General features: G+C 36.5%; 1 long non-coding RNA gene across 1 annotated transcript; it reads right to left on the minus strand.

The window, feature by feature from the left end:
- Positions 1-32,451: 32,451 nt before the first annotated feature.
- LOC150056887 (uncharacterized) lies at positions 32,452-40,517 on the minus strand. The gene is made up of 3 exons (XR_016537008.1): positions 40,432-40,517; positions 37,341-37,437; positions 32,452-32,562 (listed from the first exon to the last, which is right to left on the minus strand). It is a non-coding gene; the product is annotated as an uncharacterized LOC150056887 (long non-coding RNA).
- Positions 40,518-72,089: the final 31,572 nt, after the last annotated feature.

The following is a 72,089-nucleotide window of genomic DNA, read 5'->3' on the forward strand; positions in this document are numbered from 1 at the left end:
TATGGAATTCTACTCAATAAAAAGGCATAAATGGTTTGTAAACACAGCTTCAATGGATCTCAAGAATGTGGACTGAATGAAAACAGTTGGTCCCCAGAAGGGACATAGTGTATGTTCCACTTATTCAACATTCCTAAAATGACAAAATTATGGAAATGGATGTTCATAAAAGATTTAGGAAAGAAGTAGAAAAACCCATAAAATAAAAAGAGATTCTTTGTCAACTATATGGTAGCTATATAGACAGACAGTAGTCTAGTTGAAAAATGCTAAGGTGTTTTTGGAAAACGTTAATAGAGGAAGAAACTGAATAATGGATCCCTCTGAATCATTTATTTGTGACTTTGTGGGAAACTACAATGATTCCAAATTAAAAGTTTAAAGAAATTATTAGAAGTCTAAAATTGAACAAATCTGTAATCCCTGCTATACAAGCCACAAAAGTAGGAGGATCTTGAGTCTAAAGCCACTGTGGACAAATTCATTAAGACCCTTCCTCAAAACAGAAAACACTGTTGGATTGGGAAAGTATCTATCTGGCATGCTCCAGGTGTCAGGTTCAGTTTTTAAAGCTGAAAAGAAACAAAGACTCAAAACTTGCTCAATAAATTGTGTTGACTACACGGGGAATCTGCTTTATTCTCATGGCTCCATTTTGTTCCCCTCTCACCTCATTTTTTTAATGTATCCAAAGACCCTGTCTGAAGGACTTGCTTTTACCCAATGTTTGGCCCAAACATTTATGTATCTAAAGATGAAATAAGGAAGGATTGACTCCTGCCTTTTTCCCCCAGGTTAAGCAAAGCACCAGTTCACACTCACCTGCAAGCCATTCCAACCTGCTCTCAGTCAAATGTCCCCTCAATCCAAGCATAGCATTCCACTCTGTGCCTGGCCAAAGGCACTTCCTTTTAGACCTCCATGTTTATTTCTGCTTCCATGTAGATGCACAAAAAGGTTTTAATTCAAAATATCAATTTTTGACTTCTTAATCTGTTACCTTTCATTTTATGTTCTTGTACTAGTGCTAGAGTTTAAACTCAGGGACTCAATCTTGCTCCATTTGTGGGCTCTAATGGCCCTCTACCATTTGAGCCAAGCTCTCTGGTAATGCATTTTGCTGCTTAATTGAAGATGGAATCTCTTGGACTTTTTTGCCTGCTGGCCTCAAACCTCAGTCCTTCAGATCTTAGCCTTCCACGCAGGATACTATCTACCACAGGCACCTAGAAGGCAAGGCACAGTTTTTACTCATTTCTCCTTGATCCTCTGGAGGATAACAGTAAAGATTATTATGTAAATGTTCCTATAATGTACAGACTTAGGGCAGGACTCTTATTTATATCCTCATTAATATTCTCTTTTGCTCATTAAATATTCATTAGAAGTTCTCAATTGTACACATTAGGATATTTACAATTTTCTAGTTAAGTACATTTCCCAAGTTCAAGTAGTTAGGGAGTAGAGGGTGTGGTGAGAAACCACATCTATTTGAATGAATGAATTTAACACTTGCAACATTAAATCCTGTCCCTACCTATAGAGTCCCTACCTATATACTTACCTACCTATAGATTCAGCAAAAGACAAGAGCCAACAGAAATTCCAGGACCACACTGAAATATAAGAGCTCTGTAAAAATTTCTTTATCTTTAATGAGAAGACACTAATTAGAAGACACTAAATTAGAAATAACCAAAAACTTGTATAAACTTATAAACTTCAATTCACAGGCCATAAGTGCAAACTGCAATGAAGTTCTAGTTGACCAAATCCACAGGAAGATAAATGCAGAACACAGGCATTTAAAATGCATTATACTGATGGGTTTTTCTTAACAGAAAGCTGTCATTAGAGAGCGAAAGGGATCCATGTAAGTTCCCCACGCTGCCAAAAAGTATCTGGGGCCTAGGAGCTCTCCTATCTGGCAGAGAAAGAATGATGTAGTGCTAAGAGAATCTGAGAGAATCAAAGTTTGGTTTTTCCTGGGCATCAGAGAGCAGCTCATGGAAAAATCAAATGAGCTCTCCGGAGGCCACCCAAATGGGTTCACTAACTCATCATAGTCCCCAAAGACAATCTGTTTGTATTTGGTCTTCAGTTTCTATCCTTCCAGGGATGCTTCAGTGGAAATGTGAATGATTCCAAATAAAGCTCTCTGAAAACATTTCCCTGTCATGACAATAGGAATTATATAAAAAAATTGTAAAGAGGAATATGATACCAATAGCAGTTGGTGTGAAGGCATTCTAGTTTTGCAGGGAAGAAGTTGAATTCTTATTAGGATTTAGATTAATCATGACAATTATTCATTTTAAAATATTCAGATACCCTACAATGGAAAGCTGGAGAATACAGCCTTGGTGTCTTATCATTTTGAAACTTTTTAATTTACCTAATCCTTCTAAGAAGTTAATTACTCATAATTCTTTGCTTTAGTACTGAATCATAAGGGCTTACTAAATGTTCATTATTGTAACAATAGTATCCATTACACTTCTAACATATATATTTTTTAAATTAAATGCTAGTTGGTCTGTAACTATTTTACCTGTTACTAAAATATTTATATTCATTTCTTAAGAGTCACTTCCCTTGACAGGATTCCACATAAAGAAATCTTTTCTTAGCTGTGCACACTGGCTTATGCCTGTAATGCTAGTTACTCAGGAGGCAAAAATTGGGAGAATCAAGATTGAGAACCTGCCTAGGCAAAAAGCTGTTGAGACCTAATCTCAACAACGTAAAAAATTGGGCAAGGTGGCACGTGCTCATCATCCTAGCTATGCAAGAGGAATACATAGGAAGATCACAATTCAAGCTAGCCTGGACAAAACCCAAAACTTCTACATGAAAAAGACTTGTGACTCAAATGGAAGAGTGACTGCCAAGTGACTATGAGGTCCTAAGTTTCAACTCCAACTCCAGTACCTCTGTGAATGTGTACGTGTGTAGATATACATATATATGTTTACAGATAGATAGATAGATAGATAGATAGATATTCTTTTTTACGCTTGAAGAGAGGAATTGAGAAAAAGGTATGCCACCATACATCATGATATAGCACTAAATTCTATCTTACTCTCCCTTCAACCCCCACAAATTTTTTTTGCCGAGATTTGAATAAAACTCAAGGTAGATGTTATAGGATGGTATTCTATTAATCAAATGCAAATTTTGATTAATGTTCATCATTAAGTAGTATGTTTATCAAGGTCTAGTAAGGATTCTTAGCAGCTAATGAAGGCTGTAAAATAAAATTTATATGTCCAGAATCTGAAAGCATGACCCACAGCAGACTACATGTAGGAAAGCCACACCTGGGCTACTGCAAGGAGCCACTCCAATGACACATTGCAGTGCGGTCACCATAAGTAGTTACCCTCCGGATGGAGATGTACATTCTGGCTGGCTGTGTGCTGTGATCTCAGGTATACTCACATCTAAACTGAACTATGGGAAGGAAGCAGAGCTTTCCCATAGCAAGATATTTCTATTTTAGAAACAGCTGGAGCCACATCATCCAAACTCGACAGGCAGAACAAAAAGCAAGCTCACCCATTTCAAATCAATGTAGGAACATTAGCTTCTTTAAAAATTATCAATAATACTTACCTTAACAGGGTGGGGATAAGAAGAGAGAAAATTAAATAGTAAAGACTCTGTTTAAACATGATCAAGTTTAAAGGTAAAAGTGGCTTGTTTACATTTGTTATTCAATTGGTGCTCTTAAAAAAAAAAGCACTCTAATTCCATCTGGGAAGAAGGAAAATATAATGCATTTTTGCCTCCAAGAACACAGAGAAGCAGGAAATACCATTACAGCATGAGCAAGTTCCAGGAGCAAATTGAATGCATGTGACCCAACAACCAGTGTTTTTGTAATCCCAAAGCAAGGGCATTATATGGAAGATGAACAGTTTAGGCAGAAGCTGTAAGCAAATATTCTGAACAACAGTAGAACTGTTCAGAAATGTCTTGAGCCTGATCTTTGATTCCTGCTTTCCTTCTGATGATACTTGTCTTTGCAACCCCCAAATCTAATCTCGACCATAAAAATTTTCCCAATAAAAATCTGCTCACAAAGCTTCATATCCAATCCTCTTAAACTGACACTTAGAATCTGCATGTGTGTCACCACCTAATCTATCTGCAAGCCCTTAGATTTAGAATTCTGAACATTATTGTCATGCTTTTCTGTTTCCCTATGGTATTTCTCAAATAACGACACCAGAATCCTTACAGAATTGCTCTTCCCATTGCAATAAGAAGCCTTTTGTTCTCTCAACACCATTTTGAAGACAAATTATTCACATTTAATGGAGGCCACCATCACAATGATAGAAGAGGAATTTCCTCATTTCTTGGTCCTTCCTGAAGATGCTTGGAGTAGTGGAAACTCTTAGAGGATTTGAAAAGCATTAAAATGTATTCCTCTCTTTCTCAGTTCAAATGGACTGAAAGAAAGGGGCCATTTATTTCCATGCCTACTTCAGGTAAAACCTCAAATCCTTTAGTTTCTTTAAAAGTTTTCACTGTTGTATGAGAAATCTCCCTGTCTTTCATCAATAAACCCGTAAGGGCTTTAGAGCTCGGCTGTCCTTGTAAGCAATCCCAAAATGATTTAATGTTATTTTCTGAGTTTTGTTCTTCATCTCAACAGCAATTCAGAACAGATTATAATGAATGCATTTTTGCTTCTAGGCTTCCAATTCCATCTCAAAATATGCTTTCAAAATCAAAATTATTTCAATGCTATAAAATTGCTCTATACCTCTATACAGACTTGGAACGACACCTCGAGAGTCCATAACAGGCAATTTCTTGGCTGCAAAGTGAAACCACCATAAAGCCATACAGCTGCTTATAAAGACCCACAAAAGTGGAGGTGCCACAATCTCCTTCAGTTACTCCAAATGCAATCTCTGTCTAGTGTGAGCAGATGCACTCTAATCTAGAGAGCCTTATGCTCCTATTAAACCTGCTCTGTTCCATGGTGAAGAGATATAGCAGGTGGATATTTATGTTAATTCAATTTGGTTATCATTTTGACCCATTTTCATATTACATAAATGAGCACCAGAGAATATAGAAATAAAATACCTAATTCTTAACCCCCAGGATATTTGAAACCTAGTCAGCAAAACAGCCAGGGAACATTAGAATATCTGTTACAATAGATACTAGGTAATAAAATATTTAACTCATGCTGAGCCAAGCCATCAAAATAGAGCTAGCATGGCACCAGTAGACCCTGTGTTAATATTGCACTTCCAGCATTATGGGGAAGTGTAAGAGTTGTGAAAAATGTAAACTACCAGACAACAGAGGGGGTTACTCAGTAGATCAAGAAGGTCAAAAGGTAGTATCTCAAGTTGATCTATTTCTTCAGCTTATATAAAAATACCTTACAATTTACAAACATGATTATTGGGGTGAAAAGAAAAAAACACAGAATATTCAAATAAAATAAACCCTTCTAAGAAGTGGTCATATTTAAGGTCCATTTACATACACCAAAGTGATCATTGACGATTATCTGGTAATCCTTAGAGCTGTTCATTTAATATTCTTGTTTCCTTTCTTCCAGTAAATGAAAAATATCCAGGAAAAACATGTGAGTTGCTTCTGGAATTTTCTATTTTGTAGTCATATACTACATTTGATTTCAGGTAACTGTAATCAACTATGCATAAGGAAAAATAAATTTGTATAAAGAGTTGACAAGAATCATCATTTCATTAGGTGCATATATATAAATGTAGTTCTAATTAACTCATGTTGTTTTTAGCAAAATGATATGATGGATAATTTTTGGTGTGTTTTTTATTTTGTGCTTGTACCATGCTTAAACTCAGGGGCCTTGAATTTTCACTCTGCTCGTTAATTGGAGATAACATTCTCACAGATTTGTCTGGTTAGGCTAGCCTTGAACCATGACCTTTAAACCTCAGCCTCCCTAGTAGCGAGAATTAGTGGTCTGAGCCATCAATACCTACCCAGTGTTACTATTTTTTTAGTTCTCTTCTACCAAGAGTTTTATCAGAATTCCTTCCACATAATAAATACAAATACTGCAGCTTGATATAATTTTTTGAAGTCAGAGAGTACAATAGTTAAGTGCATTAGGAAGGAGCTCAATAACGGTGATGAATAGGCTCACGATGCTAAGTTTTAAGCCTCACAAAACTTGAATATAACTTAAAGAACAGGCTGTGGTTAAATTCATTTTAAATAGGAACCTGACTGGGCCACAATGTCCCCAGATATTTGGTCAAACAAGCTCCAAACTTCTAGATATTTTTCAACAGACTGTCCTTCAACACATAGGTGGACTTCTTCCAATCAATTGAAGGTCTGAATAGAACTAAAGGCTAATTATTTTACCCCAATAGGACAGAATTCTGCTCACAACTTTCCAACTGGAACATTAGTTCTTCACTATTTCTACAGTACGAAGGAGACAATGGTCTATAAATTTTGGCTTATTATTCTCCATATATGTGATCCAATTCCTATATATAAATGAATAACATATGCCTGCATATATTATGCATTTCTGAGAAACCCCAATACAGAATTGAATTATTTCCAACTTACTGAATCTATGATTCCTCTGACTAAAAGTATCTCTTGGATTACTAAGTACTCTTTTTCAGCTTAAAGGTAGCTTCTATCAAGGTAACTTCCCAATGAAAATTTTGTCCACCATGTTTTTCAATGTTTACAAATAGTCTCATTATAATTCAAGGTCTGCTAAGGAAATAACTCTGATCTTGTTCATTGTTCCCTTCTCAGAGCTGAGAACAGTATTTAGCACACAATAGATATTCAATAAATCTTTTAGAATGAAAGGATAGACAACCTAATTCTTTATACAAAACATGCATAGATGTGATCCATTCTTACAAACCCACACAAAATACCATTTTGTATTCAATATCGAGATTCCATTCTTACCTCTTCCTGAGTTTAAGAAAATATTCTATTTTCCTTATCCTGTGGGGTCTTTTTTCTGTTTGATTTACATTTATTTTTGATCACATAAAATCCAATTTGGAAAATTGGTACATAGGTTTTTCTGAGTCACCAGATGCTCTTTGTAAGATTGCAAATGCATGGAAAAGGAAGAGCTCTATCTTGGGATGGCTGGAATTTCCTTACAAAAGTAAAATCAGTTCAGAATGGATGAGATGAGTTTTAAAATCTGTAATAATATGCTATTAAATCCTAATATTAAGTCACAATATATTTGATATCTGAGATTCATAAGAATGGTTCAGGTGAAATGTCACCATTTTGAAAAAATGATGGGGTTATTTTTGTTATTGTTGGAAACATTTTAGTCTTATTTAATTGTCCACTGATTATTCATTATTCGATGGCAGTGATATTTGTCCACTCCTAGTTATTTTTTGTATTTTTGGCAATACACTAAGACATATGGATTATTATTTTCTAGATCGGAGGACTAAACACAGGGGCTTGCACTTGCTAGGCTCTTTCACTAGGCTAAATTCTCAACCCCAATAGAATATTCTAAAAAGGTTTACCAGGAAACAATACATTCAAGAACAGTATAACTTCACAATTCTTACATTTTTAGGATTTAGACAGTATTTTTCTTTATGAAAGAGACTTAGAGAAAAACAGAGACCCAGAGACATCACTAGGAAACAGAAATAGACAACCAACTTTCAGGAAATGGCACACTAAAGAGCTCACATTCTAGTCTAGTGAGTTTGCCTGACAGCTCAGATTGCACATAATATTTTCCCAAGAGATATGAAGATTAAAACATTTTCTTGAAGAAATCTCTTTTATTCCTTATTTTCCAACAGTAAACACAATATAATGGATTTGTGTTTCCTGTATTGGTTTCCATATTATTCCATAGAAAACTGAGGCAAGAAAGGATATAATAAATGTCAGGCTTTGATATGTTCATAAAAGTTCTTTAAACGCCATCTTATCAAAAGCCATGAATATAATCTTTTAACAGTGCCATGAAATACAGTGAAGACTTTAGGAGTTTAGGTTCAATGGAAGTGCTAAGATCCTAACCCACTGCCACTTAACCAAAAAAAGAAGAGCTTTGACAATGCTTCACAGAATTCAAATAGCCAGAAATTCAACTTTCAAGATCAACTTGAGAGAAGGTAACTCAATCCAAAGAAGATTAGATGGAAATAATGAAAGCTAACAAAAAAAAGTCAAATTTATTTCAGGTTTTTCAAGGAAGAGGTAACAACCAACATTTTAAGGCACTTAATAAAGTGTTTAAATCACATGAAATTCTAATGTCATAAAAATGATTTTAAGTTGGAATAAGTTTGGTTCCGACATGCTAATTGACTGATGAGCAAAAGAGCTAGGCCTCTTTTGTGCAGGGCAGGGGGGGGGGCTCTTAGAGTACACTTTGTAAGTCTAACTTTATGTTGGCCAAGTCTGCAATAATAACAGAAAAATCACCAGCTCAGTGGCATGAAGCAATGCACATCTACTAAGAAAGTGACTCTGTGAGCATCGAAAATGTCTGTGACCTAAAATGCAGGACAGGTTGACCTTCTCACAATTAAGACAATTTGTCCACTTTTACTTCCCTTACAGAATGTGAAATACATGTGAGGGTGACTAGATAGATAAAGGGTGTTAAGAGCAGCCTTATTTTAATCTGTTCAAATCAATCTTCTCCTTGTCAGCAAGTATCTTCTGGTGAGAAAAATCAAATCATGAGACAGCCTCTTACAAACATATATCATGTACTCAAGGCTACAGATACTCCCTTTTCTTCTATCATAAGCCACATGAAATAGTTCTGAAAATCTGCACTTGACTGAAATACACAGAATATTTTTGACACTTAAGAATGACAGGTTCCTATACAGGAATATAGCTAAGTGTATTCACAAGTGGTTTATGCAGTTAAATAATATGAGTGTTTATGTCCAAACTATCTAACCAGGAAATGAAACATATTAAATAAGTTTGAAAAGTTTGTTTCATCTGATCACTTCAGAAAAATAAAATCTGCTTCCCCCTTTAAGAAACCATCTCATTTTTTGACTATGCTTAGTCAAGCCTGACTATGTCAACACTGTCATTGAAATTTTTATTTTACAATATATGAAATAGAATACTGTTCATCTAACAGCAAAGCTGCAACCCAGGTTTTCATTTCCCAAGTTTTATGCCTAGAATGCTTATGAGTTTCTCTTCTGCCTTGTCTAGTTTTCTATTTACATCTGCTCAACACCAGATGTTATTACTTGATGTGGCACTGTATATCATTGCCATGTAGATGCCATAAAGATTTATGTCCTATTCATGAATAGCTGACAACTTCCATTTTCATTTCACAATGAATGAATGCAAATCACTTGGCCTTAATGTTTCAGAAACAAAGTTATTACTGTTTGATTTTTTTTCATGGCTTGAAAAACTGTTTGGCATTGACTGACATAAACATACAAATGTATGTAAATATGCATGATATATTTGTTCCTTTTCAGGTGAGTTATGTGTGTGTGTGTGTGTGTGTGTGTGTGTGTGTGTGTGTGTGTGTGTGTATAAACCTGTCTGTTCAATTCTCTTGTCCTTATGTCAGCATATAGGCAAATGGATATGACCTTATTTTCATATACATTGCTTATCTCTGACATGGGATTTTTTTCAGAGCATTGTTATCAGTGTTTCTGACTGAAGCACTTGTTATCTTGTATCTTGATTTGAAGCTTTCTCATTTGTTTTTACAATTTCATCTTTCACAGACTAGAGTCATTCCTAACACATAAGATTATATCATTTTAGAGATTTGATACCGTGTTCTTTCCTGCCTCCAACCTCTCAGTACACATACTGTTCTGCTTTATACAACTGCCTACTTTAAGGCATTTTAATTCCTACTTCTACATATTACATGAAATTGGCACTGTGCATAGAAGTTTGTACATAGAAGTTCTGGTTTTATGGTGTTAGTATAGATTCTAATTCCTAAGAAGTACTGAAAGAGACTACAGGATCCCAAATTTCCCCCTTTATTTCATCAGTTCCAACAGCAACTGCTTAAAACTCCTTTCTGACAGCCAGGCACTGTAATCCTATAATCCTAACTACTCAGAGACTGAGATCTGAGGATCATGGTTCAAAGCCAGCCAGAGAAAGCAAGTCCATGAGACCCTTATCTCCAATAAGCTACTCAGAAAAAGCTAGAAGTGGTGGTATAGCTCAAGTGGTACAACCCTCACCTCAAGCAGAAAAGCTCAGGGATATTGTCCTGGCCCTGAGTTCAAACCCCAGGACCAATACACACACACACACACACACACACACACACACACACACACACACAAACACTTTTCTGAAGCTGCGTGTTTGGCCTAGTGGTAGAGTGCTTACCTAGCATGCATGAAGTTCCAGGTTCAATTTCTCAGTACCACATATGCATTAAAGTGGTGCTGTAGCTCAAGTAGTAGAGCTCTAGCTTTGAGAAAGCCCAAGGACAGTGCCCAGGACCTGAGTTCAAGCCCAGGACTGGCAAAAAAAAGCCTTTCTGACTAACATAGGTAGAGATACTTCTGTATGATGGGGAACAAACACTAAGAAGGACTTGGGAAGAGCAAGCCTCCACAGCTCTGACAAATTCCGTGGTCTAGAAATTTATCTATTCATTTCAATTATGAATCAGTGTAATAATGAAAATAAATCAGCAGCCACCACTATTCTAAGCAAGAACAGAGATCCAACCATGCTATTTGAAATAGTCTTATTTCAAATCAAAAGTCCCCAAAAAAGTACAACTCACAATATTAAGAAAAATTTGATTAGGTAAAATTAGTTCCCATACCTTTCAAACTAGATATTCCATATAAGAGAGCATGTAGAGTGAAAAGAAACCATGGCTGGAGAACATTATCATCTGAGACGAAACTCACACATGAGATGGAACTACTGAAGTATCTTTAGTATTGAGATTCTTCTTATGAATCAGATGAATTTGTAACTTGCTTCCTGCATCGATCTCAGGGAAGCTGCAGGGTTCCTGGGAAAGCCATTCAAGATGTCAAAGTGGGCAGAAATAGAGTGGAGTTGTTTGCTCTAAGAAATGGAGATACCTATGACATTTAAAAAACACATATTTCTCAGCATAAATATCAATAATTTATCCACAAGGTTTTAACTGTTATGTAATCTGTTTACTTCCAAAATATTTGCCAGGAACTTTTTACACAGAGACTTGAACTAGTTATTGCAGGATTTTGAGAAATATTTTTAAATAGAGCTGATTTCTTCTGATAGCTTCAGAAAAAATCTGTTTCTCTTCTTTATAAACAATCTAGTATTCTTGACTATGTCTTGCTGAGATAATATTGTCACCTATTCCAGAGTGAAATTAGAGAGCATCCCAAAGGGTTTTGGGGCCTCCACCCCAAAGTATGAAAAACATATAATGAGAGCTCATTAGTTAAAAGAAGACCTACAGCTTCAGAAGATAAGGCAGTTGAAACCTATTGAGATATTGCATATAACAGAGTAATGGAAAGGGGCCGAATAGAATAAATGTCATCCCACCAGAGGACTTAGGTCAAAGAAAATACCCTCTTCTTACCATAATGAATTTTCATTCTCTGAGTTTAAACTGCTTCACCGAATTGTCCTGAACTAACTAGATGAAGTTTCTTTATCTGTGTGCTATTGAACATCAGAGTGGTCTACTCTAGAACTGAATCCATAGCCCTGCCTACAGTTTGTCACATTAATTCTCTGTGCCTCAGTTTCTCCAAAGGAAAATTCAATAAAATGATAGTGATCTAGTTATATTATTCACTTACACACTATGGGGATTAATTGAGTTGACATATATAATGTGTTTGGAGAAGTGTCTATAATAACTGCTGTATACATTGAGCTATATGGAATGTGTGTCAGATGGAATGGGTGCCCCAAAAGTAATTTTAAATACCATACTACTTTAACTTCTGTGTCTGTGGCATGTTACATATATAAATGTTATAATAACATATTGTTATTCCAGAAATCCAGAGAGAAAACTTAAGGATTACCTAATTTAAGGACTTACTGTCAGAGATACCACATTTAGAAACTTTAAATAATTTTCCATGCTTATATAGCAAATAAAATCTCAGTACTGAGATTCAAACTCAGGTTATTTTTTTAATTCAGTGTGCCAAACACTGTCTTATATAAGTTAGAATGCATGCAAGCTGTAATCTCACAGAGTCTATAGCTTATCAGGAAACACAACAGAAAAGAAAATGGTGAGTTATAATATAAGAAATAAAAATACCTGTATCTCTGGAGATTAAGACAATTCAAGATGGCAAACTCAAGCACAATGTAAATTAAAAATGAAATTTAGACAGAGAAGGCAGTAGTGTTAGAGCACTACAGGACAAGAGGCTCTAGAGCTGAAAAACAATACCATTTGCTTAAGGGGTTAATACAAACAGTATTTTTATCAGATAATATTGTAGCATAGATAACAGAGAAGTAGCAGCTGAATAAAAACTATTAATATTTTGTACTATGGTGAGAAATTTGACTCAGTTGTAAAGATAAATTGTAAAAGATTTTAAATAGATAATCAAAAGTAGAGAGAATTCATCTAAAGATGTATAAGTAGGAGAGATTGGAAAGGAAAGAAAATGGAGCCATGTGTACCTAAGAAAGAAAAGCAAGTCATCAATGTGAATGCCCTTTGGCCATCAGAATGGCAATGTCAGACAACATTTAATACAGTTCTAGAAAAATAAAAACAGAGGATGAAAACTATTCTTTTTTTTATTTTCACTTTTTTATTGTAAATAAAACGGTTACATGATATTTGCCAGATAGAAGGTGCATTGATACCCTTTCACATGTCTTGGTACCCATTACCCTCCCCCCCACCCCCCACCCACCCCCCCATCTTGGTTTTCCCCCCTTCCCTATCAAATTTCAAATAACCAAATACAAATAAATTCAATATATCAGATAACAAAGTGAGATACTGTAACAATATGAGATACCCAAGGGACAGCAAAGGAGATGATAGATAACATAGTACATTAAGGACAACAATCATTCGTTATATGGCTTTTGTTTCAAACTATTCTTATACTCCTTATATCATCTTCGGCTTTTCTGTTTTGATCACAGATGTTTTTTAGAACAAGCAGTGGCAAAGAAACAAACTTCTAGATTCTACATAGTAGAGTCAGAATTGTATCTCATGGCTAACCTCCCAGCCTTCCACTGCACCAGTCTTTCGAGATGAAGGAAGATGAACTGCAGGAGGTAAGAGGTTGAGAGGCCCCAAATCTTGAGCAGGCTGTCCTGAGATCAACTATGCCACCTAAAGTCCCAGAAGCTTGGGTTATATGAAAATATATGCTAGGAAAAAAAAAGAAAATATATGCTAGACATTTGTGCCCTAAATTGTAAGATACATTTTTTTTCTATTCTGCAAAGGAAAACATAGCAAAATTAAAGGCAAACTCAGTGAATAATGGCACCCAGTTAAGTATGGCAAATAGTGTAATGGCAGAATTGTTTTAATAATCTAATTGCTAAGCTGGCCTACTAGTCAAAAAAAAAAAGCTTTTTATATTCTGCTGAAATCTTCTTGCCTGTAATTTCCACTGGTCTGATTTTTATTTTCTAGCTGGCTCAGATGCATCGTACAAATAAATAGAAAAGGAATAATGAACTGCGGTCTCCTGAAATTTCAGAAAGAACTCCATGGAGTATTCTCCAGTTGAATAAAATCATGGGGAACAGATATGGCATACACCAATAATTCCAGGCATTATGAAGTTCAGGAAGGAGAATCTTAAATTTGAGGATCAGGAAGGAGAATCTTAAATTTGAGGATCACTTGGGTTACACATTAAAATTTTGTTTCAAAAATAAACAAGCAAATACATAGGTTTAAACATAGGCTATATAAATTCAATTACGATATTTCAGGAGAAATTTTGGATTTAAAATAATCCAGTTCTCTAATAGAACTTATATAAAACAGATAGCAAAAGGATCAAATGTTTTCTCTCATATATGCAAGATAGAATTAATTTATAAATATATAAATAAATACTTTAGGTGGTATGTAAGTATATACAAATGTATTAACTAAAATGCATTCATAGATACAGGGAAGAATTAAATCAGTGGCATTCCTTAGGAAAGCAAAAATCATAGTTGAACAAAATAAATACCAAAACAGGCTGGGAGTGTGGCCTAATGGTAAGAGTGCTTGCCTAGCATGAATTAAGCCCTGATTTCAGTTCCTTGGCACCACATACACAGAAAAAGCTGGAAGTGGTGGTGTGACTTACATAGTAGAGTTGTAGTCTTGAGAATGTCCAAGGACAGTAGACAGACCCTGAGTTCAAGTCCCAAGACTGGCAAACAATAAATAAACAAAATAAAAAAATAAATACCAGGAAATGGGTACTTGAAAGGAGTGAAATGTAAGGGTAGATGAAGGAAGAGAAGAGGGAGAGATGGCAGTCAACATATGTCCTGCACATTAAGATAAGTGAGGTAAGAGTAGATAGGACATCAGAGTACATTCTAGCACTGCATTTTTATTTGAGGTTTGGGATTATACACACACACACACACACACACACACACACACACACACACACATCTTTTTTCTTTAGGTTCCCAGCTCCTCTTGCTGACCACAGCTGATAAATCTCCCTTTGTTATGGATGCCAAAGAAATAAGTCTTAATCTAAGGATTCCATTTATTCTCTTTTCTCTAAGTCTGAGTCTTCGGAGGATAGCAAAATCTAAACTAAGCCTCAACACCTGTCATATAAGCAGGAAGATTTAATGTCTTTAACCAAAAGACTATTTATTATAGCAGAATGCTAAATAGATCAGAGAAAGTGTTCCCCAGCTTCTGGTGCTTTGGACTAAAAATAGAAGTGAAAAAATGTAACCCATGAAATGTAATCACTTATTTGAGGTTATCATTGCCTTCCTCAGTCAACCCTAGGGATACTTTTGTCTTTCCCAAGTCTTAGCCATCAGGACAAGGTAAAAGATCTTAGAGACTGATGAAATAACAAAATGGACTATGACCTCCACAATACCACAAGTTCATGTGGGCAACTGGGCAGCTTTCAGAGAAATGAAATGGTAACACTCAAAACTATCCCCAGGGTATTTATCCATGGATTGGTCTGCCCATGGAATGTAATTGCTTCTCTGACCAAGTGCAAACTGGAAGGTGGTTAGATGATCTACTCAGCGACTGAGTAGAATTTGCTCGAGATGAGTTTTGACCATGTAATATCCAGAATCACAAACCTAAAAGAAGGTAAGATAACCTAACAGTTGAAGCATTTTCTAATCTTTTTATCTTTCTATAATCTTCCTAGATTGAGAAACATGGCCAGTTTTCTTTTTTTTTTATGAAACAAAATAGACTTAGCACTTGAATGGCATGTGTTTGTCAGTTACATTCATGCATATACATATACAGTTGGGATAACTACATGATGCTCTTCATTTATGGAGAAAAAGATTCTTTCTCAGTTTATCTTCAAGAAGTATAGTTCAGAAATACAATTCAGGTCAGTAAAATCACTGTGATAAGTATAACAGGAAGATACTAGGGAGTAATTGTACCCACCATCTTTCCAAACAGTGGTAGGTCCCTCAGTTCTAATATTTTGCTCTCTTCTTATTAGTGAACAATATTTAACTTTCCCTTTCCCATATGACTGCTCAATCTGAAATTTGAGTTAACCAATGTGGTTTGCCTGGTATTGGCCTTAGCCAGTGAAACATTGATAGAGGCAAAGAGAATATAGTCTTCTATAGCTTGGTTTGGCTCTTATGATATCTGTGACCAAGACAAGAAAAGCATCTTCCTAAAGTCAGGCATTCCACAAATGACACATATAGGAGAACTAAACTCAACCCACAATCTGAAATCAACCCCAACAGGACCCAAGCCAATGCATAGACTCAGTCTGTAGAAATAAATGTCTACTGTTAGGAACAAGAAACAGCCTTAAAGCTATTCTAATGTTGTTGTACTGATTCGTTGTTGTAACAGATAAAATTAGAGAAAATATGCCAGAATTAAAATCAACAGTTTTGATAAAGCATGAGAGAAAATAATTATTCAAGATAACAAAATTTTCTTACCAACAAGTAAATAGATAAGACATGATTCAGCTAGGAGCATGGCCTAGTGGTAGAATGCTTTCCTAGCATGCATGAAACCCTGGGTTTCATTTCTTGGAACCACATTTGCAGAAAAATTAGGAAGTGGTGTTGTGACTCAACTGTTAGAACACTAGCCTTGAGAAAACTGAAGGAGGAGAAGAAGGAGGAGGAGGAGAAGGAGGAGGAGGAGGAGGAGAAGAAGGAGGAGGAGGAGGAGGAGGAGGAGGAGGAGGAGGAGGAAGAGGAGGAGGAGAACGAGGAGGAGGATGAGGAGGAGGAGGAGGTAAAAGAAGAAGAAATAGCTCTCCCCCCAAAAAGAAATAGTTCTATGTTTTCTAACTGGATTAATGTCTATTACATTGCTTATCTTTTTATCTTATATATGTTTCTAAGAAAGGGGGATTAAAATATGAAAGAAAACCAAGGAAAGAAAAATCTCTAGATTCAGGACTCCAGTCAGGCCAAAAATGAATACTGACTGATGAATATCAGGCCCCTTATTGCTCTAAAATTTCTTACTTAAAAAACCCTAAACTAGTCAGCCTTTGATTAAAATATGACTGTTTACCATGGAAAAATGCATTTTAATAGTGTTTACAATATTTGTGACTATACACGGCTTAAAAGAAGGATAAAGTTTAAATACATCCTGTATCTCTAGACACTTGCTGAATTATTTTTCATCTCAAGAAAATCTAATAACTTACTTACATGACACATCAAAAATAAGCATTTTAGTCATTTTGGACAATTTGTTAATCAATGATGAAGTCCCCCTGATAAATTAATTGGCAGGAAACAATATTGAATATGAAGGCAATAGAAATGCCCAGATTGTAGACTGAGCACTTCTTAGAATCAGAAAGAAAGAAAGAAAGAAAGAAAGAAAGAAAGAAAGAAAGAAAGAAAGAAAGAAAGAAAGAAGAAAGAAATTCTTCTGTCTCTACCCTGTCTCCATGTCTTCCAAGAATGAGGATCCAAGCCTATTCTTCTAAAATATTATATATGAAATCTTTTGAAAGTAACTGAATAGGAGTAATGCAACTGGTTTTTACAACAGTTTTTGCAACATTTAGCATCACTTAATTCTCACGTGCCATAATTGTTGTATATGTTCAAACTACTTTTCCTGGAATTAATTCCCAGAGACTACTGGGGAACTCTAGTCACCTGTATTATTTTTTTCCACTTTCTACTTCCTCTTTTATTTCAAGAAAATCTACCCACTTAACCAGAGACACTCATTTTCTTTAGCTTATCTTTAAAAGAAAAACATTTTTCTTTTTACAGTTTTTGACAATATATATTAGTGGTCCATTAGATCTTGTGTAGGAATGAAGCCAAGAATAATTCTGCCTTTATTGTGATGGTCAAAAAACACATTTACAATTCTGAATGAAAATAGTCTATTCTGGCCTGCCAAAGGTATTTTTCTATTGTTACTGTAAAGGGGATGCACAGAAGTGTTACAATTATGTACGTCAAGTACTATGTACATTTCTTTTGAAAAGTGTCACCTCTTTCCTTATTTTATCCATGTTCCATTCCCCCACACACACACCCTCCTCAACAACTTGCATAGTTCACTTTCAACATAGTGTCTAGGGAATATCACTACTGCATTCCTTCACATTTTTGTCCCATCGTTTCTTTTTTCTTTTTTTGCCAGTTCTCGGGCTTGAACTCAGGGCCTAAGCACTGTTCTTGGGCTATCTCAAGGCTAGAGCTCTGACACTTGAGCTATAGCACCACTCCAGGCTGTTTATATTCCCACCAACAGTACATTAGCATTCCCTTGGGACACATCCCCACCATTTTCTGTTACTGTTAGTTTTCTAGATAATGGCCATTCTACCACACTTTTTCTTAAATGAAAGCCCATATATGCAAGCCCATTTTTATACATACACTTATTTGTTTATTTGAAATAGGAAGGGAAATGGAAAACAAGATGAATGGGAAGGGGGGAAAGGGAAGTGGAAGAAAAACATGGGAAAGGGTAACAGTGTTCAAGAAGTACCCACTACCTGATGAATGTAACTTTAACTCCTCTATACATTACTCTGACAATAAAATAAAAAAAATTAAAAGAAAAAACATTCAGGAATAAATTATTCCAAACAAACTACTACCATACATGTATTTCCCTAACTCATGGCAAATGATCTGAATTGGCAATGTAAGCATGAACCAAATGGAAAGACTTGGGAAAAAAATCATATTATGTGAAGTAGCCAGATCCAAAGGAATATAGACTCAATGGATTCCCTCATTTTTAATAATTAGTACACATCTAGGACTCTCCTAGCAGAGGAACACAATAGCTCAAAACATAAGTAAATAAGGTCATATAGGATGAAACTAAATGGAAGGATCTCTAAGATATGGAAACAAGAGCTTTATTTTGTGTGATGGTTGTTCTTAATGTACTATTTCTCTTCTCCTTTGTTGCCATTTGGTTAATCTCATATTGTTACTGTATCTGACTTTGCTACCTGGTATATTGCACATACGTTTATTTGTTTATTTGAAGTAGGAAAGGGAAGAGGGAAAACAAGATGATTGGCAGTGGGTAGGGGGAGAGAAAACGGGGACAAAAACATGAGAAGGGTATCAATGTGTGAGAAGCAATGCACCTTCTATCTGGCGAATGTAACTCTAACCCCTCTATACATTACCTCAATGATAAAAAAGAAAATGAAAAAAAAATCTGTCCCAGGGATTCGGTGGAAGATGGCGGTGGTTCAGGGTGAGACATACTGAGCTCCTGCCAAGATTCATGTACTGGCAGTGCAGGAGACAGTCCTCTAACACAAATTGATCCTAAGTAAGCTTTAGGACCACAGAGAAGTCAGACAGAGAGGAAAAAAAGGAAAAATACCAGCACAAAAAGAGAACATGGAGCTCCACCGTGGAGTGGCCGGGAGACAAAGGCTCTTCTGAATCAGAGCAGAGAAAGCGCTCCACAGAAGCACAGACCCACTGGCTGCAGACAGAGCCACACAGAGCCTGCACGAACCCAGAGCCGACACCCAGCCGAGCACAGACCTGCCAGCTTCACAGAACCAGAGAATCCAGTTCTGTGAGTAGCTCCAAGAAGTTTCCGCTTCTGCTCTGGGAATGGCACTGGGAGGAAGCCCCTCTGTTGGGAGCCAGAGTGGAATCAAACTGTACCTTGATTTGCATCAGACAATGGCTTTATTGTCTTATTGTTTTCCGCCTTATTCTGTTTAAATGACCTGAAATTTTACCATATGAATGTAACACCTGGAAGTTCCCTGGTTTCAAGAAGGGATATAAGCCTGGAGTTGACAATAAACGAAGCTGCAGTTTTTACCTGGGCTGCAGACCTCCCAGACCCGATGTGCTTGTCTCTCTTCTATTTTTTCCAGTCCCTGCCCCCTATTTCAGGAACCCCAATTTGCTGCTGGGGCCTACCGGCACCCCTCCGCCACCAGCTGAGAGCAGCACCATCTTGACTGCTGGCAATGACCCAGGCCAAAGCAATTGGAGCCTGAGAGGTGTTGCTGACAGCACCACCTAACTGGCAAAGGATTTCCCAGATATCCCTTAGCCAGAAATCCGGTCCCAGAGCTGCTGAAGTCCATCCCCCTGCGGCGCCGCAGACCTGGTAAACAAAGCCGCCCGGGGATCTTTCAGCTTTGTTTTACCAAACAAGCAATCTGATCCGAAAAACCGCAAAGCCAAATCACAAGAGAAAAAGATTTTGTGAAGTGTTTAGATCCCGAATTTGGTGGAGACACAAGTTATCTAACCTCTCCCCCACCAAAAAAAAAAAAAAAAAACTGAAGAATACACTTTTCTAAAACTTTTTTTACCCCATTTCATTTGCATTTTTAAATGTTCTTATTTTTCTCTTTGCCATTTAACCTACAACTTTTTTTTTATGCTATGATTCATTCCTTTTTGTTTTTCTTTCTTTTTTCCTCCTCTCTTTTCCCGCAATCCTGCTGTCACTGTGGTCATTCCTAGAAACACAATGACAGCTCTGGGTACAGATTGAACAAAAACAATATCCATATTGATACAGTCACCTGCTTTTTAAACTCCAGGCTCTCAACCCTAATATCTCTTGGGGTAAGAACTCAGAACAGTGAACAATCTCCCCCTAACTTTTTTCTTTCTTTTGTCTTTTTTTTTGTTTCTGTTTTTGTTTTTGTTTTGTTTTCGTTTTGTGTGTGTGTGTGTGTGTGTGTGTGTGTGTGTTCTGTTTTATTTTGTTGCTGTTTTGTTTCTTTTTTCTTTTTTTCTTTTCTTTCTTAAATTGGTATCATTGATATCTCCTATACCAACCTCTCTCTTTTCTCTATATTTTGATAAGTTTTATCTAAGTTCATCTAAACTTTCTACACAAATACTCTACCTGTCTATCACCTTAGATCAGTTATCCTTACACGATACCCTTTCTTCATTACTATAATATTCTTACACTCCTGTATTATTCTTTTCCTACCTCCCTTGTCATCTTTCATATTTTTCTATCTCTGGTCCTCTGTTCATCCTTCAACTCTTATAATGCATGGATCTACATTTGATGGCTGTTGAGCAATGCTGTGTATCTAGGTGTTCAATTATACTCTAGGTCCAGAGGGACTTAAATACAATAGAGACTGGATTGAGGAGCTTACGTTTTGGTCATAAATTGGTCATCTGTGATTATATTAGATTTGTATGTAAGTGTAAAAAAAGAAAGAGAGAGTGTTATTACCAATCTAAAAGAGCTAATATCTAGTGTCAGCCAACGATAAAGGTCTAGGTTGGTTATATCTGAAAAATTATAATCTTGTTTAGTATTAATCTTGCTCCCATCCTCAAATGGGCAGAACAAGAAACTCAAGAAAAATGTCAAATCAAGGAATAGCATCTCCCACCCAACATAAACAGGCAATGGAGCAGTCAGTAGCAAATCTAGAGGAGAGCCTTCCAAGTGCTACACAAATGCAATTGATAAACATCATTAATGAAAAATGTGAAAATATAAAGAAAGAGATAAGGGAGGAAGCCACAGCTAAACAAGAGGAAACCATAAACAAAGTGATATGTGAAAAAGGGGAAGCCATAAAGGAGGCCAAATAAAGGTTTTCCAAAGAAAAATGGACGAATTCATAGAATCCACAAGATACAATTAGGAAGACTAATTTAAGGCTAATTGGTATTGAGGAGGGTCTGGAGAGGATCCGAACAGGATCAATAGAGGCCAAAGATAGGATCCTAAAATCAGTCAGGGAGAAGAGAACAATTACCCATAAAGGCAAACCAATCAGAGTAACCCCAGATTTCTCAGCAGAGACCATGCAGTCAAGAAGAGATTGGAGGGGAGAAGGAAGATGGCGCCAAGACAATAGGGACGCTACCTAGCTTTCTCTGACAAAAAGAGAGAACCAGGGAGTCCCACGAGCCAACTATCTAAAGAAATCCACAACAACAAACTCAAAAAGCAACGGAGAAGGACTCAAACCGGAAAAGAAATCCAGATAAAGCTCACATCCAACTTTCTCAAAGAATTCGGAACGCGAAGACCCCTCCCCCACCTCTCGCCCAAAGCCGCGGAAAGCCGCACCAGACCAAGACGCGAACAGCTGCTTGAGCTGGCACCGGCTCCACGCGGGGAAAGCGGGGGCGGGCACCGCCTCTAACCCATGAAATGCCGCGGCAGTGGAGGGCACCAGGCTGGGAGCCCAACGGCTGCAGAAACAAGCACAGAACCGGGCCAGCGAACGGCGGAAACAGCGGAACCCAGACGCGGAACCAGAACAGCAAGCGGCAGAACCCAGACACAGAACACAGGCGGCGGCGGACCCGAGGGGAGTGAAAGACTCCCCACCACCGAGCAGCTCCCGCAGACGAACACAGAGGTGTGAATAATACAGCACATCCCCAAACACATCGGGAAAGTGGAGCAGGGGCCAAGCAATAGAACTTAACTCAGACCCCAACACCCCTCCCGAGAAAGACTGGCGGGAGCAGAGGAGGGTCTGGAGAAAGAGGTCAATGGTATTGGAAATACACTTCAGGGAATCATCTCAAAGAATTTCCCAAATATCCAGAAGGGCAGGCCCATCCAGATACAAGAAGCTTTTAGAACCCCAAACAGACCTGACTAGAGAAGAACATCCCACCGCCACATCGTAATCCGAACTGGATCAGTACAAACCAAAAAAAGGATCCTAAAGGCAGCCAGGGAAAAGGGTTCAGTAACCTATAAAGGAAAACCAATCAGAATAACCCCAGATTACTCAGCAGAGACCATGCAAGCAAGAAGTGACTGGAAGCATATATGTCATGCCCTTAAGTCAAATAACTACCAACCAAGAATCCTGTACCCAGCTAAGCTCTCATTCATAACTGAGGGAACAATAAAAACATTCCATTCCAGGGAAAAGCTGCAACAATATGTCGCAACAAAACCAACACTACAGAGAATTCTGAAAGATGTTCTATACATAGAAAACCAAAATAAATGCAATATAGGGAAAGAAATGGCACCTAAACAGCATACCACCTAAGGACCACAAGAACTGTCAAGACACAGGCCCAAATAAAAGCTTTTAAAAATGGTAGGACCTAATAAATATCTCTCAATCCTAACTCTCAATATCAGTGGACTCAACTCTCCAATTAAACGGCATAGGCTGTCTAGTTGGATCAAAAAGCAAGAGCCATCGTTCTGCTGTCTTCAAGAGATACATCTTACCCAAAAAGACAAGCATCTTTTGAAAGTGAGAGGTTGGAATAAACTCTATCAAGCTAACGGCCCCCATAAACAGGCTGGAGTTGCCATCCTCATATCAGATAAAATAGACTTCAAACCAAAATTAGTAAGAAAAGACAAAGAAGGTTACTACATACTACTAAAAGGATCTTTCCTCCAGGAAGACATAACGATCCTAAATATTTACACACCCAATCCCGGAGTTCCAAACTTCATCAAGCAAACTTTACTTACACTGAAACCATACATAGATCGAAATACAGTGATTGTCGGTGACTTTAACACCACTTTCACCTATGGACAGATCAACAAGACAAAAACTCAACAGAGAAACCTTAGAACTGAACAACTATATAGACCACCTAGATCTAACAGACATCTGCAGAATATTCCACCCAGCAACAACACAATATACGTTTTTCTCAGCAGCACATGGAACATTTTCCAAAATAGATCACATCTTAGGCCATAAAACAAACCTGGACAGATTCAGAAACACAGAAATTATTCCATGCACACTCTCAGACCACAAAGGCATCAAACTGGAACTGAACACACATCTCCACCAACGAAAACCCTGTAACTCATGGAGACTGAACAACACATTGTTGAATCACCAATGGGTCATCGAAGAGATCAGAACAGAAATCCAACAGTTTATGAAATTGAACAGTAAGGAACACACAAACTACCAACTCCTTTGGGACACAGCAAAGGCAGTACTCAGAAGAAAATTTATAGCGCTGAGTGCCTAAAACAACAAGTTGGAAAAATTGCAAACCAACAAGTTAATGTCACACCTTAAGCTCCTGGAAAAAGAGCAACAAACCAACCCTAATCCCAGTACAAGAAAGCAAATAATTAAAATCAAAGCAGAATTAAATGATTTGGAATCCAAAAAAACTATAGAAAGAATCAACAAAACAAGGAGTTGGTTCTTTGAAAGAATTAACAAAATTGACAAGCCCTTAGCAAATTTTACCAAAAAAACAAGAGAGCATATCAAAATAAACAAAATCGCAGATGAAAATGGTAATATCACGACAGAAATTTCCAAGATCCAGAATATCATGAGGGAATACTTCTCAAACCTTTATGCAAACAAATTTGAGAATCTAGATGGAAAGGATGAATTCCTAGCCAATATTAACATACCCACACTGAACCAAGAAGAACTAAGCCAACTCAACAGGCCTATTTCAAGCTCTGAAATAGAAATGGCAATTAGAGAACTTCCACCTAAGAAAAGCCCAGGGCCAGATGGATTCACAGCTGAATTCTATAAGGTCTTCAAAGCAGAGCTCACACCAATACTCCTCAAGCTCTTCAACGAAATTGAAAATGAAGGTTCCTTACCAAACTCATTCTATGAAGCCAGTATAACTCTCATCCCCAAACCAGACAGAGATTCTTCAAAGAAAGAGAACTGTAGACCTATATCTTTGATGAACATCGATGCAAAACTTCTCAACAAAATACTGGCCAACCGTCTACAACAACTCATCAAAAAAATTATACACTATGATCAAACTGGATTCATCACAGGGAGGCAAAGCTGGTTCAACATACGCAAATCAATTAATATAATTCAACACATCAACAGGAGCAAGGACAAAAATCACATGATTGTCTCAATAGACGCGGAAAAGGCATTTGACAAGATCCAACACCCCTTTATGTTAAAAGCTCTGGAGAAACTAGGAATCCATGGAACATTCCTCAATGTAATAAAGGCTGTGTATGAGAAACCTACTGCTAGTATTACACTTAATGGTGAAAATCTAAAGCCATTCCCTCTAAAATCAGGAACGAGACAAGGATGCCCACTCTCTCCACTACTCTTTAACATAGTACTAGAATTCCTAGCCAGTGCAATAAGGCAAGAAGCAAGCATAAAGGGGATCCAAGTAGGGAAAGAGGAAATAAAACTATCCCTCTTTGCAGATGACATGATTCTGTATTTAAAGAATCCTATAGACTCTACTCCCAAGCTCCTTGAGCTGATTCAAAGCTTTGGAAGAGTAGCAGGCTATAAAATCGACCCTCAAAAATCAACTGCCTTCCTTTATGCCAACAGTGAGAGGAACGAGGCAATAATCAGGAAAGAAACTCCTTTCACAATAGCCTCAAAGAAAATAAAGTACCTAGGAATTAGCTTAACTAAGAATGTAAAGGACCTTTTTGATGAAAACTTTAAAACCCTAAAAAAGGAAATTAAAGCAGAACTAAGGAAATGGAAAAACCTCCCATGCTCCTGGATTGGAAGAATCAACATTGTGAAAATGACAACCTTGCCAAGAGCTATCTACAAATTCAATGCAATACCCATCAACATCCCAATGTCATTCTTTAAAGAAATAGAAGAGGCAATCCAAAATTTCACATGGAATAATAAAAGACCCCGTATAGCAAAAACACTTCTTAGCAGAAAGAACAGCTCTGGAGGAATTTCAATTCCAAACTTTAGACTGTATTACAGAGCTATAATTCTCAAAACAGCTTGGTACTGGCACAGGAACAGGCCTGAAGACCAATGGAATAGAACTGAGGACCCAGATATTAAACCACAGACCTATGGCCACCTAATCTTTGACAAGGGAGCCAAAAAAATAGAATGGAAGAAAGACAGCCTCTTCAACAAGTTGTGCTGGCAGAACTGGTTAAGCACCTGCAGAAAACTAAAGCTGGATCCATCTTTGTCACCTTGCACTAGAATTAACTCCAAATGGATCAAAGACCTGGAGGTAAAAGCTGACACACTGAAAACTCTACAGGAAGGAATAGGAGATACACTAGGCCTCCTTGGCACAGGTCAAAACTTTCTTAATAAAGACCAAGAATCACAACAAATCAGAGAAAGGCTGGATAAGTGGGACTGCATTAAACTGCAGAGCTTTTGTATGGCAAAGGACATAGCTAGTAAACTAATCAGGAAGCCTACAGAATGGGAGAAGATCTTCACCAACCAAACAATGGACAAACGCCTCATATCTAAAATATATCAACAACTCAAAAAATTGAATCACTCCAAAACTAACCTCCAAAGTAACAACCATCCCATTAAAAAATGGGCCAAAGACTTAAAGAGTCTTCTCTGAAGAAGAAACAAAAATGGCCTATAGACACATGAAGAAATGCTCAACATTTCTGGTCATAAAAGAAATGCAAATCAAAACAACTCTAAGATTCCACCTCACTCCAGCTAGAATGGCAAAGATCAGGAAAACGAATGACAACAGATGCTGGAGGGGATGTGGCCAGGAGGGATCACTACTACACTGTTGCTGGGAGTGCAAACTGGTTCAACCACTATGGAAAGCAGTGTGGCAGTGCCTCAAAAGGCTAAACTCCCTTATGACCCAGCAATTCCACTACTTGGCATTTACCCAACCACCCAGAAACAAGGACATACTAAACCCACTAGCACAACAATGTTCATTGCAGCACTATTCACCATAGCAAAGATATGGAACCAACCTACATGTCCCTCAGTTGATGAGTGGATCAAGTTGTGGTATTTGTACACAATGGAATTCTACGCTGCTGTCAGAAAGAATGACATCGCCCCATTTGTTAGGAAATGGAAAGACTTAGAAAAAATCATATTAAGTGAAGTAAGCCAGACTCAAAGGAACTTAGGCTCAATGGTTTCCCTCATTCGTCATAATCAGTAGAAACCTTGGGCTCTACTAGCAGAGATTTGCAATAGAGCAAAATCTTGATACATAAGGACATATAATGTGAAGCTAATTGAAAGGACCTCCAGGATAGTGAAACAAAAGTCATATAATGAATGATTGTTGTCCTTAATGTACTATGTTGTCTCTCATCTCCTTTGCTGTCCCTTGGTTATCTCATATTGGTATAGTATCTCACTTTGTTATCTGATATATTGAACTTATTTGTATTTGGATATTTGAAATTTGATAGCTAAGGGGGGGAAAACCAAGACGGGTGGGGGGTGTGTGGGGGGGAGGGAAACGGGTACCAAGACATGTGAAAGGGTATCAATGTATGTGAATTAATGCACCTTCTATCTGCCAAATATCATGTAACCCTTTTACTAATTACAATAAAAAAAATAAAATTTAAAAAAAAAAGAAGAGTTTGGAACAATATATACGATGCCCTGAAGTCAAATAACTACCAGCCAAGAATACTGTACCCAGCTAAGCTATCATTCATAACTGAGGGAACAATAAAAACATTCCATTCCAGGGTAAAGCTTCAACATTATGTAACAACAAAACCAACACTACAGAACATTCTCAAAGATGTTCTACACATTGAAAACCAACACAAATGTAATACAGAGAAAGACATGGCACCTAAAACTCATAACATCTAAGTACCACAAAAACTATCCAGACCCAGGCCCTAATGAAAGCTTGAAAAAATGACAAGAACTAATAAATATTTCTCAATCCTGACTCTCAATATCAATGGACATAAATCTCCAATTAAATGGCATAGCTTATCTAGTTGGATCAAAAAGCAAGATCCATCATTCTGCTGTCTTCAAGAGACACATCTTACCCAAAAATCAAACACCTATTGAAAATGAGAGGTTGGAATAAACTCTATCAAGCTAACGGCCCCCATAAACAGGCTGGAGTTGCCATCCTCATATCAGATAAAAGAGATTTCAACCTAAAATTAGTGAGAAAAAACAAAGAAGGTTACTACATACTACTAAAGGGATCTTTCCTCCAGGAGGACATAACCATCCTAAATATCTACACACCGATCCCGGAGCTCAGAACTTCATCAAGAAAACTTTACTTCACTGAAACCATACATAGATCGAAACACAGTGATTGTTGGAGACTTTAACACACCACTCTCACCTTTGGACAGATCAACAAGGCAAAAACTCAACAGAGAAACCTTAGAATTGAACAACTACATAGACCAACTAGATCTAACAGACATCTGCAGATTATTCCACCCAGCAACAACATAATATACATTTTTCTTAGCAGCACATGGAATATTTTCCAAAATAGATCACATCTTAGGCCATAAAACAAACCTGGACAGATTCAGAAACATTGAAATTATTCCCTGCACTCTCTCAGACCACAAGCGCATTAAATTGAAACTGAACACACAGCTCCACCAATGAAAACTCTATAACTTATGGAGATTGAACTACACATGGTTGAATTACCAATGGGACATCAAAGAGATCAGAACAGAAATCCAACAGTTTATAAAATTTAACAAAAAGGAGCACAAAAAATACCAGCTCCTCTGGGACATGACAAATGCAGTACTTAGAAGAAAATTTATAGCTCTGAGGACCTACAATAACAAATTGGAAAAATCGCAAACCAACAATTTAATGTGTCACCCTAAGCTCCTGGAAAAACAGCAACAAGCCAATCCTAACCCCACTAGAAGGAAGCAAATTATTAAAACCAAAGCAGAATTGAATGAATTGGAATCCAAAAAAAATCTATAGAAAGAATCAACAAAATAAGGAGTTGGTTCTTTGAAAGAATTAACAAAATTGACAAACCCTTAGTAAATCTTACCAAAAAAAAGAAGGGAGCACACCGAAATAAACAAAATCACAGATGAAAATGGTAATATCATGACAGAAATTACCAAGATCCAGAATATCATGAGGGAATACTTCTCAAACCTTTATGCAAACAAATTTGAGAATCTAGAAGAAATGGACGAATTCCTAGCCAATATTAACATACCCATACTGAACCAAGAAGAACTAACCCAACTAAACAGGCCTATTTCAAGCACTGAAATAGAAATGGTAATAAGAGAACTTCCACCTAAGAAAAGCCCAGGGCCAGACGGATTCACAGCTGAATTCTATAAGGTCTTCAAAGCAGAGCTCACACCAATACTCCTCAAGCTCTTCAACGAAATTGAAAATGAAGGTTCTTTACCAAACTTATTCTATGAAGCCAGTATAACCCTTATCCCCAAACCAGACAGAGATTCATCAAAGAAAGAGAACTATAGACCTATTTCTTTGATGAACATCGATGCAAAACTTCTCAACAAAATACTGGTCAACTGTCTACAACAACTTATCAAAAAAATTATACACTATGATCAAACAGGTTTCATCACAGGGAGGAAAGGTGGTTCAACATACGCAAATCAATTAATATAATTCAACACATTAACAGGAGCAGGGACAAAAATCAAATGATTGTCTCAATAGATGCAGAAAAGGCATTTGACAAGATCCAACACCCCTTTACATTAAAAGCTCTGGAGAAACTAGGAATCCATGGAACATTCCTCAGTATAAAATAGGCTGTGTATGACAAACCCACAGCTAGTATTATACTTAACGGCGTAAAGTTAAAGCCATTCCCTCTAAAATCAGGAACAAGAAAAGGATGCCCACTCTCTCCACTTTTCTTTAACGTAGTATTAGAATTCCTAGCCAGAGCAATAAGGCAAGAAGAAAGCATAAAGGGGATTCAAGTAGGGAAAGAGGAAGTAAAACTATCCCTCTTTGCAGATCACATGATCCTGTATTTAAAGAATCCTATAGATTCTACTCCCAAGCTCCTTGAGATGATTCAAAATTTTGGAAGGATAGCAGGGTATAAAATTAACCCTCATAATCAACTGCCTTCCTCTACACCAACAGTGAGAGGAATGAGGCAACAATCAGGAAAGCAACTCTTTTCACAATAGCCTCAAAGAAAATAAAGTACTTAGGAATTACCTTAACTAAGAATGTAAAGGACCTTTTTGATGAAAACTTTAAAATCCTGAAAAAGCAAATTAAAACAGAACTGAGGAAATGGAAAAACCTCCCATGTTCCTGGATTGGAAGAATCAACATTGTGAAAATGACAATCTTGCAAAGGGCTATCTACAAATTCAACGCAATACCAATAAACATCCCACTGGCATTCTTTAAAGAAATAGAAGAGACAATCCAAAATTTCATATGGAATAATAAAAGACCCCGTATAGCAAAAACACTTCTTAGCAGAAAGAACAGCACAGGAGGACTTTCAATACCAAACTTTAGACTCTTTTATAGAGCCATAATTCTCAAAACAGCTTGGTACTGGCACATGAACAGGCCTGAAGACAAATGGAATAGAACTGAAGACCCAGATATTAAACCACAGACCTATGGCCTCCTAATCTTTGACAAGGGAGCCAAAAAATAGAATGGAAGAAAGACTGCCTCTTCAACAAGTTGTGCTGGCAGAACTGGTTAAGCACCTTCTTTGTCACCCTGTACTAGAATTAACTCCAAATGGATCAAAGACCAGACGGTAAAAGCCAACACTCTGAAAATTTTACAAGAAGGAATAGGAGATACACTGGACTTCCTTGGCACATGTCAAAACTTTCGTAATAAATACCAAGAATCACAACAAATCAGAGAAAGGCTGGCAAAGGACATAGCTAGTAAATCAATTAGGAAGCCTACAGAGTGGGAGATCTTCACCAACCATACAACAGACAAAGGCCTCATATCTAAAATATATCAACAGCTCACAAAATTGAATCAATCCAAAAACAATCTACAAAGTAACAACCATCCCATTAAAAGACTTAAAGAGAGTCTTCTCTGAAGAAGAAACAAAAATGTCCTAGACACATGAAGAAATGCTCAACATCTCTGGTCATAAAAGAAATGCAAATCAAAACAACTCTAAGATTCCACCTCACTCCAGTTAGTATGGCCAGGATCAAGAAAACTAATAACAGATGCTGCAGGGGGTGTGGCCAGGAGGGATCACTACTACACTGTTGGTGGCAGTGTAAACTTGTTCAACCACTATGGAAAGCAGTATGGCAGTTCCTCAAAAGACTAAACATAGAGCTCCCCTATGACCCAGCAATTCCACTACTTGGCATTTACCCAATCATCCAGAAACAAAGACATACTAAAGCCACCAGTACAACAATGTTCATTGCAGCACTATTCACCATAGCAAAGATATGGAACCAACCTACATGTCCCTCAGTTGATGAGTGGATCAACAAGATGTAGTATTTGTATACAATGGAATTCTATGCTGCTGTTAGAAAAAGTGACATTGCCCCATTTGTTAAGAAATGGAAAGACTTAGAAAAGAACATATTAAATGAAGTAAGCCAGACTCAAAGGAACTTAGGCTCAATGGTTTCCCTCATTTGTCATAATCAGTAGAAACCTTGGGCTCTCATAACAGAGATTTGCAATAGAGCAAAACCTTGATACAAAAGGCCATATAGTAGGAAGCTAAAAGAAAGGATCTCTAGGATATAGAAACATAAGCCAAAGAGTGAATGATTGTTGTTCTTACGGTACTATGTTATCTCTCATCTCTTTTGCTGTCCCTTGGTTATCTCATATTGTTACAGTATCTCACTTTGTTACTTGATATATCGGATATATATGTATTTGGTTATTTGAAATTGGATAGGGAATGGGGGAAAACAAGATGAGGGGTGGGGGTGGTGGGGAGGGAAATTGGGACCAAGACATGTGAAAGGGTATCAATGTATGGGAGTTAATGCACCATCTATTTGGCAAATATCATGTAACCCTTCTATTAATTACAATAAAAATATATGAAAAAAATCTGTCCCACTCACCACCTGACCATCAAAAGTGTGCTCTCTGTGCTAGATCTTCACATTTTCATGCTAATTCTCCCGAATCTAGCAACCTGTCTTTCATGTTCTAATTTCTCTCTATTGTTCATGCAAACCCGTTAAACCCATTATTTTTAGGTTAAAAATATTGAGGGGCTAGGTGTTTGGCCTCGTGGTAGAGCGCTTACCTGGGATGCACCAAGACCCGGGTTAGATTCCTAGGTACCACATACATTTTTTAAAAAGCCAGAAATAGTGCTGTGGCTCAAGTGGTAGAGTGCCAGCCTTGAGGAAAAAGCCCAAGTTCAAGTACCCAGGCCCCGAGTTCAAGCCCCAGGTCCAGCAAAAAAAAAAAAAAAAAGATGAGGCTTTGGAAGTAAAACTCTCCAGGCTTTCTGTAATCACTTATGGATTTTGAATCTCCTTTGGTAAAGAGACCCAGAGATGGGTCTTGTCTGCATTGAGACAGTGTGTGTTCTCTAGTCTCACCTTCTACGACCTTGAAGATCACAAATTCAGAAGTGAGGTCCACTTGCTCTGGAACATTTGGAAACTGAACCTTTAATGTTTATGACCTCCACCCTGTTACTGGCATGAATGTTGCTTATAATTGCTTATCTTTCATCTTTTTATAAAACATGAGACAACATGACATTGGAGTAAATGCTGTGAATCTACTGGACTTGGTTGTCTATCTGAATCCACTATTATGTGGGTGTGAGTGCAGTGGATTTTGCCAAAACTTATTTTGTTATGCAGCCAAGCTGTGGCTAAAGAAGCCATAGACCTGTGCGTTCTAATTCAGTTTGTTCTTCATGGTTCTAATTTTCTCCACTTATTAAACTCAAGTGGTTTCAAATTTATGAAACTAATCGTTTTAACAGACCTATGTCAAATCACTTTTTGAAAGGATTTCACATAATATATACACTTGCCTCTTCCAAACGTTCCATGTTACCATCTTCTACATGAGGCATTTGGATGCTATTATCTTCATCCGTGTTATTCTCTACTTGTTTCACATGTTCTTTTGCCTTCCCATGTCTATGAGACTGTAAAGTATTCAAGAAATATATTTATCAATTTGAAAAGCTATCAGCCTAGCCATTAATATTTAGCAAAACCTCAATAGAGATTTTTGGATAGTGAAGCCATATCAAGATTTTGAAACTTGCTATTGAACATGTTCAGGAATCCAAAACTTAAAATGTTTAAATTAATACATTTATATATAATACAATTATATATATATAATTAAATTGCATTCTTGTTACAAAATGCTTCGAATTCAAACCATTTAACCTAAGAAGAAAAATCTTGGCAACTCCATTAAACAAATTATTAGAAACATAGTGGCATCAAAAAACATGGCCCTTATCATAATGAGTCACCCTCCAAGACATATTCATTTTTACTTGGCTAAGCACTGTCAGATGATGAAGTTCAGAAATCATTCTTCATAAATCATCTATTCTTTACAGTATTTTGTGTGAAGGTGAACTCTAGAATTTAAATTCTGTTTAGCGATTTTCAACACAGGACTCTCAGGAGGACAAACTATTTGGAATTTGCTTCTCTGTATTTGGCATGTATCTGCAGTAATTGTTTGAAAAAGTGAAAATTGAAGCAAAAAAGCACTGAACTAAAAACGCCTATTTTCTATAACATGTCTTGAAACAATTAGCTTCTCCACCCCTTTTAAATAGAGTGATAGAGGTTTTGAGTTGTTGGTATTTAGTGCTAAATTTATGGCTAAATTTTCCATCAAAGAAGGCTTTTACTTCATTTTCTTCAAAGATTGTCTTCAGCAATGGGGTGATTATTTTAAGAATAAGAACACCCAGGGCTTAAACCTTAGACTCTATTACAGAGCTATCATAACCAAAACAGCTTGGTACTGGCACAAAACAGGCCTGAGGACCAATGGAATAGAAATGAAGACCCAGAAATCAATCCACAGACCTATGGCCACCTAATCTTTGATAAGGGAGCTCAAAACAATAGAATGGAAGAAGGACAGCCTCTTCAACCAGGGGTGCTAGAAGAATAGGTTAAGAACCTGCAGAAAACTAAAGTTGGACCCTTCTATGTCACCCTGCAACAGGATTAGCTCCAAATGGATCAAATACCTAGAGGTAAAAGGAAATACACTGAAAACTTTACAAAAAGGAATATGAAATACACTAGGTCTCCTTGGCACTGATCGAAACTTTCTTGATAAAGAACCAGAAACACAAAAAATCAAAGAGACTTTGGATAAAGGACATAGCTAGCAAATTAACTAGAAAGCCTACAGAGTGGGAGAAGATCTTCACTAACCATACAACAGACAAAGGATTCTTGTATAAAATATATCAATAGCTCAAAAACTTGAATCACTCCAAAACTAATCTCCAAAGAAACAACCATCCCATTAAAAGATGGGCCAAAGACTTAAAGAGAGTCTTCTCTGAAGAAGAAATACGTATGGCCTATAGACACATGAAGAAATGCTAAACATTTCTGGCCATAAAAGAAATGCAATCAAAACAACTCTGAGATTCCACCTCACTTCAGCTAGAATGGCCATTATCAAGAAATTTAATGACAACAGATGGTGGAGGGATGTGGTCAGGAGGGATCACTATTACACTGTTGGTGGGAGTGCAAACTCGTTCAATCACTATGGAAAGCAGTATGGCAGTGCCTCAAAAGGCTAAACATAGAACTCCCCTATGACCCAGCAATTCCACTACTTGGCATTTACTCAATGGTCCAGAAACAAGGACATACTAAATCCACTAGCACAACGATGTTCATTGCAGCACTATTTACCATAGCAAAGATATGGAACCAACCCAGATGTCCCTCACTTGATGAGTGGATCAACAAGATGTGGTATTTATACACAATGAAATTCTATGCTGCCATCAGAAAGAGGGACATTGCCCCATTTGTAAGGAAATGGAAAGACTTGGAAAAAATCATATTAAGTGAAGTAAGCCAGACTCAAAGGAAAATAGGCTCAATGGTTTCCCTCATTTATGATAATTAGTATAAACCTTGGACTCTCCTAGCAGAGGATGACAATAGCTCAAAACCTAGCTACAAAAGGCCATGTAGGATGAGGCTAAATAAAAGGACCTCCAGGATATGAAAACAAGAGCTATATAATGTGTGACTATTATTCTTAATGTATATGTTATTTTTCATCTCTTTTGTTGTTTCTTGGTTATTCTCATATTGTTACAGTATTTTAACTTTTTATCTGGCATATTGTATATATGTTTATTTGTTTATTTGAAATAGGGTAGGGAAGAGGGGAAAACAAGATGAGGGGAGGGGGTAGGGGAGGGTAGTAGGGATAAACCATGAGAAGGGGTATCAATGTTTGTGAAGTAATACACCTTCTATCTGGCGAAGATAATGTAACCTTTCTATTAATTACAATTAAAAAAAAAAAAAGAAGAACCTAGGCTAGGAATTTGGCCTAGTGGTAGAGTGTTTGCCTAGCATGCACAAAGACCTGGGTCAATTCCTCAGTATCACATACATAAAAAAACCTGGAAAGTGGTGCTGTGGCTCAAGTGGTAGAGCTCTAACCTTGAGAAAGCCCAAGGACCGTGCTCTGGCCCTGAATTCAAGTCCCAGGACTGGCAAAATAAAAATTAAAATGAATAAGAATAACTCATATCAGGTATTCTGGCTAATTTTTCTAACTATTCTTCACAGTCTCCAACATTGAATCTGCAGAATCCATTTGTAACCTAAGCAGAAAGTGGCTGGAAAAAAGAAAGCTGCATTTCTATAAGGGCTCTACTATATGAAGTCATGCCGAAGCAGCAATGTAATTTAACTATAATTTAGCAAATTACTAAAATTGCCTCCATTTGTTGCTCCAGATGTATTGAAGAGATGAAGCTGGCACGGGATATCTATAAACTAAGTTTTCTCATACATGAATGGGAAAAGATTGTTCTCTACAAAGTAAATTTATAGAGCCCATTTAATAAATGTTAGAGGATTTTCTCAGAAAATTAATTGAGTAAATATAGATGAATCTCTATTAATATAAACATGCTAAGCTCAAATATGATACTATCAAAATTGGAACGATTAAATGTACATATAACCCACTCAATAACCTCTAAGAATATTTCTCAAAAAGTATTTCAAAAATCATTTGTAATTAAATGTCTGGTCAGACACCAATGGCTCATGCCTGTCATCCTAGCTACTCAAGAAGCTGAAATCTGAGAAATACAGTTCAAAGCCCATCAGGCAAGAAAGTCTATGAGACTCATATCTCCAATTAGCCAGCAACACACCAGAGGTGAAGCTGTGGCTCAATTGGTAGAACAAACCAAAAAAATCTGAGACAGGTCCTGCATTCAAACCCCAAGATAAGCACACAAAAATATAATAGAATAATATTAGAAAAGCCTTATATTTGCAAGGAGTTGCTTATCTACAAAGCAATAATAAATTTTCCTGTCATTCTGAAAATGAAAGATAAATAAAAATAATTGCTCAATATACTTTCCAGTTAGAATTTTGGAAATGTTGATGGAATCTGTCAATCCGGAAATTTTTGAAGGAAATAAGTGAAATACACATGTGGGTATACCTGTCATAAAATAAAATGCAAGTTAGGAAATCCATTTATTTTTCATTCCTGAAACTCCACTTGGTGGGTTTAATATTATACCCAAATATAGCCTGAGAATTTTTTTTCAGCTCCTAGATTAGCCAGTTTTCAGTAGATATCAATGAATCACGAAATAATTAACTTTAGAGAATTCACTTGTTGATAGTTTTTCTGTCCCAGAGAATAACATATGACTAAAAAACGTTTTAATAAAGATACTGTAGTATTTCAAGCCTTTCAGCTGATGACATACTTCCACTTCTAACCAAACTGGAGTATTAATAACCAGACCTATTGTAACTCCCACTCCCTAAAAACAAAACTGGCAAAAATATATAAACAACTATGTTCAAGACCTCAGGAAATGAGAGACAAGAGGTGGGACACTTAGCCCCTGATAAAATGTTTAATGTTACTCACTACCTTACACATGTATCTGTAACTCCTCCATACATCACTCTGGCACTCAGATTTTGAGATGTTAGTCAGTAAGCCAATAGTGAGAACTATAGGAGTGGGGTTCATAACTGGTTCTCCACCATATGAGAAAGAGCAAAGAGAAAATTGTGGGAAGATGTCTTTGGATAAGTGCTTTTTTAACAGATTATTTTGATAAATACTATTTTTAAAAATCATACATAATTACTGTATCCATGAATTGTCTGTCCAAATTTTCTCCTTATTTCAGCTGCTTTCTGAACATCAAACAGCCCTGTGCTTTTCACTTCTGGACACTCAATTTGCAGATCCAACCACACTCCCCCAAAATAAAACCTGGTGGCCATCTCCCAAGTTTACACATATCCCACACAACCAATGATGTAAGGGAAAGGGCCCATGTAGGTCCTGGACTCTGCTCACAGCCTTTCTGGACTCTCATCATATTTATCATGTTCTATTGGCCACAGGCATGGGTTTAGTATTGTATCCTCTTGACACTATTTACTCCTGAATCTGTGGGAAAGAATTTAGCTAAAGAAAGTTGAAGCAGAATCCTCAAACATGGAGCCCAGGGAAAGGACTTCTGTTTTCTGAGTCATAGGCCAATACTGCCTGAGACCTCATCTCAAGAAACAAATGTTCTCTCTCCTTTAGTACCCACTCTCTAGTAACAGATGAGTAAATTTTGCCTGCTCTCAACATCTGCTTCATAGTCATCATTTCTCAGCATAGAACTTCAGTATGTTTCCATTTCTTCCTTACCTCAGTCCATAAGTGTACTTCTATTGCCCCATTCCATGATGAATCTTTGGTCACATATCTCCTCACTGTAACAAGTGACAGGCTTAATTTATTCAATCTGAAAAACAATTCCCAAATCTTCACTCAGAAAAAAAAATGTCAATGGCACTGCACTGTTGGTGAGAGTGTAAACTTGTCTAGCCACTCTGGAAAGCAGTATAGCAATTCCTCAAAAGACTAAACAATCTCACTCCCAGGCATTTACCTAAATGTCCATAAACAAGGACCAACTGATGCTACTAGCACAACGATGTTCATTGCAGCATTATTTACCATAGCTAAGATATGGAACCAACCCAGATGTCCCTCAGTAGATGAATGGAGCAAGAAAATGTGGTATTATTACACAAAGGAATTCTGCCATCAGAATGAATGACATCACCCCAATTGTAAAGAAAAGTAAAGACCCGAAAAAAAATCATATTAAGTGAAGTAAGCCAAAGAAGCATAGGTTCCATGGTTTCCCTCATTTGTAATAATTAGCACACATCTAGGATTCTCCTAGCAGAGGATCACAATAACTCAAAAGCTATGTACCATATGGCCATATAGGATGAGGCTAAACAAAATGAACTCCAGGATATGGAAATGAGAGGTTTATCTTTGTGATTGTTGTTTTTAATGTACTATGTAAGGTTATTTCTTTTCTTTTTTTTCCCCTTATTGTTTATCTCATGTGGTTACTGTATCTGAATTTGTTACCTGGTATATTATATATACATTTATTTGTTTATTTGAAATAAGGAAGGGAAGGGAGAAAACCAGATGACTGGGAAGGGGTGGGGTGGGGTAAATGTGGGGAAAAAACATAGGAAGAGGTATCAATGTTCAAGAAATAATGTAGGACTGGGAGTTTGGCTTAGTGGTAGAGTGCTTGCCTAGTCTGCACAAAAACCCAAGTTTAATTCTACATACATAGAAAAAGCCAGAAATGGTGCTGCAGCTCAAGTGGTAGAGCTCTAGACTTGAGAAAGCCCACCTTGGGCTTTCAACTCTAGACTTGAGAAAGCCCAAGGACTTTCCTTGGGCTTTCAGCTCAGGCCCAGAGTTCAAAGCCAGGACTGGAAAAAAATTAAAAGAAGTAATATATCTGTTACCTGATGAATGTAACTGTAACCCCTTTATCCATTACCTCAACAATAAAATACAATAAAAAAGAAAAAGAAATCATTGCTAACTGTTGGTAAATTGCTTAAGATACTTATGTATGTATGTATATATGTGTAAATGCATGCATCGGCACATGTTTTTATATATATATATATATATGCAGATAACTAGCATGCACATTTTAAATTAAAATTGTGTCCCATACGGTATTTAAAAGTCAAAATTCATTTTTATTCAATTATTTAAAAATCAAAATGAAACAATCAAAATTATTCTCCTTCAATAGAATATCTCTTTATAGGTCAATATTGGATCCTGAAGGATACAGTTAAATACCAAAAAGAACAAGAAAGCCTTCTGTCCATGTTTTAATGAGCCTGTTGCTGTGGACAAGATAAATTAGACTGTTTCAGTCAGTGACATCTGGAAGTAGAATACCGTAGCTTTTTGCCTACAAACTTCCCAAAGAATCAGTGGATGGAAATTAGGGTTTTCTGTCTGTGAATGTAAGAGAAAATTATATTTTGCCTAATGTTAAAAATGTTATTGAGAATTTTTCACATTTAAGAAGTTGGACAACAAATCATAGTAGTGTTAGAAAACCTATGAGGTTTTTTTTAAGTTCATAGCCCTCTTTTATTGGAAAAAAGATGAATTAACATTGCATCTTTTCTTAAATTTTATTTTATTTTATTATAAAGGTGAGATACAGATGGGTTACAGTTATGTAAGAAAGATGATCAGTTCGTTTCTTATCAGTGTTAACCCCTCTCTAGTTTTCTCCCACTTTCTGTCCTCTCCCACTCCCTTCCCTTCCAAGTTGCAAAGTTCATTTCCAACATAGTGTCTTATGAGTATCGCTGTTGCACTGGTCATCCTTTGTCCTTTATCTTTCCATTTTGATATTCCACTTTCCTTCCCCAACATTTATCCTGCATTACCTATGAGTTTTTCACTGGCAGAAATCATTATACTTCCATAGCATAGATCTACTCTTGGAGATGTTAAAATAGTGTTCCACACTAATCAGTGCCTCGTTAACCAAGAAAAGCATATTTCTTCAATACAAATTCATATGTGTACACTATACAATTATTTTAATATAGTTGGTTTCCTCTATAATCTTGAATGTTTTGTTTTATAGTCTTAAAACATACTAAGTAGGCATCAACCAGTCTCAACAATGTACGAATAGGTAAAGGCATTTAAAAAATGTTTTTCAGATCCTCCTTTCCCCAATTCTCTTTACCTGAAATATAAGAAACAAGTTAGATACTCAGTTAGAAATTTATTAAAGGCTCAAAAGTCACAATCCCCTATCTGACAAATTTAGCATGCATCATTTTTATAGACACTGCTTCTTTATTCTCAGTGAAATAAAATCCCTTTCCAGGTGCCAGATCCTGGTATCACTGGCTTACAGATGAATTTCCTGCCAGTCAACAAATGCGGTTGCCAGGACTTCTGCTCTGACATTCTGATAAGGTTGGAGTTATGCCTTAGAAAGTAATGACATTCTTAATGCAAATGATTGTTTTACGATGGCCTTCTGACACTCTCCATATGCATGGAATAGTTAAGTCAATTAGATCTGAATCATGGGGTCATTCTACTTACTTCAGTAAATAATACGACCACTTATCACCTACTGCTTTCTATATTTTAAGATAGCAGTGGTTCTATTGTGGGGTATTACTACATCCTATCTGCAGAGCTTCTGAGAAGGCCTAAAGTAATAGGCTGAATATTTATCAGATATTCAAGTACAAGTTAATATACTTATGTTGTGGTGGATGTATCTATCCTATTGTGATTTGTACTGTCCAGAATTACTATGACTATAAATATACATATACATTTTACGTGTAACACACATATTCTGTCTATATATATTGTGGGGATTTTTAATATTTAGAATTTACATATAAAAATATATACACACCTTTTCTGTCAAAGATGAAAATGGGGACCAGGAGTTTGGCCTAGTGGTAGAGTGCTTGCCTAGCATACACAAAGTCTCGGGTTCAATTCTTCAGTACCATATACATAGAAAAAGTCAGAAATGGTGCTGTGGCTCAAGTGGTAGAGCTCTGTCTTGAGAAAGCCCAAGGACAGTGCTCAGGCCCTGAGTTCAAGCATCAAGAATGGAAAATAAAAAGGTGAAAGTTGCAGTACTAATATCATCTTAACAGGTAAATATCCATGTTTCTACTATTCATATCAACCTTCGTTGTTTTCAGCTGCAAAACTCAGCATGCATCCAATGCACTGCAAAACCATGGCCATTTTAAAAGCATAATTACCACCTATCCTCATCATGCTGTGCGAACACAGAAAAGAGAAAATACTACTTCGTATGTGTTATAACTAGTAATCAAAGGTTAGTAGATTACTTAAGAAGTTTTTACAGACACAAAAGCATCCTTGAAATCAGTGGGTGTTTTGCACAGCTTCAAGATGAATTTTTTGTCCCTTTCCATTGCTGGTATTTATCACTGCATTTTGCTTTAACAAGATTAGCCATGCTTCTACCTGCAGGCCTTATAATACAGAGTGCCAAGAGACAGAAAGAAGAAAACTTCTGAAATACAATTCAGAGAATTTCTTCTGCATTGAGTACTAATAAATTTCTAGTGACATTTTTACAATATTAGTCCATTTATTTATTTATTGAAAGATACAGACTTACTCAAAAGGTTGCTATTTGTACTCATTAAAATATTATACAAGTGGGGCCGGGAGTTTGGCCTAGTGGTAGAGTGCTTGCCTAGCATGCATGAATACCCGGGTTCGATTCCTTGGTACCACATACATAGAAAAAAGCTGGAAGTGGTGCTGAGGCTCAAGTGGTAGAGCTCTAGCCTTGAGAAAGTCCAAGGACAGTGCTCAGGCCCTGAGCCCAAGCCCAAGCCCGGCAAAAAAAAAATATTATACAAGTGTAATTGGCAGAAAATAACTGGCCCATAAGTATTTATTCTGTTATCTTTTCCACCTTTTAGTAGACTTCTCTGTGTATTCAAAAGCATGCTGTTTAATGAAACACTCACTTTGGTAAAAGCCCTTAAATAAATAATTACAGAATAAAATGCCCCTAGAACCTGAAAAGATACAGTAAGCTCTGTAGTAAAATAAATACCATAATCCTAAGCTACATGCTTACACATTCAAACATTAAATAACACAATATGGGAAAATAGGGTACCCATGGCACAGTCACTGCTTGGCAAATCAGCTATAATTCGTAAGTGGTCCTGCCTAAAGAAACAAAATTGCTCAGCCTTACTATTGATAAGAAAGACTTCTAAAAATTATTAGCAAGATCCCATCACGAAATGTTAGTCTAATGGTATCAACATTCATTGACATGATTATTTTTCATTAGTGAACTAATGAAAATTCTGATGCTAAGGAATCCTAGTAGGGTGAAAAGTTCTTCTTCCTGGTAATAACCATTTTCTTTTGTGATACTTCTTTTGTGAGAGGAACAAAAGAAAACAAATATATGAGAGATAAAAAGTACAAAATCTCTACTATCTTCTATGGTTTTATCCCCTACCTAGAGGCCTTGCAATGTTGGATATCAAGCCAAAGAATAAAGGTCTCTTTCATGGATATTTGTATATGCCTTACTTAGAGCATTCAGTTTTTATTTGCTCAAATATCCTACCTAAGAGAAATTGATATATGTGAGGAACAGGTTCTTTCACTCATTTTCGTCTTCTCTTTTACAAGTTGGGTCACCTACATCCTGAATCCATCAATTATGACCATTAATGCCACCTAGCTTGGGAGTTCAGGTATGTGATGAAAAGGTTAAGTGAATTTGATTCATCTACTCTCTATGATTGTCATGTTGGGAATACTGAGTTCTTATAGCAAAGTAAAATTTAAGCTACCTTTCCCAGATAAGCTTCTCAAGCACTTATAGTGAGTATTAATCCTCTGATCTATGAATCTAAGATCAATGATCTTATGGAAAATGAGAAGCAACATCTGGTGAATATAGAAATTCACAATGCATGGGCAGCTCTGAAGTGAATGCATTGGCAGACTCCTGAGCTGCTGGGGATGTTGAGAATTGACAGGATGTTAATAACAGGACATTAAGTCAGAAATGACTGAGTCAGCCTTACATGTATTCTCTGTATGGAACAAGAATACTAAGGCTGAGGCTATATCAGAATAACCAAGGAAGAGGAAAAAGGTAGAAGAAATAAAACTTTCCCTCAGTGGTGACCATCTGCCAAACCAGATTCAGGCAACAATGTGCTAGTTAGTTAGATGTATGAAGAAGATTATTCTCACTGGTGAATGTTAGGGCTGCTGTCTAATAAACAAACTTAGCCTATTTACAAATAAAATGCAAACTATGAACTACCAAAGAAGATCTTATTCCAGGAGTCAATGAAGATTCCCAGTGTCAGGTCTCCTGGTTTTGGCTGTGCTTAGATCAGTTGCATGATTCGGGAGACTCCAGCAACTTTATAGAAAGAACCCAGCCAGCGGATAGAAAAGCAGATGCTATAATCTGGTTCTCTAGGTATGAGCCACAGACCAACAGATTGTCTGGCACCACACAATTTGGAAGGTTAAATTCAATCACATATCAAGGCAAAATCCCAGTCACACAAACTGTCTAAACATAGCTAGAGACTTTGGTTCCATGGACACAAAGCTTTCCAGAACTCAGGCAAGGATACTACCTCCAGGATTACAGCTGCAGATCCTTTATTTTGCCATTTACTTATACTTAGCCTTTGTACCAAAGGACAGATATATGTATCAATCATGGCAAGGCTATTTGACTATCCACCAGTGATGCTGACACCCTATGGATGGCTGCCAAGGAGCAGATGTCAAAATCGCATCCTTAATCATCTTGCTTTGAGTGGAATCATGCATGGGTCTCACCAAACAAGTGTTGTTTCTCTGTCTTTCCTTCCCCATTAGTCACCTTAATGGAGAGGACCTGCAGCACTAAGGGAAGATTGAGCCACAGCATGAAGGCTGCATAGGTCCCTGACTCATCATGAAGGAGGCAGTCCAGCAGCCAGGAACACAAATGTTGAATGCCAATATGAGTGATATTTATACCTCTATGGTATAAAGTCAGTGAGAGGTTTTAAAAGCAGCAGACATGGCTCGAATGAATCCACTGACACGACACAATCAAACTTAGTAAATGAGAAAATCAGGGGAAAGAGAAAACATATAAAACCAAAGTTTAATGTTACAGCACAAAAGTATAAGATTAAAGTTAATAGTGCTTCCCTCAAATGTAATAAGCCAGATGTTAGGATAGGATTTACCTGGTTTGAAGGGTTTCTCATAGGGAATGTGATGTGAAGAACTCAAATGACTCATTTAAATGTGTGATCCAATGTCAAGGAGAGTTTGGCTTCAAGTTCAAATTCTGGCTCTGCAATTTCCTGGTTCTGTAAATTCAGTCAACTTATTTAAACTTTCAAAGCTTCCCTTTTCTTAACTACAAAATAAAGAATAAAATCTCTTCATAGGATTGTTATGAGAATGAAAGACAAGAATTCAGATAAAATGCTTGAAAAATGCAGTTTGTTTGTGCCAAGCTAAATGAGTTTGCAGAATGATGCAGAGGCATTCTCAATATTTCTATGTTTAAAAACTGTTAATTATATTAAGCTTAAATAATATGTCATTGATGTGAATACGTTTATATCAATAACTATGTAACACCATGGTCACACAGAGAAGGAGTTTTCTTTTGGATCTATACAATAAAATATTAGGGCTAAAAAATTGTTAAGTCTGGCTTTAAGAAATGATAATGAATTCTGAGTCAGAGAATGCCTCTGAAGTATTGGAATAAAGAAATCCAGATCCTGACATCACCTGTCACCTAGGAGGAATTAGAAGGTAAGCTGCCAGTCAGATGTCATAGCTCTGAGCTGTTTTGTGGAATGTCAGAAACTGAGTCTATTACTCTCCTCCCTGCTCCTGTATGTGTGTCAGGACTCAAATTCTACCTGCTGGTGCAGATAAGGCTCATGACACTGGATTCCTGCCTTACTCAAGATGAACCCAGAGCTGGGCTATAGCCCATAGTGGAGAGCCATTCAGGCCTGAAAATGAGTAGTATTAGGGCCAACAGTGCCTAATACCAACCAACCTACAAGGGTAAGAATTTGAGACCCTTAAACAATATGTTTAATCTGCCCATGAATGACAAAATTATATCACATTTCTTAGCGTCTAATCATTTCATCAGTGCTATGGATTTTGCTTCTTTTCAAAGAACATTAGGTTGTAGTCTGTTAACCTTAAAAAATTTCATACTAATGCATGACACATGATTTCTTCCTACAGACATGACCCTATGAATACCCCTCACCTCTCAACTAGTCAGCTGAAACACACACACACACACACACACACACACACACAGAGTCCAACTTACTAGTCATCCCTCAGAATATGAGATTTTATTCAGCACTTAGCTGTCTCCCCTTGAAGAACAAACTGTGCTATCCTGAAATAATCGGTAATCTTTTGGTCCATAGAGAACAGGCAACGAACAGCCAAATATCCGCTCATCACAATGAGCTTAAATGAAGCATGGATTTAAGCTGCTCTTTTGTGTATCACCCATGATCTTTATTAGAGTTTACTTTGCATAATTACCTCTGGGAACTGTGAGAAGCCCAGAGCTGTTTTTGAGTCTTGATTCGTTATGTGCTGCTATATACCCAAGGAAATAAATACAAACTGAAGAGCTTTGCCAAGTTCCCTGGATTCTTAATTCATTCCTAACAAAGTAAGAATTATAGTGTCCTGGGATCCTTTGGGAATCTGACAATACACTTGGAGCCAAAAGAAAAACCAACAGACTATTTCTCTGCCTGGGAGGGAAAACAGAAAGTTGCTGAGGGGGCAGTTAAGATTATGACAGTGGGTATGTACACAGATTTGCTTCCCCAAAGCTCATCTAAATGACTCACAACAGTGTCCTTAAAGGAGTTGTTATTTGAAAGAACAATAGCTTGAAAGAGCTTTGGGAAAGGCACATTATCTTACAGTCTTGTGGGGTCTTGGCTATAAATTATCTTCTGGGCTAGGTAAAGTAAGTAAGAAAAGGCTTTAAGAGCTGGGTTACACACCAGAATTGAAGGAAAGGACCTGAAAAGGTGAGAATCGGAGAAAATAGCCTATGAAAAAAAAGAGAAACCCATGAGAAAAATGAAAGAAAATCCAAGACTTAAAGATATATTCATTAAATAACATGGATTTTTAAATTCCAAAAATCCTCATAAAAGTTCAAATTATAGAATTAGTAAGAACAAATCAGGAGACAGGGTTCATCATGGTTTTCATTGATAAGTTGGAGTTGCCCTACTGAATACCACTTTTAATTCTTAAGAGGAAAGCATGTCTAAAATGTAATGGGTTTGGAGAAGTTAGGAAAAACCTAAGAATTCATCTAATTTAGGTATTTAAACAATGCTTTACCATTCAGCTTGATTTTCATATCCTAAATGATATGGGGCTTTTCACATATTATTTGTCCCAATTATTTATCCAGATTCTCAAATTCTAAGCTTAACAAGAACTGTTGTACAGTCACAACTGGATATATCTTATAACTATTAAAGAAAATTTGCAACTACTTTGCCTATATCCAAGAGGAGAAAAAAATAGGTCAGAAAAAAGTTTCATGATCTACGTTTTGATAGAAATTTTCTCTACCTTAATCTTGTGGTATCCCATAAATGGGTAGGACTGGCTGTGGTATATGTCATTTGAACTCATATTTATGTCCCTGCTCAAAGCCATCTCCATTATTCAAGCAATATCTTAGCATTATTAGAGATTAAGGCAATCTGCACAGGTTCCCTGGGAAGAACCAAATATCTATGATTCCTTTTAGTGGATTAATATAGCAAAACAACCAATTGTAATAGAATAAAAGAAATGCAGGCAGACATGCTGTTACATATGAGCATGAATGTGAGTAAAGGAGGGTTATTTATACATTGTATGGGTGAAATTGATTAAATTAAAACTAATGAGTAAATGAGTGAGTGAGTGTGGCTCAAAAAAAGAACTGAGAAACACCTGAGTCCTTCACAACTGAAACCTAGAGCAAACCTGGACTCTAAACATGATATGTGACTTAGAATCATATCCACATGGACATTCATGAGCAGAAAAGAGAAACTAGAAAGCAAAGATCTTCATTCACTTGTTTCTATTCTTTTCTGGGCCTGGATTGCTGTGTCTATGTTTAAAGTTTAAATCAGTGCTGTGACTGCTGCAACCAAAGCCATTATGTCCTCATTAAATGTGGATCTATCTATATATATATGATGTGCATATATATATAAAGGTACACATATGCTTTCTTACTTAATTTGCAATAATTCTTTTATAGGGTGATAGTTCTTTATTTGGGAATTTATATACTTATTAATATGTCATAATGTGAGGAAGTATAAATCAATGACAAGCTGCTGTTGTCTTATATTTTTCTGTCTGCATATGTATCACTGTTAATAACTTTGAAAATGATCTTCCATCTATTCAACTATTTTCATCTCCTTGGTACAGCTTTCTGAAATCCTTAAATAAAATCCATATTGACTGTTGGTTTCCCTTACAAAATCTGTGGTGACTTCTATAATTGTCAGTCTGAAGTAACAACCTTTGGATGTCAAAGGCTCAAAACATGGTCATGCCCCTGTGTAAAAAATGAAGTCATAGCTTCATTGGTTTCATAAGTTATTTCTACCAGCTTTTTCATGCATTTGTTAAATTTCATTTAATGTCCTTTGTCACCATGTTTCATGTTTCCTTTACTTTGCTTCTTTCTTCTCCTTTCATCCATGCAAATTGTGTTAAGGTGTTTGTGTGTGTGTGTGTGAATATGTGTGTGTGTGTGTGTGTGTGTGTGTGTGCTGTGTAAAAGTACAAAGCAAGGTTGAAATATATGACATTGTTAATGTCATTTGAAGGTTAATAGCTCTTGCTGTTTCTTTATGACTCTGAACATTCCTCAAAGAAATCTCTCAATACTTCAGCTCCACGTCGTGATGGTGGCTCATATTTTAGGGCAATAGTCAGAATCAAATTCTTTCCTTTCCTCTTGAAAACCAATGTCTGAAAATCTATAGCTACCTAGTAGGGTTAACTGCTGTAATTAGCTCACACTATTCAGCATACTACTCTTACACACTTATACATCCTAAAATCAGCCACTGCATTATTGTACATTTTTGGACATCAGTGTATATTAACATATTGTCAGTAGATCACTCAATTTAAATTTAAATGCCTTCTCACAATTTATAATCTGTGATAAAAAATACTGTTTAAAATGTTAAAGACATCATGAAATGGGCATTAACAGAAATTATATGTCTGCTAGCCAAGTGAAGTAAAATCTTTCCTTTTGAAAAGAAAGGGGAAAAAAGCAGTGATGTAATTTTTCACAAGAAGAATCATCTGATGTAATTTGCTAGAGTGAAATTTCTAAAAGCCTGCCTTGTAGGAAGGCTTACTTTAAAAAAAAAAAAGCAAAATTTCACTAACTTAACAGGCTTGCAAGCCCACAGAGACATAATTACATTTTTTTCTCCTTCAATTTCTAATTTCCTTAGACTCTCAGGTTGTTACAGCAGAGCTGTAGAAGTCTGGCATATCCAAAAATGGGCTCCCATTTGGTATCTTGAGTTGCTTTGCATATCCAGCAGCAGAAGCCCAGTGTAAGCCAATGAAGGTGATGCCAGGAGTTCTGCCTGGATAAAGATCTGGAATAATTTGTATCTTAAGTGTAGTTCTCATTTGATCCAGAATCTAAAAGCCTTTGTATCTATTCAAAAGCAAATTGGTTAAAATGTGTACTTGTAGACTTGGTATGGTTTTATTAAGGACCTTGGAAAGAAGCTAGGTTAATAACCAGTGTGAATTCCTCTTAGAATTGGGCAAAGAATCATCCCAGCTAAGGAAATGTTGCAGTACATTGCATGTTACTTTGCACTATCAAAGTGGTTTTCCTGCTTTTGGAAACAAACATCTTGTTCATTAACCCCATCATTCAGGAAAGGACCAAAAAATGCTTTTTTCAGCTGGTTGATGAGATTCAAGTGTCTTGGTGCCTGCAGAATTCAACGGAACAGAGTGGCTAATGAAATTCTACTTTTTTGTGTAAGATGTACCTCAGGCTGTGTTAGTCATTTTTTTTTCTTAACAAAAGCTTGCCAAATTCCAGAAGCTTCAGTACCTTCAAATGGAAAATACAATTGATTTAGTAAAGGTTTTGCCAATTGTGTCTTTTAAACATAAAATGTGTTAGGCATATTTCACACAGAGCATTCAAAGAGATCAAGTACTCAGAAGTGAAAAGGACCAAAAAAAGATCATAAAAGAAGAATATTCTCCTTTATAAACATAGGCAATTCCTAATTCCACACCAAAGCTGTGTTGCCAGTCAAAATTACCCAAATCGTGACATATGTGGACAGAAAGATATCTCCAGAATACCTCTTGACATGCATAAGGTTGGTAATTGCTAAAGTACTAGATTTAAAGAGGAAAAGAAGGTAAGTTGTACATAAAGGCAATATAATTATTACTAAAATGACACTAAAAGATCAAATGAAAACAAATCTTTCTTTGACTAATTAATAGAACTATTCAAAATCCAATGATGTTTTACAGAAAAGCTTGGCTCCATTCAGGCTCAAGCCAAAAGCAATAGATTCTTCAACGAGATCACATACTTGAGACCTCAGCAAACTCATTTAAGTGATGTTTTATCACATAAAGCTGAAATTACTTATGAAAAGTTCAACTTGTCACCTCCTAAGCAATGCCTTCTGATGAACATCCATTGGTGACAGATGGCTACAAAGCCCTTGGGAGGGAAAAATATGTGTCATATTGAAATAACACAGCCCTGAAAGAAATCATGATTGTACATCTGACAGATCTACATTTTATGTTGTATTAAATTATAAAGGAAATGAATATTAATTTCAGTTATTGTGTTAGCAAAGTAACAAGATATATGCCGTTTGCTGTGGCAAGAGTAAAAGCATGTATTATTTCATAGAAAGAATGAAAAAGAATGAATATATTCTTAAATCATTGCTCAAGTAATTAATAAATATTCTCTGACATCTGATAAGACTAACCAAAAACATAATATCGAAATGCCTCTAGATAAATTGTTCTGGCACTGATGCAAATATACTTACAAATACAGTTGGTGAACTTCCAGCAGGAGGTTGGCCTGGGAAGAAAAGGAACACCATCTCTTTAAAGTATCTGTTCAAGTGTTCTAGAACAAAAAAGAAATTTCTAACAAAAAAAGAACAGCTTTTCTCTTTTTGAGTCAATAGTCTTTTTCTCACTATGAAACTAATCCTATGCATGACATAAATGTCAAAAAGAATTGAATTTTCAGAAAGGAATTTATGGTGTCTCTCACAAATCTACAACTCTACTAAAGGTTTGGTTTACTTCATGTATTTTTGCAGGATTTAATTTTTCTATTCACTTGTTTGTTTGTATCATTGGATCACATGGAGATCAATCCAAATTCAGTACAAAAGTAGTTGGTATTTATCAGGTTTGCTGAAGTTGAATGCCAGAATAATTCTCTAAAACCCAGAAGAATGTTCATATCAGGAGCTGAGAAGGTGCCATATACCTATAGCAAATAATCCAGCTTGAAGCAAAGAGAAAAAAATTATGACTCTAAGAGTTCTAAAGCCAATTGAAAATAGGTATTCTGAACATGTTTTATACAATGTAATTCTAATTGTAGTGCATATGTTTCCCATGATAAAAGGCCCTCATAAATGTGTTTTATTATCCCCAAGAAAACCAATCATTCTCTAGTAATAGAGTGCTTGCACTGTACCTTTTACATTGAAGGAGTATTGATTTGTCTTTTCTGGGAGACATAGATAGATATAAAAACAGATACACATAGAGGTGAATATACATATACATGTATGTTTTTTGTTTCTGTTTTGTTTTTCATTGTTGTCATTGTTGTTGTTTAGGCCAGTCCTGGTGCTTGAACTCAGGGCCTATGCACTGTCTTTGGACACTATTTGCTCAAGGCCAGGTCTCTGCCACCTGAGCCACAGTGTCACTACTGGCCTTTTCTGCGTATATGATACCAAGGAATCCAACCCATGGCTTTGTGCATGCTAGACAATCACTCTACCACTAAACTACACTCAAGATATACAAGTGTTTTTAACAATAGATGGCATGATCTGTTACACCCCAGTTCTATGTCTCCAGTGTAGCCCAAATCTGTCCTCAGAACACTACTAGACTTTTACAGCCAACTCAGAACTCAAAATACCCCCTTAGAAATCAGCACTAAAGGTCAAATTCATTCTTTTCTCTAAAACCTAGTTTTTGACTCAATGAGGACTACTATCAATTAGGATCTTGAGGGGAAAATAAAATATAATCTTTATTGCCCTCCTCTTTGCATTTATATCTAATAAAGACCTCTGTTTAATTAACTCTTTACTCCCATTCTATTCCAGTGAGAGTGGTTAGGAGCTTGCCTAAATTTCTACAGCAGCCTCCTGATTGGATCTTAAGACCTGCCTTGTATCTTCATAATTTGTTCTTCTCCAAGGCAAGAGCTACCTTTTTAGAACTATAATCACATGACTCAAAATTCTTCAATTAGTTGTCTTGTTGCTACATTTAAATCTGATAGAATCATGGGCTTTGTCAAATCTGAGCCCTTTTTATTTTCTAAGTACCAACTGAGTTTTATTGTTTTTTAAATTATTTTTCTCATTATTTTCTTAAACTAGTTGTATTAGACTAACAAATGCTGTACCTTAGCCTTCTTGTAAATCCTCATCATCAGTCATCTTTTCTGCCACAGTACCTTGATAAATACCGCTTCTATGTCTGGAATGAGATATTTTTATGTACGTGAATATACATACACAGCTAATTAATTTCTATTTATGCTATTAAATTTAAGTGTGCCTCCTCAGATGTCCTTCCTCAAGATTCTAGAGCAAGATAATGCTTCTGGTTATGTCTTCTCATTTTGCATGTTTACCATTTTTTAAAGTTTTTGTTAAATGATCACTTTTGTGTTTCTCTTGTATTCAGTTGTGTCATTGAGGGGTGTTAACCCCTAGACAGCAGAACCCTGATGATGTTGTTAATTTTATCCTCAGTTTAGGCAAATGCTAAGAAATAACCAGCTACTGGGGTACTCATTCTTTCAGTCAAGGTGACTGAGAATCAACCAATGTACACGTCCCATGTACCTTCTTGACAAGCCTCAGAAATGTGTTGCTGAGAAAACAGGACTGTGGTACCAGTCAAAGCCCACAGGTGTCTATATCCAATCATAATGCTGATAAATCTGCTAACACAATTAAGCCTCCTATGGATTTGTACTTAAAACCATCCTGTAATGTGAATCATTCCTATATTCTATTTTAATAGGAGCCACTTATATAGAAATTAAAAACTCAATCTAGGGAAACCGTTCTTGATTAATATTGTTATTGGTGAAAATTCTGCATTTATAGCTTCTCAGGTAGATCTGTGGAAATCGAAATAATTTTGAAACCAGTAAACCAGAAAGGTATTTTCTTCTGTAAAGGAAATCATTTATGTAGGGTTTTAATTAAGGTCTTTCTAATTTCTAAAACTTTCTCTTCTACTGTGAGAAATTTTACATACGATAGCTATAAAACATTTTTTCAGGCATAACATAGCACGCTTTCTATATTTTGCCAGTATCACCCTTCCCAATATTTACCAATTGCTTATGAACTAATTTGCATTAAGCAAGATACATTCCAACAGAACAAATTATGTGCTATTCATTTCATTTACTGTATTTCTGAGTTGAATGAAATTGTCAAGCTTATTTCTTTGCTGAATTTTTACTTCATTGTTGAGAGCAGTTCTGTTAAACTCACTACTATTTCTAGAATAAAAAAATTATATTCTAACAGCAATGGTTCTATCTTGTCTATCAGGGTGTTTATAAATAGCATCCAGGCATAAAGCACTTATCGAAAAAGAAAACATCATTAAATTGCTGACTCTTTTCCTCCTCTAAAAGTTCAGTGCTGTTTTTGACAGCCATATAACTCAATAAACATAAAACAAACACCATTAGGATAAGTTTATCTGGGTCACAGATTAAAAGACCCAATTTGATCTTACTAAAATTCATATTCTGGTTTTATGAAGCATCTTCAAAGTAATATCATACACTTAAAATCTGAGCCTAACTGATATGTTTTACAGTGAAGAGCTGTCATCCATTTGACAAATAATAAAAATCACACCAACTAGAACATTTCCCCATGACCACAGTAGAACACAAACTGAAGGGCAAAATCTCTCTGCAAGATGTTGTCATATGCTGAGACATTTTACTTGACATATGACTTATCCTTGAAGAAAATAGAGGGCATTTTGCTGTACTTATTTTGTTGAAATTTTGTGAGATATTCTAACATTGAATTCTATTTTGAGAAATCTTCAAAAAAGAAAACTGATTTTCCCAATTTTTTTCCTCTAAGCAAGGCAGAGGAAAATGAATTCTGAAATGTATATATAGATTTCATTTTCAATACGTCATGACAATTTACAAGTGAATTCAAGACATCTATTTTCCCTAGTTAACCACAAAATAATAATAAATATATCTACAACAAATTACAATAGTTATTAAACTGAAAAACTTCAGAGTCTGACATTGTGAATAAAAACAACACAAATTCAAGCCCCATATTGTGGTGAGGCCTTATGTTCAAAGACTACCATGAATGTGTGTGTAGAGGAACAAGTGGTGCATTCAGCTGCTCACCTCCTGTGACAGAAGCATGAGATTTACAATGATTAATGGGAAGAGCTGGTTGGTAAGAAGAGCTGGCTCACTAGGAAGAGATGGCTAGAAGAGCTGGTACAGATCTTCAAAAGAAAATCAATGACAAGAAGGCCTGAGAAAGAAAGTTTTAAATGGGTCTCATAATATGGAGATAAAATGTTAAAATATTTAGGTTGTAGTAGTGGCGCTGTAGACTCACCAAAGTGCAAAGCAAATGGAAGTCAGTCATGCATTTTCACTATCACCCAGTATTCAGTCAATGGCCCCATATAAACATGGTGATGAATATGGTCAAAGTGAATATGGAAGTGAATATGGTCAAAGAATGGGATCCACTCTGTAGGTTTCCAGTTATCATTGCTCACCTTGTTTACCAGCCATAACAAACAATGGCGACACTTTCACAACTATCTACACATAGCTAGTCAGGTGACTATAGTAAGATCATTTTAAACACCTTCCATCATGGAAAGCACTTGGTCAACATTGCAATTAAGGTACTTTCTGCCCATGGCACCAAGTGCATTTTATTAAATAACTAATACCTTGCCATTGTTGAAGTACTGACATTATTGCAATCCACTTTTTTTTCTGACATAACACTATGATATAAAAAAAATAGCCAGATACATGTATCAGCTAATAGCTAATACATGTAATCCTAACTACTCAGGAAGTGAGGTGTGGGAATACCAAAGTTCAAGGCTAGCTTTGTCTTAGCCAATAAGAGAGATGTGGTGGTAGTACAAACGGTAATCTCAACTATGTGAGAAGTTTAAATAAGAGAATCACAATGAGCCAGTTGAGACAAAATTATAAGACCCTGTTTCAAAAACAAAGCAAAAAGAGCTGGAATGGTGAATGGAGTGATAGAGTATCTGCCTAGGATTCATAAATTCAAATGCCAGTACTATTTTTTAAAAGGAAGGAAGGAGCCGGGAGTTTGGCCTAGTGGTAGAGTGCTTGCCTAGCATGCACGAAAACCCGGGTTTGATTCCTCAGTACTACATATATAGAAAAAAGCCAGAAATGGTGCTGTGGCTCAGTGGTAGAGCTGTAGCCTTGAGAAAGTCCAAGGATAGTACTCAGGCCCTGAGCTCAAGCCCAGGACTTGAGGGAGGGAATTATTTACACCTGTGAAGTCAGAGTAAATCAAAATAAGTTTCTGAGTGGACAATGAATAAACATCACTCAAAGTTAATAGAGTAACAAAAGATTTTAGATCTTTTTCTTTTCAGGAAAGAATTCACATATGTGAATTAGGCAGGAACAAGCTCTTGTTGCTCTGCAAAATGTTGTTTGTTTGTTTTTAAAATGTTTACAACAGGGACCTTGTCACTTTACCCATTCTTTTAGAATATACCCAGCCTCATGCCTGATCCGTTAGCAGGCGTTCAATAAATATTAAAGGAATGTCACTATGGAAGCCAGATCAGGGTTTGGGGGTTGGGGTGGGGGGATGGGTTAACCTGAAAACAGTGATAGCTCTGGCTTATGAGTCTGTTTGAAATCGCTTTACCCTACAATCTTGTTACCTATTAGACCAGTTCCCAGCCTGGTCTATTCCTCGCGCTTTTGAGCCTTAGTTCCTTCTTTGGCCTATTATCTTCTTTAGTAACATGCCCTGAAAACCTTGAGCAATATCTCTCTTCCGTCTCATCAAGAAAGTCTGAAGAAATAAGATCTGAGAGTAAGATGTTATCTAAAAGAATAAAAGAGGTTCTAGAAACAGAATGGACTATCAAAAGGATAAGATGGTATTCATAATAAAGGTAAGAACAGTCTCAGAGCTAGAAGTCCAGTGGAATAAAGTATGTGAGAAACTACATTGGGTTATTTACTAGAAGCTTAGTTGCTATTCATCAGAGATGAAAGAAAAATTCTACAACCTGAACCCTACTCATGTGAGAGTTTCTCTGGATCCAATACCTTTTCTTTTATTTTCTGCTCTAACAAGCATGATTATTCAGTTTCTCACTTCATATAGGATTACAGTGAATAACCAATAAGGATGAATGCAATCAAAACAGTACATATGACATGACAACTTGACAAAAGAAGAACCAGATAGAAAAGCAGACAATTGATCTTGAACAGAACAATCTGGCCTCTCTTGGTGAGAACACAAAGCCCACAGAGGAGAGAAATCACTGTGTTACAATGTAATATAATAAGCAAAATTCTTTGGACAACTTTTGGTTCTCAAGAAAATACCAAATGGCATTCCTTAGACTCAGCTTTAAATGATTATAAAGTGAATAGTTCTTTACTGAATTCTGAGAACTTTTATTCCCTGACCTGTTAGTCTCCAAAACTAGAAAATTCACACATATAGCATGTCATTACCCAATGATGCTGAACTGAGCAAATCAGATTCTATCCAATATAACATTGGAGTAGTAACCACTTAGGAAACTCAAAAAGACAACCGAGGAGCATTGAATGACTTTGAGATGATCCATAAAAATGCCTTCTGCTTATTATTTGCTTCGTTGCTGAGTTTTCAGTTTAACACTTTTTCTGCAGGTGGTGATTTTATTCTTCAGGTAACTTCTATCTCTCATTATTATGATGAAAAGACTATTCTATATAGAATTTTTTAGAGCAATACACTTCCATGAAATAGCCTTTAGTTTATCTGAAGTGCTAACACAAGGTCCATAAATGGATCCATAAGTACTAATAGCCACGGAAGCCCTTGGGATCTGCACATCCCTGACTCATGGTTGTTAGTGTTCCCCAGCAAAACACCATCAGTACTACCTGCTCCCACCTGCTGGCACTGCTCCATGACCTATCCCTTACTCTAAGCTAGCAGCTCACCTCCTACCTGAAGCCAGTTCCCGTCATGAAAATGAGAGAAATGATAAATGGTAGCATATCTGTGCCTGCTGAAAACTACCTACTTGCTGTAATTCCAAAATTAAAGCTTTGGGAGCCAGATCTGTTGGCTTATGCCAATGATCCTAGAAACCTGGATAGCTGAGATAAGGAAGACTAGCCTACACACACACACACACACACACACACACACACACACACACACACACCTCTTTTGGAACTCTTCTCAAGTAGTAGCTGGATAAAGTGAGACCCTTATTTATGAGACTCTATCTCAGAAATAGTGTATGGAAGGGCTGACAGTGTGGTTCCAGACAGCAGAGCACCTGCCAAGCAAATGCGAGGCCCTACGCTCAAATTCAGATACTGAGGGGAAAAAAAAACACTTGGGTTGGGTTGTGGGGATTGAACGCAGGGCCTGGGTACTGTCCCTTAACTCTTTTGCTCAAGGCTAGCATTCTACCACTTGGATTGAGCTATAGAGCCACTTCAGTTTTTGAGTGGTTAATTGGAGATAACTATCTCAAGAGGACTTTTCTGTCTGGGCTAGGATTCTTTTTATATATATATTTTTTTATTGTAATTAATAAAAGGGTTACATGATATTTGCCAGATAGAAGGTGCATTAATTCACATACATTGATATCCTTTCACATGTCTTGGTCCCCATTACCCTCCCCCCAATCCCCATCTTGTTTTCCCCCATTCCCTATCCAATTTGAAATAACCAAATACAAATATATCTGCTAAATCAGGTAACAAAGTGAGATACTGTAACAATATGAGATAACCAAGGGACAGTCCCTTGGTTATCTCATATTGGGCTAGGATTCTTTTGGGGTTTTTTTGTTTTTTGGTTTTTGGGGGGGTGGTTTGCCAGTCCTGGGCTTGGGCTCAGGGCCTGAGCACAGTCCTTGGACTTTCTCAAGGCTATCACTCTACCACTTGAGCCTCAGCACCACTTTCAGCTTTTTTCTATGTATGTGGTACTGAGGAATCAAACCGGGGTATTCATGCATACTAGGCAAGCACTCTACCACTAGGCCAAACTCCCTGCCCTGTCTGGGCTAGTTTTTAACTGTGATCCTCATATCTCAGCCTCCTGATTAGCTAGGATTACAAGCATGAGTCACCAGCATCCAGCTGAAAATTTGTATCTTGACAAAAGAAAACCTCTTAGTGAGGTTTTCTGCTTTATTAGTGCTATGCTAAGCAAATCCATTATTGATTTTTTTAATTCCTGTAGCTTATACAATGCATTTATGTATCTCATAGTTAAAATTCATCCTGTGAGAAGGGAGAAATTAGTAAAACACTTACTTATTATACCATACTTTCTACTGAGTACAGTAATCTCAAATGTGGTTTTTAAGGGCTTTTGCTTCATTGTGAAATAGCTGGTAACTAGAATAATTCTCTTTAAATTATGCAGTCTCCACTCCAAGCTGAGCAGGTAGAACTACCTGGGAATTACAACTTGTACAATGTTCAGAATGAGTCTCCAGGGCTCTGGGTTAGTTGAAGAACGAACCACAGAGAAAGATGCTGAAAAAAGGCAAAAGACAGTGATGGGATACACCCAAGAGACATGGCATCAGGGAGGTGAAGCCCACTTCACTACAGAGCCATAAACAGCTCCATTAATATTTGACTAACCAGATAAAAGGCCTTACAACTCTGGGCATGTTGTTTTCATCTCTGCCTTCCCCAGATTCCAATTGCTTTGGTGCCTACATAAAGCTGTCCAATCGAAAAAGTATTACTGCTGAGTCCCTTTAACATATTGTACTTTTCAAGGTTGCCTGCCACAGTTATGTTCTCCAGTTGCCATTTCTCAAGTGAATTACACTGTCTCTGTTCCCTCTCTCCCTCTTGCCATTATTGCCTGTTCCATACAGGGTCATACATGGTCCTAGTATGTGCTGGATAACATTGCTGCTTTCAATCAGATACAAAGAAATAGAATTCTAGCTTTAATAAAAGGTTGGTACTTATGAATCAATGGAACCGAGGAATTTTTATCCATTAAATATTTGAGCCAGAAAAGCCACTATAAATATACAAACATTTTCAATAGGCAAATTAAAAGACATGTATTAGAAAGGATACCTGTAGAGGTTGCCACGGGGGGAAAACTATAATAGCAGCAAGAGGAACTATTGTTAGACATGATGGTAATTCTAGTACTCAAGAAGCAAAGGCAAGACTATCTTGTGTGTGTGTGTGTGTGTGTGTGTGTGTGTCTCAGCATTGCAGTATTGGGTATTGAAATCAGGCCTGTGTTCTACCACTTGAGATAGAGCTTTTTGGTGGGTAGTTGAAAATAAGAGTCTTATAGACTTCTCTGCTTGGGATGGCTTTCAACTTCAATCATCAGACCTCAACCTCCTGAGTAGCTAGAATTATAGGCTACTAGAACTCAATAATGAGAGTATCTTAAGTTCAGGTTATAGAACTCTGAGATCTTTGTCAAAGAAAAAATAGGAAAGGGAGAATGGGAAGAAATGAAGGAAGAAAATGGAAAGAATGGAGAAGGGACAGAAGAGAAGGGGCAGGGAGGGGAGAGAAGGAGAGAAGAGAGGAAAGGAGTGGACAGAATCTTCTCTAATCACTAACAACAATATGAGTTACTTGAATTTTCCAAAGTGGTAACACTGAACTTCAACTTTCACTTAATGTATAAAAATTCTGTTTGGGGAACTGCCATACTGCTTTCCATAGTGGTTGAATGAGTTTGCACTCCTACCAACAGTGTAGTAGTGATCCCTCCTGGCCACATCCCCTCCAGCATCTGTTATTAAACATAGAACTCCCCTATGATCCAAAATTCCACTACTTGGCATTTACCCAATCATCCAGAAACAAAGACATACTAAATCCACCAGCACAACAATGTTCATTGCAGCACTATTTACCATAGCAAAGATATAGAACCAACCTAGATGTCCCTCAGTTGATGAGTGGATCAACAAGATGTGGTATTTATACACAATGGAATTCTATGCTGCTGTCAGAAAGAATGACATTGCCCCATTTGTTAGGAAGTGGAAAGACTTAGAAAAGATCATATTAAGTGAAGTAAGCCAGACTCAAAGGAACTTAGGCTCAATGGTTTCCCTCATTTGTCATAATCAGTAGAAACCTTAGGCTCTCCTAGCAGAGATTTGCAGTAGAGCAAAACCTTGATACAAAAGGCCATATAGTAGGATGCTGAATGAAAGGATCTCTAGGATATAGAAACATAAGCCATATAATGAATGATTGTTGTTCTTAAGGTACTATGTTATCTCTCATCTCTTTTGCTGTCCCTTGGTTATCTCATATTGTTACAGTATCTCACTTTGTTACCTGATATATTGGATTTATTTGTATTTGGTTATTTGAAATTGGATAGGAAATGGAGGAAAACAAGATGAGGGATGTGAGGGGGGAGGGAAATGTGGACCAAGACATGTGAAAGGGTATCAATGTATGGGAATTAATGCACCATCTATTTGGCAAATATCATGTAACCCTTCTATTAATTACAATAAAAAATATATGCAAAAAAATTCTGTTTGGTTTTATTTTGCGCTTTACTCATGGTACATCATGCCTGGCTCTTTTTTTCCTCCACCCATATTCTAGTTTTATCCATTAATTTTATTTAAATTTCTCTGACCATAATTCATTTTCCTGAGACAATGAGTGTTAATAGTTAGAAAATACATAGAAGTCACTCATAGTCTCAGCCTACACAATTGTTATTCTGATCTATTCACTTGTATTTTCACATTTGCACCATGTATAACTTTTTCAATACATGAGTTACATATGAGTGAATTTGCTTTTAAAATAAATAGATAACAAATAAAACTGAAGTCTTACTTTAGTATAAAAATATAACTTCAGTCCCCTGTGACCATCAACCCAATTACCAATTTGAAGGATATAAGAAACCTGCTATCCATTTCCATAGCCCACTTTTTTTCTTCAAATTTTTTTATTGTGATTAATAAAAGGGTTACATTATATTCACCAGATAGAAAGTGCATAACTTCACAAACATTGATACCCTTTCTCATGACATGGTCCCCATTTCCCTCCCACCCTCCCACTGCTTATCTTGATTTCCCCCCTTCCCTATCCAATTTCAAATAACCAATTAAGCACATATAAAATATATCAGATAACAAGGTGAAAAATTTTAACAATATGAGATAACCAAGGGATGGCAAAAGAGATGAGCGGTAACATAGTACATTAAGGACAACACTCAATCATTATATGGCTTTTGTTTCCATATCCTGGAGTTCCTTACATTTAATGTCGTACTATTTGGCCTAATGTCTCTACATTTTGTTCTATTGTAAATCTCTGTCCATAGCCCACTTTTATACTTTACTCAAATACACTGAATAAAATAGTATATTCTGTGAGTAGTTCTGAATATAAAATAAATCATAGAGAATTCATTAGTTGGTAGTTTTTTTTTCTCTTTGGACAATTCTCCATCAAGTAATTTCATTCTTTGTCAGGCTTATTTTTAGCTATATAGAATGGGCTATAATTTTAAATGAGATGCTTTCTTCTGGTCCATTATAAATTATTGCTGGGAAACAGGAAAGCAATTGATTCTCATATGCCAATCTTACATCAGTCTTGCTGTACCTTTCTAGTAACTTCAAATAAGATCTTTTCTACTTTTTGATGATCTTCAGAGGAATAGGATGTCACATATCATCTGTATTCCCAAACACTAGATAATTTTAGCAAGTTTCTGAACATAACAAAATTCCACTACAATGAATCTGTGATGTCCCATAAGGTTCTTGATAATGGGAATTGACCTATCATGCTCTGCTGATTTATAGCTCAGTCATATATTATATACCCTTGGTGGCTGCCTATTTTCATATATACTTACAAGATGTTATGCTTAACTTTGTTTCTGTGGGGTTTTTTTCAGTGCCATAACACAAAGTTAAAGTTACAATACTTTTGCAAGTGATAGTGGTGATAATAACAAAGATAAATTTTTTAGGGCTCACCTGTAGCCAGGAGACAAACAGCTTGCAGGTAAGTTGAACATTCTTACACGTGTCTCTCTTAGTAAATCCAAAAGATGGCAGTAAGCAAAACTAAATAAAAAGCAAACCGAAAATGAGATAATTTCTATTAAAGAGAAATAATGTCCTACAGGCCAGAAGCTGAAGCTTCTCCCAAAAACTTCATTACAAAACGAGTGATATTTTCTTACATGATATTTTTGTGCTTTAATAAACAAGAACCACAATAATCTACTTTGTCAGACATGGATCTTTTCAAAAACACATACCTGTATAAAACATAATTAAGGTAGTCCAAAGAAGAATATCAAAACATACCATGAAGAGGAGAGAAGAATGAATTATATCCCTTAAATGGAAATCTTGATGAAATACAATAGATTTAATTGTAAAGAGGTTTTAAGAGTGGAAAGAAAGAATAATCTTACAAGTGTGTTGTTAAAATGATTCAAAACTAATTTAATCATTGGACTAAGAGACAGATCGAACATACAATTTCTTTTTCCCCTGAGTAGATGTTTCAAATGTTCTTTTATACCCTCCATTTCTACTTTTTCTTCATGTTCGACCTGTTATTCACAAAAGTAGTTCTGAATGTACATGGCATGGATTAGGAGTCAATCTTTTCCTTCCAACTTCTTCATGAGAAACAATCTACAGAAATTTCAAGTTAAAACTATTTTTTGCTAGAGAAGAATATAGAAAGGACGAGGTCGTTTGAATAAGACATGATGTTTTCTGGAACCACTGAACCAGATAACATGTTGAGAAGGCCCAAACAAAAACTTCCTAAAGGTGAAGAAACTGCTGGGTTGTAAGACACTGAGAACACCTGAGAGCCTGCAGGACTTGGCTTAGTCCACTTTGCAAAAGGAGAAAAGAACGTTGGTAAATAGTTTTGCATCTCTGAAACATGGAAGGTCCCGTGATAATTGAAGGAATCCGAGAACTTTTCAAAACTGTCTTTATCATCCTATTGGCCTCTGTGTTTTGCAAACACCTTATTGCAAAACACCTCATGTTCAGGACTATGTTCAGAGATCCAGTGAATCTCTAGGAGTTAGAAAAAAAGAATTAAGTTACTAAAAGGAAACTCAAATCCTATAGAAGCAAACATTTGTCAGTGATTTTTCTCTTTAAAATCTGTTCAAAGTATTTTCTTTTTAATATTACCCTATTAGAGGTAAAACTGAACATCTTTGCCCTCATGAAAGCAGAATAAACACAGACTTCCCCACTCATGTAAGGAGTTCAAGGCAGCACTTTAGAATGAGTCAACATTATGTCTGTCCTTTTGAAAGTTGTTGTGTTTTAGTTGGATTTGAAGGGAGTGAAAAAAATGGGAGAATCTTATCATCATTCTGTCAAAATTATTTAGGTGAAAAGGTCCATTATTTTTAATATGTATTCATCACACACTCTATGATAATTCAAATGCCATGGCAAGAGAATGCAAACTATTGTTAATATGCACTGGAGCTCCGCCTTGCCAACTGCATTAATTGTAATTAACTGACAAGTTGACAGCTACATATTGATGAACTGTGTAAGGAAAGCTCCTCTAATGTTGCTATGTATAGAAGGGATGCATATTCACAGAATAAATAACTAACATATTTCAGACTGATCACCTCTAGTCTTGAATTTTTCTTATTTCACAAATACAACCAGTGTAATAAAGTGTCCTTGCACACATTAAGAATAACTATGTGAACAATAACCATTTTCATTGCCATTCATATTCTTTGATGTTTTAAAGTAGAAAAAATCAGTGACTCATCTATTCTAAAAACTAAGAACATGTGACATTAAATTTTAAATAGGAAAGTATATTTTATCACACACAAAAATATCAAACTTATATACAGTAAGATGGATTCAAATAAAGCATACAATTTTGCTGAGTCCTACAATTGGGTAGCTGGATTTTTCAGGTGGGAACCTTTTACAATTGGAATTACATGGATTCTAGAGTTAAGCTGACATGGGATATACCAGGTGTCAGTGGCTCATGTCTGTAATCCTAATTAATTAAGAAGCTGGGATCAAAGAATTAAGATTCAAATCCAGTCTGGGAAGTCAAATCCACAGACTCTTATCTCCATTTAACCATCAATGGTACAGGAGCAGATCACTAATAAGTGGTTAGAAAAAAAACGTTGAGCCAAGAGCACGTGGCCCAGAGTTCAATCCCCTATACTAACACATAGGTTCATACACACACACTCACACACACACACACACACACACACACACACACACAATGGTTTGTCATTTATTAGTAAGCACTCTAGTGCTTGATACATAGTAATTATTATTAAATTACAGTTACTATTCATTATTGTTAGATTTAATTAATAAAAACTAGGTTCTGTGATAATACAGAAATTAAGGACTTTTTAAAGTAATTAAAGGTGGTCGCTACCGGTCATAGTGACCAATCAGTTCTATACAGTTCTCCTTGTACTTCTAATAATTCCTGAATTTTACCTTTCTTCATCAGAGAGATCCTGAGGTTGTCAAGAGAAAATATGAAGACTTACACCTTACCCACTAAAAATGTGTTCAATCTTCCTATGAAATACGAATAAAAAACTTCTGCTGATTTCATCTTGCTCTAGAACAAGGCTTCCATTTCATTCCTAATTCAGAAAATGGTTCCTGGTATGTCAATACAGATGCAATATAGTATATTGTCACTCTAGAAATTTTATTAACAAGGACTTAAAGTAAATCAAGGCATATTATAGATTCCTTGCTACTTTTAATTAGGAAACATTCCAAAATCTATAGCTTGCATAATCCAGTGCTCTCCTGAGGCTGTTTTGTTCCAGACAGCATGCAAGAGAACTGGAACATCTAACAATGCATACTAATGAACTATGAGATTCAGTGGTCCAGGCTAGTACACAGGCAATCAAAGATATGTCATTTGCTTAATTATACCAATCATTGGGAAATAATGAGGAGGGAGGTTTTCAGTACTCTTATCAAGCTCTCTGTGCAGCCTATAGATTGTAGTGCTCTAAATTCTGAAGTTAACAATGATGCAAGCTTAATCTGTTTTCATTGATAAACTGTAAATACTTGTATGTTGGTTATGATTGAGTTGACTTATTTTTCCATAGTTCTGGTCTTATTTTCATAAAGCCTAGTTTTGTATAATCCCAGATGTTGCCATGGTTTTAGAATTAAAGTCTTTACAGAGAAGAGGAGAGAGAGAGAGAGAGAGAGAGAGAGAGAGAGAGAGAGAGAGAGAGAGAGAGAGAGAGAGAGAGAGAGAGAGAGAGAGAGAGAGGACTTCCCTACTGCTAAACAGATAGCTTAATATATAGACATTCCTCACCATCTTGCTTTCTATGGACTCTCAATTCCTGACAGTATTATAAAGTGATGGCTTTGTTCACTTGAAAGTACAAGGAGGAAGGGAAATCTATCAACAAATATTTCATCTGTTTTTTTTTTTTTTGCAGAATTCCAGCTGTGTTGTGTTCTTTCACATAAAAGCAAGCAGAATTGCACGTCATCTCAGACAAGTTTGACAAACAAATCAGGAGGTCATGCAGTACATTTCCCGTAGCTTTTAAACAGCAGTCCCAGTCAAGCTCATATTTACACTGAAATTGCCCTTCCTGAGTGCTAAAACAACACAAGTTAGAGGCCTATCAACGTCCTTGTAGAGATGCCATGATATTAATTCTGGAAGAATAAGAAGAGATGATTCAGAGCAGGTGTGATTCATTGCTTGTAAGGTCTGTGTCACATTTTTCATCTCTTGCAATGGCATTTTCAAAAGAGAAAATAATGACAATTGTGTGAATGATATCTTAAAACAGGTAACTCATTCATCTCACATGAGAGATGAATACATTTTCAAGTATTCTGGAATACCTGTGTATACTTGTTGAGAGTTATCAGCAAGGAATAAAGTCTAGAAATCTAGTAGCTATTTGTTGTGTGATAAAGATAAAATTACCCAAGAGGGCACCTTCAATACCAAGCGCATCCTATCAACCAAAAGAGGAAGACGCCATCCTCAGAGAAAATGGCCGACCCTCTTGGCTTTCTCCCTGAAGCTATATGTAAAGTACTAGAAGAATAATCTATGAAAATGAACTTAAATCTAAATAGACAAAATCCTAAGTCTCCACTATTGTATCTCTGCTTTCTTTGAGGAAGACATTAATAAACTTCCCACTATTAATATTTAGCGAAGACTTATACCTATAAGGCCAAGATGTGGGATGTTCTGGCTTTGCTACTTAAAGACCCTAAATGGATGGGGCCAGGAGTTTGACCTAGTGGTATAGTGCTTGCCTAGTATGCATGAATACCTGGGTTTAATTCCTCAGTACCACATACAGAGAAAAAGCCGGAAGTGATGTTGTAGCTCTAGTGTTAATGCTCTAGCCTTGAGAAAAAAAATAAAACCCAAGGACAGCGCTCAGGCCCTGAGCTCAGGCCCAGGACTGGCAAAATAAAATAAAAAAAAAACTAAATAGATGATCAATATGGTTTGCATTAGAACAAGAATATTTCTACTTCTTGTTCATATATAAAGTCAAAATAATGAGATATTATTTTCATACTTAGAACATTTGGGAGAACACTAATAATACCGATGGTGAGGAAGCAAACATAATATAAACATGTTGCCCATTCCTAATGTATGATGAATTTTGAACCTTATTCTAAAACTAGGAAAATGGCTTTTTGAGCAGGCTGACATTTTTCACCTCATCAATTCTTACTGCTAATTAAGACATGATTAACTGATCACTGGAGTCTCATTTCTTTTAATTCTCTTACCTTCTCTTGCTCAGCATTCCTCTGACTTAGTACTTCATTTCAAACTAATAGCCACTGGAAACTACTAACAGTCAGTACCCCTCTGCCTTAATTCCTAAACTCTATACTTGATCTGTAATGCAGTAGGAAAAGGTGGCCAACTAATAGAATTACAGAGCTTTGGAATTTCTCCCTCTCTCTCTCTCTCTCTCTCTCTCTCTCTCTCTCTCTCTCTCTCTCTCTCTCTCTCTCTCTCTCTCTCTCTCTCTCTCTCTCTCTCCCTCTCCCTCTCTCCCTCTTTCTCTCTCTCCCACTCTCTTTCATACACACACACACACACACACACACACACACACACACACACACACAAATGAGGTGGACAATACTCCTTGTAAAGCTCTGAAGATGTAATCAAGGATCCCTCTATACAGAAGGTTAAAGTTCTGAACACAAATACTTAAGACATATAATACATAATCCCTAAAGTCATATTATGCCTTAGAATCCTGCGCATATTCCACAAACCAAATATGCCACAAAAGACCCCAAACTTCTTACTCCATCCATGTGAAAAGATCTTAACCTTACCATAAATCTCAGAATTGAATTTGTCTGATTTTTTTGGTCCTTATTAACACAAATAACCATACCCAAAATTATCTTCTCTTTGAAATAGTCATGAGACATTGTCCACACAAGATCATTATTTTAATCCTAAATGCTAATATTAGCTCTCAGATTAACATTATATTTCACATAATGATGGGATAAAGGTTAGATAATGGAAACAAAACAGTTAAGGAATCTGTAGAGTTTAGAGGGGTTAAACTGAAGACCTATCTACAGACAAAAGAAGTCTCTATAAGAGACCAAATAAATTTTATGAACCAAGGGCACAGAACTATTCAAAATGAAGAGCTGTCAGATGGAAGGCTTATTGGTAAACTAGTATAGGCACCAGTTTGAATGGGTTTTGTGTCATGGGGAAGGAGAAAGAGTGTTCAAGTTGGAACCTGGGCACAGGTTGGAACTTAGGCAGTCCTTCTGGATGAAGTGCATGGTAACTGACCATTCAGTGGGTCAGTGTGCCAGCCATGTTTCTGTCTGTGAGTGTTCCCTCTTTTCTAGTCCCAGTGAATGGGTAACATCTGCTGTGACTGACAGGTTCTTATGTATTTTGTGTCTATCTAGTGTGTCTGATTTCTTTCCATTATACAATTATTCTATTCTGCCATTTATATTCAAACTGGAGTGGAGTAGCTCACAGCTAAGCACAATCTTACTCTTAACCTAGAACAAGCTGAGCCTGTTCTCTGACATGGGCATTATTATCTGAACTCTCATGTATGAAAATTCAGCTTTGCACAAATGCCCTCAGTATTTTCCAGTAGAAGACTGGCAGTCATGGTAGGTTGAATCCTAACAGATAGCTTTGTGGTGCTGTGAGCTAGCTTGGAAAAGTGTTCATATTTTATTCCAATCCATCCATCCAGATCTTCTAAGCATGCACACCTGCTTGCCCCATAATTCACCAGCCAAATCCTGACAGAGTATTTCATTTTCAGCCCCTGTCACCATGTTCCATTCACAGAGCAAGCTACACATTGAAAAGAAATAATTCACTTGAGCTTTCTGTAAAATAACTGAGCCTCCTGGTGAGCAGCTAGAAGTTTTCCATTTCAGCTGCCATTCTGTTCATTGGATTGGTCCGACAGCACAGATGCCTTTAATCTCTTCCCGGGTGGTTCTAATCTTATATCAGACAAGGAAAGCCCAGGGATTGTGATTACTTGTCTAACACCAAAGCATTTTGACTTCTTAAGGGGGAGATTCTGAATAATACCATTCATCTGTCATTTTGAGATAATCAGAGAATCTAATTGGATAAAGCCACAGAAAAAGGCTAATTTTTTTAGGCAGTAACACTAGATTTCAAGAGGTCAAAAATATTCTCATCATCATTTTATCAATTGACATCCTAAAGAGGCCGCACACAGTTCCCTTGCTGAAGGGTTCTGTAATAGGCAAAGTAAAGCTATGTCAAGGTCATTCTGACATGTAAAAGAACAAAATGCTTTGACTGCTTTATATGGATCTGCCTTACATAAGATGGTAAGCTGTACGAAGGTTCCAGTGTGTTTAATGATGTTTGTTCTTCACTGATGAATTAGAAAAGAGATAACATACAATAGAGCAAAAGACCCCTGCTTGGCTCCTTAAGTGCTCATTTTATGACACATTAAAAAATGAACACACAAAAAACTACCAAGAGAAAGCCCTAAGATATATTAAACTTTGTTTTGAGATTTGAAGCAAGTTTCCTTGATCCTATCCTTAACATTTTCTAGTCATTTGAGAAATCATGAACTTAAACTTTTTTTAATTTTACATATAACCTATATGTGTTTGTGCTCTGATTTGGGTTCACATATATGCTTCATTGTGGCACACATCTTGGGTTCTCATCAGTTAACCTATCTCTCATCATTAGCTGGAGGTTGGCAACAGACACAAGACTAAGCACCGTATTGTTCTTAAATGTTTGCCCTTCTACCCCTTAGATGTTATAAAGGATGTATGCAAACTTGAAGTAAATGTAAGCATAGCAAGGCATTCAGATGCTAAGTAGATATGTTGCCTTTCTTTATTCACATGAGGACATAGTGGCCTCTTATTTGTATTTTTAAATCAAAATCATACAATTACTCACTTTGTTGTAGTACTGCAACTCATTGAAATTGAAAATCATCTTTTCACACAGTCAACATACTATGATGATCAGAAATAGAAGGATAACAAAGAAACATAGGCTCAATAGTTTCCCTCAGTTGTAATAATTAGTACACATCTAGGACTCTCCTAGCAGAGGATTACAATAGCTCAAAACTTAGATATATAAGGTCATATAGGATGAGAATAATGAAAATATTTCTAGAAAAGAAATACAAATTAGAGATTATTTTAGGATTAGTACTGATAATGGCTCAAAATATTTAACTACTATCATGATTTACAGAAGACAAACTCAAATAAAGCATCTTTTGTTAAAAAAAGGAAGTATTTCTAGGCTATGGAAACAAGATCTTTATCTTGTGTGATTGTTGTTCTAAATATACTATGTTATTTCTCTTTTTTGTTGTCCTTTGTTTAATCTCATATTGTTACTATATCTGACTGGGTTACCTGGTATATTGTAAATATATTTGATTATTTGAAATAGGAAAGGGAAGGAAGAAAAACAAGAGGATTGGGAGGGGGTGGGGGGAGGGTAATGGGGAAAAGATGAGAAGGGTTATCAATGTGTAAGAAGTAATGCACCAACTATTTGGTGAATGTAACTGTAACCTCTCTATACATTACAATTAAATTTTTTTAAGAAATAGGAGGGTAAAAATAAGATCTAAATGAGTTTAAATCTTGCTTGATAACTTGGTAATTGGTGAACTGAGTTAAGCTACTTAACTTTTTGGACCCTATTTTCTCTTAAAATCATTATAATATCATCTGTTCCATAAGCATTGTAAGGACCGAAAAAGAGTATATATAAACCACTTATCATGCTTCATAAGAAGATCATATGTATAAAGTTCACTACCCTTGTATAATTATTCAGTGAGTACCAAATATTCAGCCAACATAAAAAAATTACTTGACCTTTATGAATATTTTTACTTAGCACCTACTCTGCTTTAAATACTTTAATTATGTTCGCTATAAAGAACAATGCAAGCTGCTAATTCCCTTATGTAGTTTACAAGTCTATATAAAGACATTGAGAATATTCTTGTCTAATAAAGGCAATGACAAATATAGAGGCCTGATTTTCCTTTTTAAAGCTTCACCATTAGTAATCCATGTAGATGAAAGAATTTCAGTAATCTAGAAACTGTGACTATAAACCAGTAATCTGTTGGATCAAGTCAGTGTTAAATTTGTCCAGGGGCAGAAACTACAATCTTAAAGAAATAGGGGGACAAGGAATTTTATTTTTTTCTGTTTTTTTATTTTTATTGTGATTAATAGAACAGTTACATTATATTAAACAGAAGGTGCATAACTTCACAAACATTGATACACTTTCCTATGACATGGTCCCAATTTCCCTCCCACCCTCCCCCCACTTATCTTAACTTCCCCCCTTCCCTATCCAATTTCAAATAACCAATTAAGCACATATAAAATATATCAGATAACAAGGTGAAAAATTGTAACAATATGAGATAACCAAGGGATGTCAAAAGAGAGGAGAGATAACATAGTACATTAAGGACAACAGTCACTCATTATATGGTTTTTGTTTCCTTATCCTGGAGTGTGGGCCAAGTGGTAGAGTGCTTGCCTAGCATGCACAAAGACCAGAGTACCACATACATAGAAAAGCCAGAAGTGGTGCTGTGGCTCAAGTAGTAGAGCTCTATTCATGAGGAAAGCCCAAGGACAGTGCTCGGCTTTGAGTACAGTCCCTAGAGCTGACAAAATAAAAGAAAAGGAAAGAAAAAAGAAATTATCATCAGTCAGTATCACAAACTGCACTACAAACTTAATTCAGATTCTATCCATTTTTATGCTAATGTCCCTTTTCTTCTGAACATTCTAATTAGTCTTGCATGAAATAGCCTCCAGCTGATACTACACTGAATTTATCTGTCATTTCTCTTTAATAACTCTAATCAATAGTACTTTCTCAATCTTTGTCTTATATGACCTTGACATTTTTGAAAAGCTTTTTTGAGTTATTGTATAAGATATCCCTCAATTTGATTTTGTCTGGGGTTTTCTCATGATTGGATCAAAGTTACATATAGCTGATATCAGAAAGAGATAATGCACCCCTTCTCAGTGAATCATATTAAGGGGTACACATGTCAATATGTCTTGACTGGTGATGTTAATCTTGATCACATAGATAGTAAGATGGTTCCATCCTTCATTTCTTACCTGAATAGCAATTTCATCCTTTGTATTTTATAAAGATTTGTTTGACTGTCAACTGTTATTTCTTATATTAGAAATTTCCTCTTTTTTTACTCTGAGTGTTAGTTATGACAAATTACTACCCGGGGCATTGGGATTTGTTGATGGCCCAAGTGTCTTACAATGAGAAAGCTGTCATCTGACTCTTCTACAAGCTACAGAAGCAAAGCTCAAACTTAAACAACACAGGAACATGTACAAGAATGATCAAACCTTTGGACTCACAGAACACCATTAAGTGTATTTCTCTAGTCTCTCCAATCAGCTTCTCTCTTTGTGCTCATTTCATTTGCAGAGAGCGTCCAGCCATATTGGCAAAAGGCCAGCACCAATAACCTCAGATTCATATCTTTTCTACCTCACACCATGGAGGACAAGGTCTTTTCCAATTCAGGACTTCCATATACTGATTCAGCAAAGCATTCTCTTTGTCAACCAAGTCTTGGAAGAACCATGCTGAACCAATCTCTATGACTGGCTATGGGATGGTATACTTATTTAGCTAATTCTTTGTCTTGAGTTTTGAGATCTTTCACAATAAACATCCATTACTTTTAAACCATCTTATTAAGTGACAAATTCATATATTTAAATTTAAAATGTTCATTATAAAAATGCAGTAATGCTTTGAACTTCTCTCCTTAAAGAAAAATGTCTCAGAGTCCAATGAGTAGTTGGATAGTCTCTGAAGAGGTTAAAGACTCTAATATGAATCTTTATTGCTTTGTTCTTTCTGTACTGAGAATTACCAATACAGCAATTGCTGACAGCATTTATGGGAGGTGATAGTTAGCATTAGCACTTTTAATGCAGCTCAGCTTGAGGTTTAATGTCCCCATGGAATATCAGAGGCTTCTTTGAAACTTCCACTCCTCTCCTCCATCCTTTGGTGCCTTATCCTCATAAGAAAAATAAAAATGCATGCATATATATATGTGCATGCATCTAGACATATGGAATTTTTCATTTTAATATCCATTTATGAGATTGCTTATTTCTGTTTATAATGTTCATTATCAGAGTAATATCTACGTACCCCACACCTAAGGACAAACATGGAAAACCAAAGAAATG

The sequence above is a fragment of the Megascapheus bottae genome, chromosome 11, assembly GCF_031878675.1.
Source record: "Megascapheus bottae isolate mThoBot1 chromosome 11, mThoBot2.hap1, whole genome shotgun sequence".
In the NCBI taxonomy this organism is placed as follows: domain Eukaryota; kingdom Metazoa; phylum Chordata; class Mammalia; order Rodentia; family Geomyidae; genus Megascapheus; species Megascapheus bottae.